The sequence below is a fragment of the Bombina bombina genome, chromosome 2, assembly GCF_027579735.1.
Source record: "Bombina bombina isolate aBomBom1 chromosome 2, aBomBom1.pri, whole genome shotgun sequence".
NCBI classification, from domain to species: domain Eukaryota; kingdom Metazoa; phylum Chordata; class Amphibia; order Anura; family Bombinatoridae; genus Bombina; species Bombina bombina.
Window position 1 is genome coordinate 1247925157 of NC_069500.1, and position 72089 is coordinate 1247997245.

Below are 72089 nucleotides of genomic sequence, written 5' to 3' on the forward strand. Positions count from 1 at the left end.
CATAATATTCTGAGGGAAATCTGTACATCATTATATACAGAATTTGTTTACTGTTTATTATCCCTTTACTACTACACGCACTGTTTAAATGATTCCTGAATCCTGCCAAAGATAGATACACGCTCAGTTTGTATTTGGTCTTATTTATTAAACAGTGCTTCTAGATTTACATTTACCAAAGAGTGGCTAAGGCTACTAGACTCCAAAGCACCATCTACAGAGTGGTTGTTTAATATCGCTACACTCATTACCATCAGCAAAGCTAAAATGTGTAACAATATAACCAGCATAGGAGAATGATGGCTCTAGGTGTAATCCTCAGAAACTGTACCAGGAGTTGGAGGTATGATCTGAGGATGGCGCCAGGGTGGACCAGCCCATAAGCAGAGTTGGAGTGTCTCTGATTGGTGTTTAGATGTTAATATAAATAGAAATGAGAAAGGTTAAGGAGACAAAACTCGCAAAAGGTTCCCACAAACATATGAAGGTTTGCACTATAAGAGGTAGTAAGTAAGTAGGACATTCTTATATACAAGACACATTTTAAAAGAGCTTCTGTAGTCTCTTTATTTATCACATTTGTTGTCATAATTTTTTTACCATGTGGGACCCATGGGCAGAAAGGAAGAATAAATCAAAATAATAATAAAAAAAAAAACCTGGGTCAACCAAATAGCATGGTAGTTAGTTACACATATTTTAAATAATGATATAATATTATATATTTTTAATATATAAATTAAATTCTATTTAAGCTTTTTCTTATGAGAAAAGCAGTTTTCACATACATCTACCATATCTCAGCAAAATTGCTTTGTCACTATACTGAGTCTTGTAAACTTGCTTGGTAATGCATGGAAAAATGTTTATAAGTTCATGGTGTTCAAAGAAAAAAAATGGAGTGAATCCACAAACTTAAGTGGAGTCTCTAAAGTTACTCAATAGGCCTCAGCAGTGACTGAATCCATCCTCCTTTTTAAACAGAAAGCAAACAGTCCGCTTATTTTTCTCAGAATGTAGTTTCCTCCTTTTCTTTTTGTATTTACGAATAATGGTGAAGGTTAAAAGAAGGACAGCAATGGTAAAAAGGCAAAAGCCAAAAAATATTAGCGGTTTCCTTTGCTCTAGGAACGTACACAAGGAACATTCTTTATCCTCACTTGTCGTACTACATTGGTTTCTTGAATGGTCCTTTGGGAAGCCGTTCATGTTGATTATGGTGCTGTAGGCATCTACTGAGGCCTTAGCTTTAAGGTTGTATATTGCAGAGCTGAAGAAGCCATACAGTGGTTTCGTTCTGTCAGTCAATTTAAATGCATAGTAACCTTTGACATTAATTTTATCTTCTTGGTATGCTGAGAAAGATAAACAAAAAAGAAAATGATTACTTAAATAATATAGTAATAGTAAAACATTACACCATGTTAGATTAAGGGTGCCCAACCATTTAACCAAAAAGGATAAATAATCAAATGTAGAGACAAATTCTCTAGCAACTGCCACAAACATATATCATATACACAATCCCATTATTGTATAAATTAGTGACAGAGAGGGTAGCGATGAACCAGTTTTTGAAAGAGAAGTGCACTAAATGTGTGCTCCAACTGGTAAATTATAAAGTAGCAGCGTGGAGGCCAGATAAAAACTCTGTGGAGCAGATTTATGCGCTTGGGCCTTAGATTGGAGAGCTAGAAGTTAGATCAATAGACCTTCCTGTTCTAGTTCATTCTACTTGCTGTTTGCAGTACCACTTATGGACAGTAGTGGTGCTGTTGTACAACTGCCTGAGCTCTCAATCAAGCTTGCTACTGCAATCTAGTATGCTAACTTCCTCCAGGTACTCCCTGATTACTGCTTGTTATTTATAGAGGCAGGCTTCTGCTAGCAGAGCACTTTCTTTTGAATTTTCTTTTACCAAATACCTTGTTGCCACATTTAGACTGTTTGCTTTTCATTCTTCCCTGCCATTTGACCTGATTTTTATATCTAGACTTAGAGTATCTCTCTGGATACTCTCCTAATTACTAATGCCTGTGCTGTGCAGATGTGGGTTCCTGTCTCTGTGTTGGCCACTGTATCAAGTACTGGGCCCACTGTCCAGCATGATCATAGTCATGTGTTAGACACCTCAACATAAATGTAAATCCAACAAAAATGTATTTGTCTTATTTCTTTAAAAAGTTGTTATATTGAAGTAAAAGTATAAGAAGAGGTAATCTTCTGCGCCTGTTTTGTACCAACATATTTAGTATGTAATGGTATGTTTCTAGCATAGTTGCCAACAGTCCCTGATTTCCAGGGACAGTCCCTGGATTTTGTTGTATGTCCCTGGATTTTTTTTGTCCCTGGAAATGTCCCTGAAAATCTCTTTTGCACAACATTTGTTGTTTGCATATATATATATATATATATATATATATATATATATATATACACACACACATACATATATACAGATAGATAGATGATAAATAGATATAGTGTATTATTTAAATATAATTCATTCCTAATGGAATATTGTTATTATTATTGAATGGGTTCACATATTATTTGTCTTTCTAATTTTGATGATGTGTTGTAAAAATAACCATATGCCCAGAATGTGTTCCAGAGACTGGGTAGGTATAAGAGCTTGGTGCTGTAATCTGTATAATAAACTATGGATAAGTCTAAATTATACTATTACTTTCAAATGGGTGTGTTTTGATTGCAGAACTGAGGGGGCGGAGCAGTTGAACAGTAGGTCGTCAATACTCCAGTAACCCGCTTGCTTGCTCTGCTGCAAAGTGTCCCTGGAATTTTTTTTTAAATGTTGGCAACTATGTTCTAGTCACATATTTTACCAAAGTGACACACACAGTGGATGCAATTTATAAATAAAAGGTTTGTTCAAAATAATTGTGTAAACAAAAGTAATATGATATATAGGGTTGCCACCTGTCCCTTAAAATACAGAACACTTATAAGTTACACATGCTGCAGGGTGTGCAGGGAGGAACATGAATAGTGCTGTCCAGAAACACAATACATGTTCCTCCCTGCACACCCTGCAGCATGTGTAACTCATAAGTGTCCAGGAAAACATGGCTGAGGTGGCAACCCTAATGATATATGTGGCTCATTATATTTACTAATGTAAGTGATGGTAAATTCGCCTGCATAAAATCACATATTTTGAAAGCTCTTGTCCTAACTAGCATATCCATATGCTTTTTGCGTTCCACTGTCAAATCTACTTTTAATAATGAACGTTTTTGTCAGGCTCCGTTACCTGATTTAACGCATCCTCTCTTAAAGGGATACTAAACCCATTTTTCTTTTTCTTTCATGATTCAGATAGAGCATGCAATTTTAAGCAGCTTTCTAATTTACTCCTAGTATCAATTTTTCTTCGTTCTCTTGCTATTTTTATTTGAAAAAGAAGGCATCTAAGTTAAGGAGCCAGACAATTTTTGGTTCAGAGATGGACAGCACTTGTTTATTGGTGCTGTCCAATCAGCAAGGACAGCCCAGGTTGTGAACCAAAAATGCTCTGGCTTCTAAACTTACATTATTGCTTTTCAAATAAAGATAGCAAGTTAATGAAGAAAAATTGAATTGAAAGTTGCCTTAAATAGCATGCTCTATCTTAATCACGAAAGAAAAAATTTGGGTTCAGTGTCCCTTTAACGATTTTCTATTAGGCTTATTTGACTGGCAGGTCTTTCAGCCAATCAGATCCTCATTACGGCCCCATGTAAGTAAATCACAGTACACTCCCGTGCTTGTAACTCAGACTGCAAGACGAACTCGCTACGCTATTTGCGCAACAGAAACAGTGAGGCTGCTTACTGTTAATACGTAAGTAAGCAGCCTCACTGTTTCTGTTGCGCAAATAGCGTAGTGACTTTGTCTTGCTGTCTGAGTTACAAGCACGGGAGTGTGCTGTGATTAACTTACATGAGGCGCAAGGTGAGGCTCTGATGGGCTGAATGTCCTGCCAGTCAAATAAGCCTAATAGAAAATCATTGAGAAAGGCTGCATCAAATCAGGTAACGGAGCCTGACAAAACATTAATTATTAAAAGTAGATTTGACTTTGGAACGCAAAAAGCATATCAATATGCTAGTTAGGAAAGAACTTTCAAAATATGTGATTTTATGCTGGTGAATTTACCATCACTTAAAGGGACAGTTTTCTCAAAAATTTTCTCCCCTTTAATTTGTTCCCAATGATCCACTTTACCTGCTGGAGTGTATTAAATTGTTTACAAGTAGCTCCTTTACCCTTATATTGGCAATTGAAATTGTTAATTTAGCATGTGGTATCCCCACCTATTCTGAAAGTTTGTGGCCGCGCGTACCAGCTATAGATAAGCTTTGTAAACACAGCCAGCAGAAGAAATTACTCTCCCAGTGTGATAAAGCAGAGATAAGGTAATACAATGTTGATTTTCCATTGTTCTCTCAAAGTATTGGTGATTGTTTTAAGGACAGATATAAGATAAAGAAGCAGTTATATGTGCACAATGTGATACAGTAATGAGATCTGATTACACCTACAAGCTCAACCTATTTTATTAGGCTGTGACTTCAAAACACAAAATCAGAGCTTTAATATAGAGAAATACAGCTTAAAAAGCTAATTTTCATACATTTTTTACTCTGCAGTTGGTAAAAAAAGCAATTGTAAACACATTAAGGGAAAACTATTTTACAGTATACTGTCCCTTTAAGTAATTGGAGAGGTCATCCTAGTCTATGTCATCCTGTGCATCAGGGCACTATTAAAAGGGACAGTAAGATCAAAAATAAGCTTTCATAATTCAGATACAGCATGCATTTTGAAACTACTTTCCAATTTACTTCTATTATGAAATTTGCTTTGTTATTTTACTATCCTTTGTTAAAGAGTAGGCTAAGGAGCAGCAATTTAAAAGTTGTTTAAAATGACAGCTCTATCTGATATAAGGATGCCTGGGGTGCCTTATAAATGGAGCACCAGCTACACAGCCAGACAAGTTGTGTGGCTCTGGGGAATGGTTACTCATCACTGAGAAGACCATGAAGCTGGTATATTAATTTACCTTGTAGTATCTGTTGACTGTATTGTTGTAGGTAAAATATCCGAAGTTCGTCATTGCTAGAAGATTTGTCATCTATACCATTGGCAGTAATATAAATAGAGATGTCACCGTAGTGCTGCTTTATCCAGTTTAAAAGCTTCCGTATACCACTAGGCATTACAGCCAGACCGCCTGCTGAGCTCAGACATGTTGGATCAGAGAGAAAATGTATGTCCCTGTCAGAATCATATCTGCTTCCATTTTTAGTCTCATGAATAACAAGCCTTGTTGTGAAATGATTCAGAGCTAAGAAGTCAGCTGCTCCTTTTACCAAACTCTTTTCTTCTTCTGTGAAATGGGGCAAAACTGAATTGGACATTCCCCTTTGTTTCTTGGAGGCAATGTACTGCTTCATATGAGTTGGATAGTCACCAGAACCAAAAATTGGCTCTGCCAGCCAAGCAATGTCGAACTGAAGGAATCTCTCCGCAGCTTCAGAATGAGATTTGACGAAGGGATTAGCAGGCTCGGCCCAGTCTGTATGCAGAGCCAATGACACAAGGCCATGTTGAATAGGTCTGTATATCTTGTCATAGACCTGCCAAGCCATAGCATGAGCTAAAAGCGCATTGTGCACTGCCTGGTAAGAACTATTACTGCTTTTATTGTAATACTGACTTAGCCTGTTGGGTTCATTTATGGTAATCCACTGCTTTACTAAGTCACCCAACTCCTGAAAACACAAGTTTGCATAGTCATAGAAAGCCTGTGTAATAGTTCTATTTAACCATCCTCCATTTTGTACCGAAAGTCCTGGAAGACTTAAGGAGCCATGTGTTGGGTAATAAAGGGTGACCATCGACTTTATTCCAATATTGGATGCCTCCTCTATCATGCAGCGATAATACCTCAGGACTTCCCGGTTAACAACAGACAAATCGCCATTTGGTAGAATTAAAGACCAGTTGAGGGCAAATCTATAATTTGTAACTTTCATTCTTGATAACAGTGAAAGCTGTTTCTTGATGCTGATAAAATCTGTGCATTGAAATGGACGGGTCTTCAAATTGATGCCTTTTACTGGATGTAAAATGCCATCTCCAGTGACATTCCATACATATAGCCGTCGATCAGTGAACTGAGGAGATGAAGGAATAAGTTCTGGCTGTAAAAAGAAAATAAGATATTACCGCTACTTGCATTTTATTGTCCTATAACACACACCATATTGCAACAGCTTTTATAAAAATAAAAATAAATAAAAAAACAAACATGTAATTGTAATTTGACAATGATTATTGTGCAGTTCTTTTTAAAACTAGTCTCAAATGAGTAAATAACACTCCGCTGTAAATGCAGTGATATAAAACACACTATTATATAGCATGTCTCAACAAACTAGATGAACTTTTCTAAACGAGCTTCATAATGCCTCGATATTTTGCTTCCACAATTGGCTTAAAACACAGACTCCCTCATACCAGTGCACTGCTACTCCAGTATAGCAAGGTTAATAGGCAGCCATTTTGTTTTTGCTAAAACCCATCTGCACATGATATGTGTTCTTATTGCTTCCTAGAGAAGCTAGCATAGAACATCCAAACCAGTCTCAATGTATAAAATGGTGAGGAAAAATGAATGGGAAAAAGTCCCTACTCTAAAAATACAGTGATATAAAAGAGTCACTGTCAATGATCATCTACCATTTACAATTCCAGAATGCAGCAGGAAATACCCATGGACAGATTTGCATATTTCCAGAGAAACAAGGGGTTCAGTATGCTGAGCTGGAATGCTATGGGCAGGGTTGGGCATGTGATTGGCTCAATTGAAAAATTCCTGGGAGTGTCTAGATAGTCCCCAGTTTCAGTTTGTAAAACTAACATTTATATGGAAGGGTAAGAAACTAAAAAACAATTGAACTTTTCCTATCACAATTACAGGGGCTAGTTGTGTCTACTCCAGTAACAAGTCCTGATTGGCTCCTTCAAATAAGTGGTAGATGGAGTTTGGCTATTGAAAAATAATTGTTTAACTCGTCTAGCATATTAATATATTGCAAGACAGCAGAAGAAGAATGTAATTTCAAGGTGTGTAATGTTCCTTTAAAGGGTCATTCCAGTCAAAATTTAAATGCACATACAGTAGATGAATTACATTTTTGAATAGAAACATATTTATAATATACATGTATTGGCAAAAATGCTCTGCATGTGCATGTGAAGCATAGCTAGATATTCTCAGTGCACCAGTATTTTAAATACTGCAGCTGCTCAGAGCATTAGTGGGGCTTGTATCATGTCAGCAATTAACAAATTGATTTCTTTACCAGATGGTAGTAGCACCTTAGGCTCTCTAAACAAGTGCTGTGGTTAAAATGCTGGTGCACGGTGCATACTTAAATACACATTTGAAACAGATATAACTTTTATTAGAAGCATTTTTGCTAATTTATGTATATTACAAAAAATACAACTGAAATGCATCCATGTGGATTCCAATTTTGGCTGGAATGTCCCTTTAAGTTGTCTCTAAGCACAGACATGTAGTTTTTAATTTCTGCCAGATCATTAAATAAATTCCTTTTATTGTGCATGTATTTAGCATCACAAATATGTTGGGAGACACAATTTAAAGGGACGGTAAACACCTTGAGATTTTTATATTAAATGTTTAGCTATGAGTAATGAAACCTCGCACTATATTTTCATATTTATTTTGCCCCCATTCATGTAATTTAGCTTTGAAATTTGAGCAATTTCTAATTCTTAGAATCTCAAATGCACACTGCTGATTTCTCAGTTACCTCTGCTACATATCTGTCCCTAATTGGCTTTATCAGATAAAAACTGCAAATCAATGCACTTTATATTAACTTTATGGCAGTTGCTATCCTTGTTGTCTGTGGACTAAAGCCCAAATTGGCTCCTCCAAATAAATAAAATGATGGAAAAAGTTTGGCTATTGAAAAATAATTGCATTAAAAAGGATTATAATTTGTTTTAAAAACACATGAAAGAGACATAAAAGCTATCATTTTCTATCATGGTTCAGATAGAGATTACATTTTTAACAACTTTTAAATTAACATCTATTATCAAATGAGTTTTATTCTCTTGGTATCCTTTGTTAATGGAGCAATAATGCACTATTTGGAGCTGTCCTTTTAAAAGTTATTCAAAATGTTTTGTGAAACTAACACTGATATCAGCAAAGTACAAATTATAACGTGCTTAAAAATGTGCAATTTAATCTCCCTCATGGTCTTAATGTGCATTGAGAATTGTTCCCAAATTAAAACCATGGTTAATTGGCATGTGTACCTATATTTTAATATTTGTTCAGCACCTGGGTAGCGCTAGCTGATTAGTGGCTAAATGTAGCCACCAATCAGCAAGCGCTACCCAGGGTCTGAACCGGCTCCTAAGCTTACATTCCTGCTTTTACAAATAAAGATACCAAGAAAATGAAGAAACATTGACAAATAGGAGTAGATTAGAAAATTGCTTAAAAGTATATGCTCTATTTGAATCATGAAAGAAAAAAAAAATGTGTTTCATATCCCTTTAAATGATGCTGATACCCTTGAAGACATTACAGAATGTAAACACAAACTAAGTTTGATAGACAAACGATAATGTATGCAGTTAATTTAGACCCACATAATATAGCTACTTAAAGCAGCATTACTGTTATTGAATGCTTAGTCTTACCTTAAGAACAGAATCCGTTATACCCCAGGAGAAGTCACAAGGGAACTGCCCATTAGCTGATGAGCTGGAGTCTACCATGGGAAAGCCATTCTGCTGTACAATCTGCTTATAGTAAAATGCAGATGACTTGGGCATTACTTTTTTAGTTTTACTGTTGAAATCAACATAAAATAATCCACGTCGTATTTTATAGGCATCTTGCCATTCAAAGCCATCCATTAGAGACCATGCAGTGTAACCAAAAACATCAATACCATCATATTTAATAGCTGTAAAAACACAAATAAAAGCATTATTAATAATATGGCAGATAGCTTTCAAAAGCACTCGCATTAAAAATGACAGTCACATGAAATACAGATTGGTAAGAAATAGTGCCTGCAAATGAGGTCTTAGTAACAGTAACTTTGGGGTTGGATAATAGAAAGAAAAAAGTTGTCTCCAGTAACAATTTTATGTGGGTACTGGATGGTGCTATGCACCCCCGATCTTTTCTGTAACTCCCCACTGAGCTCATCACCTACACTAATAGCACTGTGTGTTACACCTCATTACTGTGTGCAGTTACTGAGGAAGCAGTTACTAGTTGCTGGAGGGGACGGTGTGAGACTGCAGCTAAACAGAAAAACAGGACAGCGCAGGAAAAAGATAAAGACCAATGAAGAGAATGTCAGGATGTATATGTGTGTGTTTGTGGGTGTCAGTGTATCTATATGTATTTATGAGTATAATTACATTGTATGTTAGTTTATACTGGTTTGTGTTTGAGTGTTCTAGAGTGCAGTGCAGTCTGTGTAAGTGAGCAGGGATCAGATTAGGCTTTTAGTTAGCCCTCTCATATCCTCATGTTTGAGCCATCCAGGTTGCCATCCTCGTGGAATGGAAAAGGGCAATGAAATATGGGAGTCAGGATTTAAAAGGATACTAAACCCAATTTTTTTCTTTCATGATTCAGATAGAGTATGCAATCTTAAAAGGACAGTCTACAATATAATTTTTATTGTTTTAAAGTATAAATAATCAATTTATTACCCATTCCCCAGTTTTGCATAACCAACGCAGTTATATTAATATACTTTTTACCTCTGTGATTACCTTGTATCTAAGCATCTTCTGACAGCCCCCTGAACACATGACTTTTTATTTATTATCTATTGACTTGCATTTAGTACTGTGTTGTGCTAACTCTTAAATAAGTCCTCAGGCGTGAACACAATATTATCTATATGGCCCACATGAACTAGCAGTCTCCTGTTGTGAAAAGCAAATTAAAAAAGCACGTGACAAGAGGCTGTCTGTAGTGGCATAGAAACAGGCAGAAATGTAGAGGTTTAAATATTATAAACTATATTCATATATTAATGTTGGTTGTGCAAAGCTGGGGAATGGGTAGCAAAGGCATTATCTATCTTTTTAAACAATAACAATTTTAGTGTAGACTGTCCCTTTAAGCTTTCTAATTTACTGCTATTATTACATTTTCTTAGTTCTCTTGGTATCTTTATTTGAAAAAGCAGCAATGTAAAGCTTAGGAGCCAGCCCATTTTAGGTTCAGAACCCTGGATAGTGCTTGCTTATTGGTACATTCAGCCAACCAATAAGCAAGCATAACCCAGGTTCTGGACCAAAAATGGACCGACTACTAAGCTTTACATTCCTGATTTTTAAATAAAGATAGAAAGACAACAAAGAAAAATAGGAGTAAAATACAAAGTTGCTTAAAATTGCATGCTCTATTTTGAATCATGAAAGAAATTTTTTTTTTTGTATCCCTTTAATGAATTATAGTGTATTGCTGCTACCCACATTTAAATAAAAACTATCTCCCAATAATCCATTGTGTTACTAGGTGCATCATTATTGCCTCAGGACAAAGAAATACAATTCATGCTGCAGTAAAGTTTGGTGGTGGCATGAATGCTCACAACTGCCATGTATGGACGCAGGTGAAGACTAATTGTTGTAAGAGTGCTGTAAAGTCTGGCTTTATATGATCATTTGTTACACTGTGCACTTGATTATTCTAGTAAAATGGACCAAATACATGATAACAGATTGACAGATCAATTACAATACAAAGTAACAACAATGCATAAATAGATCAACCAGCGAAACACTGTCTATCTTCATTTGTTTACAGGTAGCATAATGTAGATTTGAATGCTGTGAAAAAAGTATTAGAGTCCTATTGTACCCTTAGAGAGATAATAAGATTACTTTGATGTGATTTCTTCTTAATATGTAATTTAATATATTCAAAATATGCATGAATTATTTTCTCTAGCAAGTCATCATGGAGTTTTCTCATTAACGATGTAAGGCTTAAAGGATTATAATTGTGTGGCTAATCTTATTAGTCCACTCAAGTTAAAAATAATAATGCCTGTTTAATGGAAATGTATTGCAAATGAACATATGTATATGTAGTCTAGCAATGGTACAGTGAAATCCAAAAATTCCATGTCAAAATGGATGTTTGTATCATTATGTTTTAGGAATAAAACTGCACAGAGAATTTGCAAACCTAGCACCCCCTTTAGAAACTTTATATAAAAGTAATGGGTGCTGAATAGTAATCACCTTGTAAGTACCACTCATTTGTGTTGTTTTGCTAAAGAATAAAATATTAGCCAAGTCTAAACATTTTTAAAACAAATTAACACCTTGTTTGCTGTTATTGTTTTTCTATAGCTACCCATCACTTGTGTTATTTGAAGGAGCCAAACTGGGCGTATGTCCACAGCTGTCAAGGCTAGCCATGGTCATATTGTTAGTGTGAAGTGCATTGTTTTGCAGTTTTTCTCTGTTTAGGGAAACTAGGGAAACATGTAGCAGGGTTAACCTTCAGACATCTACAATGTGCATATTTCAGTTCTGAGAATGAGAAAATACTCAATTTACAAAGCTAAATGTAAAAAAAGGGTCAAAATAAATACTTAAATTATATTGCAAAGCTGTTGTTACCATGCATAACTAAAACATAGTAACATATGAGGTGGGCTTAGTTGGCAGTTGATGGGTGGGGTCAGTGGAGTCTAGAGCATGGTTCATTGATCCCTGATTTCACTTCTAGAAACTGTTACATATATAAGGCAGACAGAAATGTGAGAGACGAGTGACGTGGAAGAGCTCTCAAACCCTGACAATCCTGCAAGATCTGGGACGGTTGAGCACTCTAGTAAAGACTGAAAGTCCTATCTATTTAAAGGGACATGAAACCCACAAGTTTTCTTTTGTGATTCAGATAGAGCATATCATTTTAAACAACATTCTAATTTACTTCTATTAGCAAATTGTATTTGTTTTCTTGGTATCTTTTGTTGAAAAGCAGGGACATAAGCTCAGTGAGAGTGCACGTCTGGAGCACTATATGGCAGCAATTATGCAAGAATGTTATCCATTAGCAAGAACACTAGATGGCAGCGCTATTTCCTGCCATGTAGGGCTCCAGACATCTACTTAGGTATCTCTTCAACAAAGAATACCATGGGAACGAAGCAAATTTGATAATAGCAATAAATTAGAAACTTTTTTTTTTTTTTAATTGTATGTTCTGTCTGAATCACAAAATATTTTTTTGGGGTTGCATATCCCTTTAGATAATTATTGTCCGACTTAAGGTCTGAGGACACAATGTGACCTTTCACAGTTTTTTTTTATTGGCTGCTCATTTCCCCATCCTGCACTACTACAGTGATTCCTCAAGTGTAGCACACAGTGTTTGTCCTCTCTGTATCCGGATTATTCCCGTCCTCTCTGTAAGAATCCATTTATGTGAATCTAGATGTGTGGTACTTAAATAGGTATAGAGTGTTTGGGGTCAATTTATAAAGGTGCGGACGGACACGATACGCTGTATCGCCGCTGTCGGCATTTATCATTGCACCAGCAGTTCTGGTGAACTGCTGGTGCAATGCTGCCCCCTGCAGATTTGCGGCCAATTGCCCGCTAGTAGGGGGTGTCAATCAACCCAATCGTATATACTTGGGCTGATTGCTGTCCGCCACCTCAGAGGTGGCAGACGAGTTAAGGAGCCGCGGTCTTAGAACCGCTGCTTCTTAACTTCTGCTTCACGCAGACCTGAAGCAGAGTGGGTCGGAAGCAGCCCCTTTGTATCAAATAACATGTTTTTCTTTTGTTTAATATAATTTCTAAAGTTTATTCACCAGCCCTCCTACTAAAAAATATAAATTTTAGTTATTTAGCTGTTACGGTTGGTCACCCCTTATTTAAATGGTCTGAATCAGATAAACTTACATTTGATCTGCGGCTCCAATATGTTTTTGTGGTGTTTCTTTGAACAGGAATTTCTCTAATATTTTCCAGTCTAACCATTTTCTTACAAATTAGTCTTCCTCATCAGTATCATCAAAAGTGCATCATAACATTTACTCATAGGGAGAATCAAGTCAATGGAGAAGAAATATTTTACTTTATTGAATAAATATTTGAATAAATCAACTTCTATGCATCTTAAAATGTATTTTCCAACTTTACAAACATTATTTTTACCATAGATTGACCACTCTATATCACTAAATTATTTTGAATTCTCTTTGAATACTGAGGAACAAATACAATATATATGCATACCTCGTAGGACTTCATTGATAAATTTCTTCATGATGTATATAGTTGTAGTATCTTCCATTTGTATGTTGCTGTTTGAGAACCAGCCATTTTCTGTTATAAGTATTTTTGGATTGTTATATTCCAGCTTTATCCAGTTCAGTGCCCCCCTCAGGTGTATCAGAGCTCGGCCCAGTTTTGTGGCATTAATTAAATGTCTAAAATTATTTGGGCCAAATGAGAATGCAAAGAAGTCAGCTGTCCCTTTGATAAAAGTTTTATCAGCCTCTGTGAAGTTGGTTAATATGGAGCTGTATTTTCTTTTAAGGATTTCTGGGTAATCTCCATCTTTGTAAATGGGCTTTGCAAATAGTCCAAGAACAGTTTCCATGGATTCTTGACACATGTCTATTGCTAAAGGGCTATAATTTCCCTTTTCTGGTTCTATCCAGTGAGATCCCAATGTCACAGACACAAGTCCTTTCTGAGACTTGCGGAAGAGTGCATTGTAGGTGTGCCAAACCGTAGCATGGGCCTGAAACACCAAGCAAATAGTTATTCATACACAATAAAATATAAATACATTTGTACAGCACTTTAAATTGACTAATTTACATTTGCTTTGGGTAGAATAATTCAGTGGGAAATTACAGAGATATTGATTGAAGTAATTTTAAGCAAATCTAATCCATCTGCAGAACCACTGTTTAAATTAGTAAAACCACTTGCTTTACATGTACAGGATAATCATAAACTATAGGTAAAGAGGCACTTCCCTGGTGTATCATGGTTGTTGTTTTTTTGCAGTGTTTTACTAAACCTTCACAGAATCAAAACATAGTCTACCACAACAAAAGTAACACACGACAGCCAACTGATTCAATATCACATATCATATAAACATTAGACAATCATAACTTGCATATAACTATAATAGAAGTCAATTGAAAAATCTGTTAATATTACATGCTTTATCTGAAACATGGAAGTTTATTTGAGATTTTTTATGTTCATTTAAAATAAACAAAGGACATGTATAATTAATAGTTTCATATGAATTTGAGTAATTTTATCATGTACATTTTTTTGTTGAAAATTATTTTATTATGTTATATTAGAACATAGTCAAACACAAAAACATAAACAAAACAAAACTAGGATGCCTCAAATTTGTAATTGTCCATTTAAGGAAAAAACGCATCAAGAGCAAACAAAAAGATCCTTTCTGAAGTCTCTAGGATGTAAAGATAGTAAGAAAAGTATTATTAAACATTCCAAACCTATTACTATTAGACAGTTCAACCTAATCGGAAACCATATTTGTAAGGTGAGATCTGTTTCCCAAATCCTGTGAGCTCAAATACATCTCAAAATGTCATATGTCACACATTTATGAATCCTACCTCTATAAAAAAAATACATACAAGCTACCATCATTTCTCCATCTGCAAATATGATCCAAGGTTCCCAAACAGCAAATTATTCATCCTTCTATATAACATAGTAGAGGTAATGCTTGTCATGTTATGGAAGAACTGAATCTAATTCAATCAGAAACATGGTCGTATAGTTCTTCAGTATTTCACTAACCATATCTGTACTGTTGTACAAATGTTCTGTACTGCTGATTGGAATGTTCTCTTGGTATTCCCTTCAATGGACAGTGGTGTAAAGCCTCATGGGAGTAAGAAGTTCTAGAATTTAAAGGGACAGTCAACCATAGAATTGTTTTTGTTTTAAAAGATAGATAATCCCTTTATTACTCATTCCCCAGTTTTGCATAACCAACGCAGTTATATTAATGTACTTTTTACCTTTGTGATTACCTTGTATCTAGGAACCTTCTTCCAGCCCCCTGATCACATGACTGTGACTGTTTATTATCTATTGTCTTAAATTTAGCATTGTATTGTGCTAGATCTTAAATAACTTTCTGTGCCTGAACACAGTGTTATCTATATGGCCTACGTGTACTTTCTGTCTCTTTGTGTTGAAAAGAGATTTAAAAAGCATGTGATAAGAGGCAGCCCTCAAAGGCTTAGAAATTAGCATATGAGCCTACCTATGTTTAGTTTAGACTAAGAATACCAAGAGAAAAAAGCAAATTTGATGAAGTAAATTGGAAAGTCGATTAAAATTAAAAGTCCTATCTGAATAATGAAAGTTTAATTTATACTTGACTGTCCCTTTAAGGTTAGGGGGGCTAACAAAGGTGATGACAAAGTTGAAAGACACAGCACACATAATATATGGGGCCCTCCACAGCTCAATGGGGGAGCTACATGTGCATTTGTAGGGGCAGCACACCCATAGAGCCGCCACTGGGAGTAAGGCTTATTTCCCTATTAAAGGTATATTATACACTAGATTTTTCTTTACATAAATGTTTTGTAGATAATCCATTTATACAGCTCATACAGATATTGTTTTTTAAAAAATGGATAGTTTTGCTAATTTTTTAATAACATTGCTCTGATATTTAGTCTCCTAACCAAGCCCCAAAGTTTTAGGAGAATACCGACATATATCTACTCCAGCTTGCTTATGTTTGTGTTAAGGGTCTTTTCATATGCAAAGAAAGGGGGAGGGGGAGTGTCTGCTATTTCCCACTTGCAGTTTTATACTGGATTTTTATATCAGTATCTGTGCATATTATTCTTTATAGTAGTGTCTATTACATGCAGTTAAATGAAAATTGGTGTATACTGTCCCTTTAAAAATAGAGCTCAGCATTATGAATGTTGTATCCCATCATTCCAAAAACAAACCAGCATTCCCACAACATGTGGTAATATGTTCCTCTCTCTCTGCAACCCTGTACTAAGTTGAGGCCAGAAGAGGTTAATTTGAACTCAAACAAGTGGGGTTAGATACCACCTAAAGACTATTTTGAAATAATTTTCCTGTAACTTAGCACTTAAGGAATATAAAGTACTGTAGAATTGCCTAATGAGCAGGTGCTCTAAATGAGCAGTAGATTTTTTTCTGACAAATTTCAAACTTTCCATCAAATTGCCAGCCCCCTGTACCATGTGACAGCTATCAGCCAATCACAGACTCAGACATATACAATATGAATGTTTGCACATGCTCATTAGTAGCTAGTGCCTCAGAAAGTGTGCTATTAAAAATACTGTTCACAATTTGATAATGGAAGAAAATTGGAAAGTCCATTAAAACTGCATGCCCTATACCACTGTTTTTTAAACCTGTCCTCAGGCCTCCCTAACAGGCCAGATTTTGAGGATATCAAACCTAGAGCACAGGTGAAATAATTAGCTGATTAGTAAACATGGCTATTTTACCTGCTCTCACCTAAGGTAATTCTGAAAATCTGACCAGTTAGGGAGGCCTCAGGACAGGTTTAAAAACCAAAAGGAAAGATTGTGGGTGGCGCCAGTGAAGGCTAACTGTGAGAGTAATTGATTTCTGGTGGGGAATATGTCTAAAAGTGTGAGTCACAATTTCCAAAAAATAAAAGTATATATATAAATCACAACTATACCTATTGTAAAAAGAGATTATTAATAATATTACCAAACTAATTCAGCTCTAAGGACAATAAAAAATAATCCTAAAAAACAAGTTGTTTAAATAAATTGATAATATTTTATTTTAATACATAGACTAGTCAAAACATTAGGACATTTAGAGTAGAATTGCACCGGTGCCCCTAAAATAATTAGTATTAAAAAATCTAATAGAACAATGATTCCTAAAAAACAATTCCTAAAACACAATATAATATACTTATTCCTAAAACACAATTTATTATACTTATAATATACTTCTTCCTAAAACACAATATATTATACTTATCAAACAATCTAAAATAAAGAACATAAGATGAGAGGTGATTCGTGTGATGCAGGTTAGTGGAAGTATAATACAGATACCAGCTCTCAAAGTCCCTTTTAGTAACCTTGCAGCGATAACATTAGTCAGATTCTGATTTACTCCTATTCCGGATAAGTGTAATAAAGTTGCAACTTAAGATATTTTTCCAATTTGTTACATCAAATTTGTTACATCAAATTAGCCCGGGCTGATCTTTTCAGTATTGATGCGTGTAAGATAAATCTAGTATGCTGAATCTGGGTCTCAGCGATATTGGCAAGCTTTTGTATTATCAGTTCTTACTCACCAAATATCCCCTCAGTGTAGCACAGTCTGGTTTCACTGTTGTATAACCGCCAGGCTATCTCACCAACAGTTGGACTTTCCTTCTTAATTTGCGACAAATACAGATCAGCAGTTTCTTCGCTTTAATACTTGAAAATCCTCAGAGGGTATAACGATCCGTTTGCAGAAGTGCGCGCACTTATTTTGAAATTGCCGCTCCTACCGTTCAACCAATCTGTCTTCCTTTTGTTTGCACAGATCCTGGCTTCTTGGTATACGGTTCTGGGAGCACAATGATGGTACATACAGGCTCTCGATCAGCCTCTCCTTGCTTTGCACAAAGCTCACAGGTGCTGGGAAATCAGTCAATCCACGCGTATCGGCTCTCATGGGGCCTTTGTCAAGATAACTGTTCCCATTGTTTCTCTCCTAATAAAGGCTGTAAAATTAACCCCTTAGTGTTCAAGTCAATTAGCTCATCAAGATGTTTTCTTTCTTAACAGTTTTTGTTTTTTCAAAAAATAATAAATAAATTGGTATCTTAAATCCTTTGTTGAAGAGTTTTTATTATATATTGTTTTGTATTCCAGACTTGCAAGGTTACTATCAATGATAGAAGTATAATACTACATATTTTGGAATTTCATGCTAAACATTCATCTCTAAATGTGGATTATACCTCTCACCACCTAAAAACATTCTTCATAAGTCCATTTTAAATAAGGGGAAAGAGAATAAGTCAACTTGGATATCTATTATACATTTCAAAATGGATATAAAAAAATTAATTTATTACTATGAGATTAAGTCTAAAATTAACATAATACTAGCTGGAAGCCTCCAAATTTTATATAGAAAGATCTATATATATATATATATATTAGATGACAGTAGTCCATTTATATATACAAAATTCATATGTCTTACAAAATGTATAATATAATAAATGTAATAAACAACCTAAGTTTTTATATATACAAAAATATCAGTCTAGATAGAAAATGTATTTAATGGTATATTTTAAAATTATTGTTATAGATCCAAAACGGAAATGTTAAGAATATTTAATAAGATAAAATTGAGACAGACCAAACAATTTTTTTATAAAATCTAAAAAATCTAAAAACTCAAAAAAGGACCAGGATAGACTAAGTGTTAGGATTTAGGGTTTAAATTCTATAGGCCATATTCAGATAAGTCTATTCAGATCAAGCTCACTATTCAAACCTGATGGATGTAACGTGCCAAAATTATAGATCAATTCTGCTTCTTGTCTAAGGAGCTTCCTCTCCATATCTCCCCTTCTCCCATCTCCATGCACTTTTTTTATCCCCCAGTATTTCATACAATTTAAATTTCCCTGGTGTTTTTCATAAAAGTGTTTATATAGTGTCGTGTCTTTCCTATAATTTTCAATACTTAGGATGTGCTCCCTAATCCTATCTCTGAGTTTTCTACTCGTTTGACCGAGGTACAAAAGATTACAGTCACATTTAATGGCATAGATAACATTCTCGTCTGAACATCTAATAATTCCATTAATTTTATATAATTTCCCTGTTTTGCTAGATTCTAGACCTTTCAATTTGCTACTGTATCTGCACGATTTGCATGAATGGCAAGGGTAAAAGCCCTCTATTATATTCCCTTCAAGGTCCTTCATCCTTCCATTTACCATAGTCATTTTATTTCTCTTAAACTCACTAGGGGCCAGTAAATTCTTAAAATTTTGGGCTTTTTTATAAATAAATCTAGGGTTTCTGCTTATATTATGGCCAATTAAAGGGTCTTTTAGCAGTAAGTGCCAGTGTTTGTTAACCACTTTCTTAAAAAGTTTATGTTGAGACGAAAAGGTAGTAATTATTGGTATATCTAATTCCTCATCACTTGTGACATTAAAACTTATCCTTTTCTGTTTATGTTTCTTTTTTAGTAGATCTTTTCTATCAACCTTTTTGATATCACTTGCCAGTTTTTCTATATTTTTACTGTCATACCCTTTTTGTTTGAATCTATCAATAATAGTTCGTGATTGGCTATCATATTCATCAGATTTTGTGCAATTCTTTCTTACTCTTAATAGCTGCCCTTTGGGTATGTTCTTTTTCCAAATATCAAGATGGTTACTTTCTGCATCTATATAATTGTTGGTATCCACTTTTTTAAAAAAGGTCCTAGTCACAAGTTCACCAGCCATTATTTCAATTTCAATATCTAAAAAACTTATTTTATTTGAACTATATTCGTGAGTGAAAGTTAGGCCATATTCATTATGGTTCATATCCTCAATAAATTGGTCCAGTAGCTCAAGGTCCCCTTTCCACACAATAAACATGTCGTCTATATATCGCCTATAGAGCACAAGGTTCGCACCCCATGGGGATCTTCCAATAAATTCTTCTTCGAAGATCCCCATGAACAAATTCGCATAACTGGGTGCGAACCTTGTGCCCATAGCCGTCCCTTTTGTTTGTAAATAGTATTTATCATCGAATTTAAAATAGTTTTTATTTAAAATAAACTTTATACACTCCAAAATGAATTTCCCTTGTTCCTTTAACATATTTTCATCTTTTTGTAGATAAGATTCTATTGCTCTTAGGCCTAAAGAGTGGTCAATATTGGTATATAACGCACTAACGTCACAAGTGACTAAAATCATATTATGTTCCCATTTCAATGTCTCAATTTCATTTAAAAAGTGTGTTGAGTCAAGTAAAAATGAGGGTAGTTGTTTCACATACCCCTGCAAAAAGTAATCTATATATTGAGACAAATTGGAGGTTATACTTTCAATCCCAGATATTATGGGACGCCCTGGAGGTCTCTCTAGGTCCTTATGGACCTTTGGGAGAAAATAAAAGATTGGTGTCCTAAAAATTTTTACCAACAAAAAATCATATTCAGTATCATTTATCAATTTTATCGATTTTGCATCATTAAGGAGTGTTTCCAGATGTTTAAAAAAGGTGTCACCTGGATCCCCATTTAGTTTTCTATATGTGGTGGTATCATTTAGTAACCTCTGTGCTTCTTCTAAATAATATGTGCTATTCATGATCACTATCCCCCCACCTTTGTCTGCTTGTTTTATCACCAGATCTTTCCTATTCTGTAATTCTTTTATTAAACTTTTTTCTTTGAGGGACAGATTCCATTTAATACTCTTAGTGTCGGTTGTATCTAATTCGTCTAGGTCTTTCTTTACTGATTTCTCGAAGGACTCAATATAATTACCTTTTTCATGACTTGGGAAAAAATTCGATTGTTTTCTAAAGTCTGTCTGTATGTAGCTTTTTGATGCTGGATCTTTTTTCTCTTCTAGACAGTTTTTTAAAATTGGATTTTTAATAAAGTATTTTTTCAAGGTCAATTTTCTGATAAATTGGTTTATGTTAATAAGGTGTTCAAATTTGTTCATCTTAGATGAGGGGGCGAATGACAGGCCCTTGCTCAATATTAATTCTTGTTCTTTAGTTAGTGAAACGTTACTGATATTAAAAATTCCTTTGGTTACTGTCTCAGTTCCTATTTCTGGCATCTCCTCTCTGGGTTCTAATCTTCCCTTTCCTCTCCCTCTGTTCCCTCTCTTCTCCTTTTTCCTTTTGGAGGATCGTGGGTTCTCTCCCTGCCTACATCTAAAAAATCATTGGAGGTGCCTGGTTGAGTGGTTCGATAATCTTTTGGGTCAACTTCTAATGCCTCATATCTATTATGTGTCGGTACTCTCCAATTTTCTCTTTGTTGTTGTTGCTTATCTCCTTTATATTCAGGTTTATTATTAGATTGACTCCATTGTTCATTTCTATTAAACCACCCCCTTTCATTGAATGTTCCTCTCTGATTCCAACCCCTATAGTTATTTTCTCTCCACGAATTCCTATGTAGGTTTAAAAACCAGTTCTCTATATGAATCATTAAAGTTAAATTTTGACTTTAGTGTCCCTTTAATGAAAAGGATCTGCTTCTTCTCAGTAGTTTTGCTATTCTTTAAATTTGTCTGAACGTTTGTGAAGTTTTCAATAAGGCAAGTTTGTTGAATAAAGAAAAATGTAGGAAATATTGTTTTTTTTCTGATGGGCTGAAATAATGGTGTCAAGGTATCGCAATGAATTGGTGAAGTTAGGATTGCAAAGGCCCCTGGATTGTCTAATAGTTTTTAAATGTATTGGAACAACCTTAAATGGATATTAAACCCAAATTTTTTTCTTTAGCCATTTTTGATGCAATTTTAAGCAACTTTCTAATTTACTCCTACTATCAATTTTTCTTTGTTCTCTTGCTATTTTTATTTAAAAAGCAGGAATTTAAAGCTTAGGAGCCAGCCCATTTTAGGTTTAGCACCCTGGATATTGCTTTCTTATTGGTAGCTACATTTAGCAGACCAATAAGCAAGCATAACCCAGGTTCTCAACCAAAAATGGCATTAATCCTATATAGTATGGTCCGGGAAAGATTCCAAAGAGAATACCTTTAAAGACACGATTTAACTCCTGCCTCTAACATCAGAGTTGTACTTATGTTCTACCGATAATCACAATTCTAAAGGACGCTAAATGTTCAATAGAAATTATCATGCCTTCATAGCATGTTGATATCATTGTCTAGTCTTGGTGTCTGTGGCTTATAACAATTAATCATTAGATCTGGGGATGGGATATTTTGTATCTCATAGGTTTCCATATATTTTCTGTTGAGAAGTCCACTATGGTGACTAAGGACTCTGCTCCTTTAATCACTTTCCCTCTCACAAAACAACTTGAGCTGGGGATGTCACTCCTAGAACCATACCCTGACTCGCTGTAGTATATATAGACATACAGATTTAAGGTAGCTACTGCTGTTATATAATTACATTTGCTAAGTAGTTAGATCCCCTAAATGTCATAAGTCCTTGCAGACACACTTTGAGATCTTATAGATATACATCTACTTGATTGCTACTCTAGTGGGGGAGGTGCCTTTTATATGCTAGCTACTATAAACTATTATTCCCAGTTGCCTCTATTATAATCAGAGATATTGTCTTTGTGGTAGGACAGGAATCCCCCTGATCTAATGTAGTACCAGATACCCCTCCTGTACATACTGTATATTTACGTTATTCTATGTTCAACAGCCTGCTAAAACTTTTGACGTTAGCTTTGACCCTAGAACAGATATATTGGCACTGGGATTTCTGGGTTTACTAATATGAGTTGAGATCATCCCTTCATAGATAATATCTGTGTGCATATACATGATAGTCAGATAATTCCTACTATATACACATATATACAGGCTAAGCTTAGCTCTATAATGCATTTAGATAAGGATCCTTATGTATGTTGGTAGCATGTTTTTACACCCACAATCCAGCCATACGTACCCCCATATTGCTTGACGGTATGTAGAAAACGACTCATCTAACATATAACTCTACTCCAGCCTTATATTATTTTACTATCCTAAGCTGTATAGCTGAGGCAATTCTGCTGTATAACAGGACCCTAAAAGAGTTTTTTCAGATATGCTAGTTTATTTAAGCTCTATATACTATATATTATCTCAAGCATTGTTTACTTGCTGACAAACTTTCTTAGATCACATGAAAGCGTACATTCTATTGTTATTATTAGATTATGTTGCATCTTTATTAGCAATTTAGATATTTACATGCCTATTATGTGACATTGGACCCCCAAGGGGTTACAGGTGTGACTATCATGTTCCACTCATCTTTCCTTGCCAAAAGGTCCATAAGTGGCCAACTAAATAGTCATTTAAGAAATGCTATTATTATTGTAAAATGGAGGTTTCAGAAGTCCATATTTTGTCATTCATTTCCCTTCTTATGTATATCACTGTTTATTGTTCAACTGTAATTGTGCCATTAATGTTACATAGCATGTGTTGTTATCTTCTTTATTGCAAAACCTCAATAAAAGAATACTTAAAACTCCTGAGCCTTCCAAAAGGATACAAACAGAACTAAGCAAATTTAAAAATAAATAAAAGTAAAGTGAAGAGTTGAATGTTTCATTTTTGACTAGACTGCCCTTTACATTTTGAAACCAACCAAAAATACATGTTTAGGTAATATAGATTATTGGCCAGAAGCTTATAGGTTGATCAGCAAAAAAACAACAAATATTGGTGCAAAGCAACATGCCCCATAAGCATAAAAAAGGTGTTTTGCTTTTCTCTGTACTGAAACATCCAGTTTACAAAGATATTTCATAGATACAGATGAATATCAAATTTTCATTAATTTGAAACACCATAAAATAAAGAAATAGATCCACATACTGAGCTCATTAGCCACAGCATTTTTATTTTGTGGTTAGAAAACCTGTGGAATGAAAGCAGTTGGGTCATGTACTGTGCTGTATGGCTAAGAAATCATTTAAAAAACTGGACGATGAACGGTTCCTTTAAGGTGGCATAAACCTTAAACATAATATCCTGTGACCAAACGGCCAGATTACCTTCCATACAGGTAATTATAAAAGGCTTAATAGTCCTGCTGTGCAGATTTAAAAGGTGGAAAATCTTTAATTAAGTGATGTCTGTCTTTCTTTTAACACACATACAATATTTTTTTAGGTATGTATCAATAAAAACATGCAACATTATAATCTTAATAATACAGGGTGATGTCTGCAACAACCAATGAAAATGAACTAGCAAATCATCGGCTTCGTTTTTTGTTTTTTATTGCTATGTCTGTAAAAGGTTTGATCCCATTTGAATATTGGAGGTGGTAATAATTGCTTTCTTTACATAAATTAAAGGATTAAAGGGACATAATAGTTAGCATTGAACTATTTTAAATAGAAGCATTTTGCAATGTACTTTTAATAGCAAAAATGATTCTAGTAAATTGTATGACTGTTTCAGGGGCATACATATGGTGTGAATGCCCAGCGCCCCAAATGAAAACACCACACCTTGTACATTTTCTTCAGAAACAGAATTAATGTTTGCAAGTATATTGCAAAAATGCTTCTATTTATAATTGAACATTTCAATTGTGACTAGGGAAAGTAAACACTTTGAGATTGTAATATACAAAGTTTGATTACTGATATTAAAAAAACAATTAAAAAAATTAGCATTATACTTTTATTATTTATGATGCCTTCTATTTCTGTAACTTAAAAGGATTGTAAATCAGAGCGTTTACCAAACGCTAGAATTTACCATCACTAAAAGTCAAGTGGAGGTTAAGTGATCAGATATGTAAAAAAAAGGGTGCTAAACTCACCCTTTCTGTGCTGTTGCACATTGCTAAACTCACCCTTTCTGTGCCGTTGCACATTGCTAAACTCACCCTTTCTGTGCTGTTGCACATTGCTAAACTCACCCTTTCTGTGCCGTTGTACATTGCTAAACTCACCCTTTCTGTGCTGTTGCACATTGCTAAACTCACCCTTTCTGTGCTGTTGCACATTGCTAAACTCACCCTTTCTGTGCTGTTGTACATTGCTAAACTCACCCGTTCTGTGCTGTTGCACATTGCTAAACTCACCCGTTCTGTGCTGTTGCACATTGCTAAACTCACCCTTTCTGTGCTGTTGCACATTGCTAAACTCACCCTTTCTGTGCCGTTGTACATTGCTAAACTCACCCTTTCTGTGCTGTTGTACATTGCTAAACTCACCCTTTCTGTGCCGTTGTACATTGCTAAACTCACCCTTTCTGTGCCGTTGTACATTGCTAAACTCACCCTTTCTGTGCCGTTGTACATTGCTAAACTCACCCTTTCTGTGCTGTTGCACATTGCTAAACTCACCCTTTCTGTGCTGTTGCACATTGCTAAACTCACCCTTTCTGTGCCGTTGTACATTGCTAAACTCACCCTTTCTGTGTCGTTGTACATTGCTAAACTCACCCTTTCTGTGCTGTTGCACATTCCTAAACTCACCCTTTCTGTGCTGTTGCACATTGCTAAACTCACCCTTTCTGTGCTGTTGTACATTGCTAAACTCACCCTTTCTGTGCGGTTGTACATTGCTAAACTCACCCTTTCTGTGCGGTTGTACATTGCTAAACTCACCCTTTCTGTGCCGTTGTACATTGCTAAACTCACCCTTTCTGTGCCATTGTACATTGCTAAACTCACCCTTTCTGTGCCGTTGTACATTGCTAAACTCACCCTTTCTGTGCTGTTGCACATTGCTAAACTCACCCTTTCTGTGCTGTTGCACATTGCTAAACTCACCCTTTCTGTGCCGTTGTACATTGCTAAACTCACCCTTTCTGTGTCGTTGTACATTGCTAAACTCACCCTTTCTGTGCTGTTGCACATTGCTAAACTCACCCTTTCTGTGCTGTTGCACATTGCTAAACTCACCCTTTCTGTGCTGTTGTACATTGCTAAACTCACCCTTTCTGTGCGGTTGTACATTGCTAAACTCACCCTTTCTGTGCGGTTGTACATTGCTAAACTCACCCTTTCTGTGCCGTTGTACATTGCTAAACTCACCCTTTCTGTGCTGTTGCACATTGCTAAACTCACCCTTTCTGTGCTGTTGCACATTGCTAAACTCACCCTTTCTGTGCGGTTGTACATTGCTAAACTCAGCGGCTCCGGCCACCCACAGCACATCGCTCTTCTACCAATGAGGTGACGTTTGCACCGCTAAACCAATAGCTGTGCGTGAATACAGAACACTGTCAGTTGACACGCACAGCTATTGGTTTAGAGGTGCAAACGTCACCTCATAGAAGGAGATTGATGTGCCGTGATTTTTAGTGACGCTTGGATTTGCCATAACTTTAAATCTGACAACTAAGATTTTACTAGTTCTAAGAAATGACAGAGCACATGGCAGGTTTTGCATCTCTAACCCTCCACCATGTAATTTGCTTCAGCAAAGATAAGATCTGAAAAACATGGATAGTTTGCTAACATAATGGCTGTAGCTAGCCTTGTCTATCCCAGTTCTGATTGGTTTCAACAAATATTCATCCAAACATGTTTACTCACCCAGTATGTTAGTTTATTGCAAGACTGCAGAAAAAATATTGTACAAGATGTCCCTTTAAAAGGATGTGAAACAATACTCCTTTAGTAAAAAAATATATATTAAGGAAGGACCAGTAAATACAGTAGATTTGCATATTCAACAAATGCATGATAAAAAGGCAATGCAATATCAGCCTGAACTTCAAATGAGTAGTAGTTTTTTTTCTGATAAATTTCAGTTATGTCTATTTTCACTCCTCCTTTATCATATGACAGCCATCAGCCAATCACAAATGCATATATGTATATTCTGTGAATTCTTACACATGCTCAGTAGGACCATTAAATCCTTTTTTTTAACTTAATTTCTGCAGTGTCCTTTACTTACTGTCTCAGCTCCTCAAGGAGGATGAGGCCTCAATAGGAAGGCAAAGGTGTACTGTTTATTTTGAAGCATTGCTAGGAGACACCATAAAATAGCTCCAGTCAGTTTATTGCTTATGATCAATATAGGGCTTCTGCTGCAAAAATCATGTGACCTAAAAGTAAGTGCTCATTTTGCAAGAAAACAAAAAAGTGGTTTGCTTTTTTAATTTTAACACAATCTGTTTCTTTTTATGTTCACTGTAATCTAAAGTAATGTAATAACAATTGTTGTAACTAAAGAAGAACAGTTTCATGTCCTTTTAAAAGACTTAAAAGACCCCACCACTCACCCTGGTACTATATGTGGTTGCATTGCCAAAAGCTTAGCCCTTTTTGGAAGTCTTTGTAGCGTGCTTCCAAATTCTCTTTGGTCCATATTTTATATTGTCAGTGACCATAGCATTACTGAACAAGAGTCCTGCATTTAGATATAAAATGTGGTCTTCTCTTTTTCAGATATGGCCTAAATAGTGCCTGTTTATTGATAACTACATTTTGGAAATCTGACCAGATTCCAAGTTAGGAGATCTGATTAACCAAAACTGATAATTACAATTGGAGAAATTTGGATGTCAAGATTAAGCATAACTGGTGTAAGCCCGGCGGTATTGACCCCAGAGTCCATAGGCGTTTCAAAGGACAAATTCTGATGCTCAACATTAGTTATGGTAGCAACAAGAAAACAAAATAAATGCTACCTTCAGGGTTCAGAAAGTTTTTGGTGCACAACGAAAGCAACAAGCTTGAGGTTCTTTCTGTGCAATAATTGCTCACTCCTTCAAAAAACACAAAACTATTGTGGAAAGAGCAGCTCAACTCGCCATCAAAGTCACAAACTCCAACGCCAGAGTGAACAGTGAGAACGAATAAACATCTGTGGTTCTGTACTTTGTTCAATAAAAAAAGTCAATTTTTTTCAAAAAAAGATCTTCCTATCTAGATAGTAAACATAAATTAAACAAGTTGTGTAAAAAAAAAAGCAAACAACTTACTTGTTACCTTGCAAACGGAGCACTTATACATTTTCACTATAGCACCTGCCTACAGCTAGATAAGTGAGAAGAAATGCTGAGAGCTTAGGTTCTGTCTATGCTCAAAAGAGACAGAATGCAACCTGACTTCTTGTCTCTCTAGCTTTCACTGAATAGTAAACCAGCTCATGTAACCCTAGAAGCTTTATTACATCAAGCTAGATATGCCTTCCTGTAGAGACCTCAGCCCCCTTGTGGGACTGTGACGGAAAGTAATGGACACTGCACAAATTAAGTTAAAAAATAAATAAATAAGTAAAATACTTTTAAAATGATGAATAATACATTTTGCAATGATTTATATTAGGTAGAACCAACTGCTTAGCGATTTTATTATTACAACAATAGTACAGACTGTTTTATATCCCTTTAACATTGTCAGAAGATAATAAGGATAAAACCTAGGTTAAAACATGGCAACACCCATTATTTTATAGAAATTAGAATACTAGTTTACTCTTTAATATCCCTTGAAAGCCAGCAGCAATGCACCTCTGCTTCTGAGATGGATATGGACAGTGATTGTACAATGTGCACACATTGAGACTGCAATATATACAAATGTTTGTGTACTAAAAAATATGCACCATACTTGCAATATGGTTCAATTATCTATTTTGTTCCCTTTGTCTGAAATGTAATTCTAAAACTTGTTTTAAAATCTGTTACATTCAACAAAGAAAGAGTGATAAAATAAAGAATAACTATACTGCAACAGTTTTACTAACAAAATTAAACATTTTATATTACAATCTTATGTGTTTGACAACCCTTTGTTTATATTTATGTCTGCAAAAATTGTTACCTGCTATTTAGGAGATGTGTATGATTACCTAGCGAGGTAGGCGTCCTTATTACGTTCAGCCGTAATGCCTTCGGGTATTATCCGCTCCTACTATTACTAGCACCAATTATGATGAACTCATGAAACACATATAAAGAGTTTTCAATTACAACTATATCTCATCATTTGTTTTTGATCCCGTGAGCGATAAGTCCCTCTCCTATTTCACGTAGTCATGAATGTTTAAAGTTTGTTTTATTCAACCCACTGACTGCCTAAACAGATTACACTGGTACTATGTAGCAATTACAGTTTTTTGGATACAGTTTTGGAAACAACTTATCAGGACTGACTTGCAACAATTGTTTCGTTGATGAACTTGAAGGTTTTGAGTGGGCCCACGTTCGTGTTGTGAATTATGTATTTTCCTGTCAGCTATTAAAGCATTCATAAGTGTATAAATAATATGATCTAATTGTTTAGTGTGATATATATTTTGATTGAGCCTTCTGTCCATGTTATTTGGGAACTTTCTGAGATTTCTGCTTCTCTCATGTAATATACTAGTTATAGAGAAGGCCACCTTATACTCCGGTGCCAGATAAAGGGATCTTTCATATGGGTCTAATGGCCCATATATTTTTCTTTCTGAGTGCTGTGGCTACACTAACGATTTCTAAATACTCATTTTGCAAGAAAACAAATATGTTGTTTGAGAGTTTTTTTTAACACAATCTGTGTTTTTATGTTTACTTTTATCTAATATATATATATATATATATATATATATATATATATATATATATATATATATATATATATATATATATATGTTAAACATTTTTTTAAACATTTTTTTTTTTAAATAAAGGAGCAGTTTCATATTCTTTTAATCGAGAAATGGGTTAAGGTCTGGCCTGCCCAGCATGAATCTGTAACAAATAGATTAATTGCAGCAAACAAAAGAAGAAGACAGGACATCTCTAATCAAGGTGATGTATTAAAACATATAAAAAGCGCACACCTATGCACTTACTGCTAACAAGAAGATATATGATTAAAAGTCACAAACCTTCCTGAAGTAGGTCCCGCTCATCTCTTCTGCCTGCTCTCGCTACCACCGGTTGTAATATCCAACGCTGGTATCTGGACACCAAAAGACAAGCCTGGATCTGCTACCGGTGCCTGAAGTTGACACAAACATTCTACTCATTTCGCCTGGTAAACATCTGGGCTTTCTCAAGAGACAAGTGTGACTGAGGCTTCTACCCAGCTTGCAGGAATTTTTATCTTGAGAAAGCCAGCCGGATACTGAGCAAAACGTGTAGAGTGTTTGTGCCCACTCCAGGCACCCGTGGCAGATTCAGGCTTGTCTTTCGTTGTCTGGATACCACAGTTGGCTATTACAACTGGTGGTAGCAAGAGCAAGCAGTGAAGATGAGCGGGACCTACTTCCGGAGTGTTTGTGACTATTAAAGGGACAGTCTACACCAAAATTGTTAATGTTTAAAAAGCTATACGTGTGCCATATATATAACATTGTGTTCACTCACGTGGAGTTGTGCAAGACACAGCACTAATGGCTAAAATTAAAGTCAATAGATAATAAATAAATAGTCATGTGATAAGGGGGCTTTCAGAAGAGGCTTAGATACAAGGTAATCACAGAGGTAAAAAGTATATCCGTGTTGGTTATGCAAAACTGGCAAATGGGTATTAAAGGGATTATCTATCTTTTTAATCAATAAAAAATTTGGAGTAGACTGTCCATTTAAGCATATAGCTTCTTGTTAGCAGTAATTGCATAGGTGTGCGCTTTTTATATGTTTTAATAATTCACCTTGAATTAGAGATGTGCTGTCTTCTTTTGTTTGCTGCAGTTTATCCTCAATTTATAAAAAGGAAACCCATGACTATATGACCGTCAGCTCTCCTAATCTGAGTTGGACTTCTTCCTTGGACCAAATGAATGTGTAGTTTAACTGCTACCAGCGGTGCTTTCTGTGATAAGGAACAACTACTAAACTGGTTACTTTTATTTTTGCTTTTATACTATTTATAAATGACCCTATGTGCATAGGATGGTATTTTGTCTTACTTCGAACGACAATAGATTTCACATTGGGTGGATCATCATTACATTTAAATATTTCATATTGACTGTTACATTATAACGCTGCTTATTTTTATGTTTCATCTAATAAAAATATTAATATCTGCTTTATATGAACACCATAGTTCCGTCTATTCTGTCTGTGTGTCTTTATTATATTATTTTATATGAAAGTGTAAAGTGCATTTAGAAAAATAAATATCTATAAGCAAATGCATCTTTAATAAAGTTAAGTAAATGTTAAATCAAAAACTGTTTCCATTCAGTAACAATGCCGTGTACTTAATTACTGTTCTTTATCAATGCTAAGTATTTGCATTATGTAAAGAACAAACTCTGGATCAATAAAGAGCATTGTCATTTCCACACATTGGACACTGTCAATACAGCTGACTATAGATATAATCAGTTACATGGTTAATCTAAAACCACAGATCAACATAGGGAATGTATCACATGCTGGTCATCTTGTACAGAGAAAATCTTTACCAAACAAGACTAATTTGCGTAGCGAAAAATAATTAACAAACTTGTTTAAAAAATGCAATCACATATATCTTACAATATCAACACAAAAGGGTTATTCCACTTATTCTATAAACCTGCAGGCTGTCCCTTGTGTAACAACTGAAATACCATCTACTTTTGTATTCAGTGTGTGTTATGTGGTCTCTTCACAAACCACTGAATATTTATTTATGAAGTTATCGCATTAAAATAAAGATGAATAAATAATATCCAACCCCTGCCCTTACTGTCTTATTTGTTTAACTGTCAACAGTCCATCTTAGACTTGTGCACTTACATTAATTACTTTCCTTTTGTCTATATTTTTTGTTTAATTTATTTGTCTTATTTAAAGGGTAGTAAACACTTTGGGGCCGATTTATTAAAGTGCGAGCGGACATGATACAATGTAGCATATCATGTCCGCCGCACATCGATAAATTTATCATTGCATAAGCAGTTCTTGTGAACTGCACGTGCATTGCCGTCCCCTGCAGATTTGCGGCTAATCGACCGCTAGCAGGGGCTGTCAATCAGCACAATCGTATAGGATCGGGTGGATTGATGTCCCCAGCCTCAGAGCAGGCGGACCAGTTATGGAGCAGCGGTCTTTAGACCGCTGCTTAATAACTGCTGTTTCCGGTGAGGCTAAAGGCTCGCGCGGAAAGAGGGGCATCAAGCTCCATTCGGCTTTTTTTTAGTCGACTCTCCCCATTGATGTCTATGGGAAAATCGTGCATGAGCAAAGCAGCGCTTGTATTTGGGTGAGGTATGGAGCTCAACGCCACCATATCGCCCGCGCAAGCCTGCTTTTTCAAAACCTGTAATAGCAGCGCTATGAAAGGTGAGCAATGAAAATAACGTATACAAAATTAGCGAGCAGCCATAATGCCATAACTTGTAATTTAGCTGAATGTTATTAAAGGGACATTAAACCCAAAAAACGCTTTCATGATTCAGACAGAGAATACAATTTTAAACAACATTCCCCTTTACTTCTATTATCGAATTTGCTTCATTCTTTAGATATCCTTTGTTAAATAAATAGCAATGCACATGGGTGAGCCAATCACATGAGACAAATATATGCAGCCACCAATCAGAAGCTACTGAGCCTATCTAGATATGCTTTTCAGCACAGAATATTAAGAGAATGAAGCTAATTTGATAATAGAAATAAATTAGAAAGTTGTTTAAAATGGCATTCGCTATCTGAATCATGAAAGAAAAAAAATGGGTTTAATGTTCCTTTAAGATCAACCCAATGTTTGAAAAAAGTATGATAACACTAATAAGCTTGTAATGTAAATATGGGGGGTGTTCACTGTCCCAATATTCAAGTAATATGAAGAGAAGAAACAGATGGACAGTTTAAGAGCATTTAAAGGAGGTGTATAATATATTTCCAAATATGAGGCAGGAAAAGCCGCCAAGAGGGGGTTATAAAATAAAACAACATTTAATAATGTACTGATTAAAAATATGTACTAACAGTGTAGGTGTATTAAAACTTAGATTAAGGGCTAGAATTATCAAAGGCTAGGCAAACTCTGTATGTGCTTCGCTTGTAACTGTGCCCTAGCTCGCCTCCGGAGAAGCGCACATGTGCGCCTGAATTTATCACAAAAATAGACGTAACTTTGCGCAGGCGAGCTGGGGCATAATAATGATAAATTTCACCTGTCGGCAAAAGCATTTAATCCTTATTTACTCCCTATTTATCACAGTACATCCCTATAAATATTTACGCCGCCATGTTTTGATTATTAAAAAAGCATTTTTTAGGTAACTATTTAGCTTATATTTATATTATATAATGTTTCTGTGCTGTTTTTGCCATATGTTGATAATTTAAGATCACAAAAATAAATATATCAGTATATCTATATATATATATATATATATATATATATATATATATAAACTGTTGGTACCCATATGCGCCTGTGGAAGCGCAAATTTCTTGCAATAACAGTCTCTTTTTGTCACTGAGCCTTTGAAAAATTAATTAAAAGAAGAAAGTTCTGCATCACAAGATGTAAAAGTATGTATTATAATGGTGTTCACCTATCGGTGCAAAGCAATGATGAATTCCAAACAAGTCATATTTCTATGTCTGCATCTAAAATTACGTCTGTAAGCAATGTGTCTTAGCACTGTCTGGAGCGTGCCAGTGCGCCTAGGGAGAAGGCGAACAGATTTCTTTCAGATTTGCGCAATTAAAGGCGCACAGTAGTTTACTGAATATGGGGATCAGTGCGTATGCGTTATTTTGAGCGTGATTATAGGAGAATGACTTTGATAAATCTAGCCCTAAGAAATGGTAGTGAGTACCAGTAATCACAAGGAGATACTAAATGATGGCGATAGTTAAACAATGGTCACCACACAGCTCAGTACAAACACAAAGACTCACGTACTGCACAGTTAAGTTATCTAAAAAATAGAGGATTAACCTCACAACAATTAATCTATCAAAGTGCAGTCCTGGAGCAGTAAGTACAGGTCTTTGTGAAAGGACCACAATACCAAAAACAAGTAAAACAAGCTACGTATATTTAGCTAGAAAAGATCTGATTTGGAGAACAATAAGGTGTGATTACTGGTCTCAAGAAACTCCTTGAGTTTTATTTTATATCCCCCTCTTGGCGGCGTCTTCTGCCTCATATTTGGATAAATATTATACACCACATTTGAGTGCGCTTAAACTGTCCATCTGTTTCTTCTCTTCATATTACCCGAAACAAAGATTGGCTGGCTCATAAGCTTACATTCCTGCTTTTTCAAATAAAGATACCAAGAGAATGAAGAAACATTAATAATAGGAATAAATTAGAAAGTTGCTTAAAATTGCATGCTCTGAGGCCGAATTATCAAGCCGTCGAATATGCTGCATTCGACGGCACCAATACGCTCGCCTAACATCATGGCCGCGGACCTGAATACACTCTCCTTATTTATAAAACAAAGCTGTCAAAAACCCGCGCACCAAGTACGGGGCGATGAGCAATGGACTGTTGTTAACTAACAGCCATCGATCTCGCTGCTATTCGGCTTTTTCCCAACTTTATTTATACCCTGTCACTAAACACCGTCACTATACTAAAATGTTTAACCCATATCCGCTGCTCCTGGACCCTGCCGCAACTAAATAAAGTTATTAACCCCTATCCCTCCGCTCCCTGAGCCCACTGCAACTCTAATAAAGTTATTAACCTCTATCCCCCTGGCCTCCCACATTACTACCACTTACTAAACCAATTAACCCCTAAACTGCCAGCCCCCCACATCGCCATAAACTAAATTAAGCTATTAACCCCTAAACCTAACAACCGGCTAACTTTACATTAAATATTAACTCATCCCTATCTTATAATAAATTTAAACTTACTTTTAGAATTAAAATAAACTATATTAAACTATTAATGAACCTACCCTAACTATTATACTAAAATTACATTAAACTATATTAAACTATTAATTAACCTACCCTATTATACTACAATTACATTAAACTATATTAAACTATTAATTAACCTACCCTAACTATCATAATAAAATTACATTAAACTAACAATTAAATTAACTATATTATATATTTAAAAACCTAACCCTACTCAGGTTATTTAAATCTACAATTAAAAATTACTAAATTACAAAAAAATAACAACTAAGTTACACAAAATAAAAAATTAATTATCAAATATTTAAACTAATTACACCTAATCTAAGAGCCCTATCAAAATAAAAAAGTCCCCCCAAAATAAAAAAAAACCTAGACTACAATAAACTACCAATGGCCCTTAAAAGGGCCTTTTGCGGGGCATTGCCCCAAAGAAATCAGCTCTTTTACCTGTAAAATAAAATACAAACACCCCCCCAACAATAAAACCCACCACCCACACAACCAAACCCACCAAATAAAAAACCTAAGCTCCCCATTGCCCTGAAAAGGACTTTTGGATGGGGATTGCCCTTTTTTTTTTGGATGGGCATTTTGCTCTTTTTCAGCACAAAATCCCTAACCTAAAATTAAAACCCACCCAATAAACCCTTAAAAAAACCTAACACTAACCCCCGAAGATCCACTTACAGTTTTTGAAGATCGGACATCCATCCTCATCCAAGCGGCAGAAGTCTTCATCCAAGCGGGCCGAAGTCTTCATTCAAGCGGGCAGAAGTCTTTATCTAGACGGCATCTTCTATCTTCATCCATCTGGCGCGGAGCGGCTCCATCTTCAAAACATCCAGCGTGGAGCATCCTCTTCTTCCGACGTCTCTTGCAGAATGAAGTTTCCTTTAAATTACGTCATCCAAGATGGAATCTCTTACATTCCGATTGGCTGATAGAATTCTATCAGCCAATCGGAATTAAAGGGGAAAAAATCCTATTGGCTGTTGCAATCAGCCAATAGGATTGAGCTTTCATCCTATTGGCTGATCCAATAAATCCGGCCCATAGGAGCCGGATTTACTGCACTGCTATTGGCTAAGAGGTGAAACCGTCACCTCTTAGCCCAAATTTTTTTTAGCCGTGCTCTGCTGTAGGAGCTAAGAGCGGCGATCAATTGAATCAAATGAAGGAACTTTCTACATGAAGTATCTTATACATCATGAATGAAAGTGCCCATTATTTGTTTCAATAGTAAATCCTAGTGTTTGTAAAATGCTAGGCTTACTTTCACTTTAGACACAGGTCTATGAATTTTTTTTAGCCGTGCTCTGCTGTAGGAGCTAAGAGCGGCGATCAATTGAATCAAATGAAGGAACTTTCTACATGAAGTATCTTATACATCATGAATGAAAGTGCCCATTATTTGTTTCAATAGTAAATCCTAGTGTTTGTAAAATGCTAGGCTTACTTTCACTTTAGACACAGGTCTATGAATACGGCACGCAGCCGAAACGCGTAAGACCTGTCTGCTGGTCTTATCCTGTATTTTTGGATTTTAATTGTTTGAATAAAGAACTATGTTTTACAAGCATTTTGGGACTCTTACCGGATTTTTCATTTTGCTCTCATATCTATATTTCACTTTAATAGTCATTTGAACATAGATTTAGTAATTGTAGTTAGAATTAATTTTATGTATTAGTAACTTAGGTTTATGATTCACTTAAATGAACATTTATGAAAAACAAAGGGCAACAGATGGATTATAGTTTAGATTGAATAAAAAAAACAAAAAGGCATACTTATGTATAATGGAACAACGGTAACAACTTTTTATTTACATATATATATATATACAAGGCCAGATTACGAGTGGGGCACAATATTGCACTTACACAAGCACAATATTTGCACCCCATTCAGTAATACCAGTGCTTGGAAATATGCGCTGGCATTACCTCACGTTCGCATTGCCTGGAAGCCAAGCACTCAAGAGAGTGGGCTTCAATAGGATCCAATGGGAGCCTCGTTTTCATGCCACCAGCCACGGCAAACCACCTAGCGCAGCACAGGGGGCAAATCACACAGCATTGGGCAGCAATAAATAAATATATATGTATATGCTTATATACATATATATATATATGTGTGTTTATATGTATATACACATATCAACACATAAATATATATGTATATAAGCATATACATATATATTTATAGTGAAAACACAGTCCCCCATTGACCTCCATGTAAAGGCACTCTAGGTCAAGTTTTTTTTTCTAAAACCCCACATCCCTTCACTATAACCCCTTATAACTGCTTTGTGCAGTTTTTAAAAAAAGTTCATATATTTATTTGCTGTTACTGTACTGTCCTCTTTATTTTGGGGGCAATTGGGGCAACTTTTTTTCATTAACCAGAGGTCTGACCTCTGGTTAATTGCGCTCAGCGCAAAGTGAAACTGCAAACTTGCGGTAGCATTAACCAGTCTCTTGTAATGGCTGGTTATTTAACGTGCGCCAATAAATGGGAAAATTTGCCTCTTTACGAGTGCACGTTAAGATAACGCTCCACTCGTAATCTAGCCCACAGTGTATATATATATATATATATATATATATATATATTCATATATATACAGACATACATAACCTTCTGGGGTTACATTAATACATAGCTTACTCTACAGTAATTAAAAAAAAGAAAAAAAAAAAAAAAAGATTTGGCAAATTAAACTTTACTGCCACAAGGCAAAACAAAATTACATTCTTAGTAGGCAGTGCTAAACACTGAAGTTATTTCATATAAATAGTATTATTATTGAAAAAAAATCACTTTACAATTTATTCTAAAGCTGAGGGCTAATAGCAACTATAACATAATACATCATTGATTAACAAAATATCAATGTAAAATCGGATTATTATTTTTTTAACCTAATTTTTCTATTTTTTTATATACTTGAGATGTTTAGCCACAGAAGTATATCCTGCAGCAATAATAGTTATTTAATTAATTTCACTTTGGTAGTGAGGGCTAAACATTTTTTAATTTTTTTTTCATTTTATGAAACACTTCGAAGTAGAATGTCTCTTTATTAAAGTTGATTGGGGGATGTACTAACATGCTTGAAGGTTCAATAAGTAGCAAAAACATAAAAACCGATAATAATAATAATAATAATGTAAGGCTGCTGCATCATTTATGACAGTAGCAAAGCAACTATGATTCCCCGAGACCTATACAAAGCAGGGCCATGGTATCTGATAATGTGTAGTTTACATGATTATTACATGCATCAACCCTGTAGAACACATAGGATAAGAGAGTGATTATCAACCAATTAAACGGTGTGTCTTTGGAACGTCTTGACACTAATCGCCCCCTTACTTTAAAGACAATTAATGCTGCTGGACTCAACTACAACAGCATAGTTACTACTCACCATGCCATAGCATTTCCTGCTCTGATCCTATAAACCATCTGCTCTGTACTGGGCAAGCTTACCCAAAGCTCGAAATACAGATTTTATAAAGTCAGCAATATCACTGATCTTTACCCCCACAGCTGCAACAAACAAGCATTTGATGTTTTCTGGAAGTTTTCACACTTGCTTAATTAATTGTAAGATTTCAAAAAGTCTTTAAAATGCACAGTGTTTATCTTCATTTAACATTTTTAAAATGCTAATGTGAATTTTAGTTAAAGGAACAGTATACACCAATTTTTATTTAAGTGCATGTTATAGACTCTACTATAAAGAATAATATGCACAGATACTGATATAAAAATCCAGTGTACAACCTTTTAAAAACTTACTTAGAAGCTCCCAATTTAGCACTGTTTATAAGGTTAGGCTGGGACACCCACTGAGAGCGACTGAGAGCAGACCCTTCCTCTCCCCTGCATATAAAAAGACTCATTTTACACATAGAAGCAATCTGGTGTTTGTATATACATCAGTATACATCTAAAATTTTGGGGCTTGGTTAGGAGTCTTAAAATCATCACAATGTTATCTAAAAATATATGTAAAACTATACATTTTTACAAAAACACACCAAGATGGGCTATATAAATGGATCATCTACAAAACATTTATGCAAAGAAAAATCTAGTGTACAATGTCCCTTTAATTAAAATGTGGATTAATGCATGTCTGTACTGCTTAATAATATAGATTGCTTGTGTGGATCTTAGATGAATCATATGCTAATGTTGTGTACCTTTAAGCACAGGTCACAGTAGCACAAACAGGATAATGTTTGCTCACTAGGATCCATGCATGTGACAGATTTGCAAATTCCAGAGAAAGAATGTGCTGGCTCTGAAGTTAGAAAAATCACAACCATTTGGTTTAAAATAATCAATCACTATTAAAACGACATTAATGATTCACTGTTTATCCTCAATGCTGCCCCTAGGACAGCTATCAGAACTACCACAGAGGGGGTAAACAGATTGATAATTGGGAAGTGAGAGAAGGGAGAAATGGTAAAAAGGGAGCGATAGAGAGGAGAAAGTCAGGAGGCAGCAGGTTGGAGGTTTGGAGACACAAACATATGAAGGGTAAAATTTGTTAGACTAACATTTATATTGTTTTGCATGCAGATCTGGTCAAAATTTAATAATGCTTACTTACTTAAATGACAAAAACTGTTAAACAGGCATAATGTTCGAAAATGAAATGTGTAAGAGTGTGTTTTTGAATAAGGGCATTTTTGCAATATACTTATAGTACATTCCCAAAAATGCTTCTAGTACAACTTATTACTGTTTCAGCAGCATAGTATGCTGTGCATGTACTGTGCACCCTTAATCAAACGCTGTGCCCGCTCAGACAGCTAGCGGTGGTGTGTATCATGTCAGCGAATACAACCCACTACTGTCACTCTGTATTTGAATTCTGGTGAATGGGGCATACCAAGCATACGTGAGTATGTCTTAAAACAGTAATAGCTTTTACTAGAAACATCATTTAATAGAAATATATTACCAAAATGCTTCTATTCTATAGATTGAAATGCACTCATATAGATCTGATCTGTGACCTTTATGTTCCTTTACATTACAATGTCCCTATAAGTATAGAAGTATAAGTATGACCTAAGAGCATAGCTTTACTCAAGCTGGTGTTTATGCCTTTTGGGGGGGGGGAGTAAAGTTAATATAACAAAATATCACCCTGCTATTGTGTTTAATGTCCATTAAATGTGAGCCTTTAATTCCCACTCTGTTCATTGCTTTTTATGAAATATTATTGTGGTCAGGGCTGTCTTTAATATTGATTGGACCCTGGACAAAAAATTTCTTGGCCCCACCCCATGCAATTTCGCTCTCCACCCCAACATCCCAAAAAACAACTAAATCAATTTTTTTTTATTATTAGCCCAGTGGTGGATCATCCACTGCTGGGCTAATCATTTAAAAAAAAAAAATGCAACATGTGAAACTGGACCTAAGCAGTACAAATAAGTAAATAAATATATAAATTCCTCCACTGTGGATTCATTTAATATTCTTTTGAATGTGATTCTGGTGTGAGGTTAGCTGGTTAAAGAGATTTAGGGCAGCCAACAGGAGCAAAGCAAGGTAAAGGAGGAAGCATGGAGGTGCAGACAAATATAAATTTACTGACTGGAACAGCAGAACTACTATGGGAAGCTGTAAAATCTGAGACAGAGAGAAAATAAAAACTATAAAAATAAACCTTACATTAATGTGTGAAGTATCAGCATGACGCTATACACCAGCCACACCAGCACATGTCGCTTCTTTGCTAGGAACAAGTTCCCTCTCACCCTGAACTAGACAATGCTGCATGGGGAGGGGTGTGTGTGCACTCACTTATTCTTCCCACTGACACCTTTCTACAAAGCACTATTCCCCTAACAAACTTCAGTTAGTTGATCTTAGGGCCACAGCAGAAAGAGCAGGGCTAAGGGGACCAGTAGACTGGATGCTGTGTGTCTAAGGCTGCATGGATACAGTGTGAGATGAGTCACACAGCCTCAAGACTGAAGAGAGCAGTGTATGCAGCTGCACAGATGCTCAAATCCTCATGTGCCTGCCGCTCCAGCTTTCTGCTGCATGCGCCTACAGTCAGCCCTACCCAGAAACAATCCCCACCACCAGAGCAGTTACCTGGTAACAGTGGTAACCCCAGTAGGACCTTTTCTGATGCAGTGGCAAATGGCTGGATGCCGAGTTAGGGCTTTGCATTCAGTGCTGCACAGTGCACATCTAAAACAGCACATGGCACTAGCTTGGCATGTCACATGACACCGTCACGGTCTGACACAGTTTTTAAAAAAAATATAAGCAGAGTACTTTTGACTGTGACAGTATTAGGACTGAATGTGTGTGTTCCCCATGTCACATCAGCAGTCTGGTATAAACCATTAAAAAAAAATAAAAAAAAAAAAAATTTTTTTTTTTTTTTTTTTTTTAGGACTCTTGGGCCCCTCAACAGAGACTGGGCCCAGGGCAGCTGCCCCTTTTGCCCTGTGTTAAAGACGGTCCTGATTGTGGTCCATCGGAATCCTTTCGAAAAACATATCAAGTGATTTATCTATACAAATCTTCATAGATGTTAATGGTGATTAGATATGTTTTTTTAAGGGATTGTGTTCCATCCCATATTAAAAATGTTTTATTACTTATTACATTAATTAGTGCTAAAATCATCCAATTGACAAACTACATCATCCAGAATATAAATACAAGTAGATGAGACATAAGTAATCTATATTAAACATGTGCAGCCTTTGATCACATTGGAATTGTAGAAAAAGGTACAGGCTGGATAAAGGTTTGTAAAGCAATTTAAAAAATGTATAGGAGGACTGATTGTACCCCTGTCCTTAGCCTGTACAATCTTCATCTTACTGCTCCAGAACAAAAATAGTGAGAAATAGTATACAGCTTAACAGCTGCATTACCCAAGGTTAGCAGTTAGTAGATAGGTTTTATCTTCCTGGCAGAAGGATTGTCTCCTGTACTTCAAGGGTTTGGACAAGGATCAAAGAACACTCAGGTCTAAGTACCTGCCTTTTCTCTAACAAACAAAAATTACAAACCCTATTTATTTAAATCATGTAAACAGCCATTTACAATTGTCTGATATTTACTGCTGGATAAAAGGGACATTTCCTTTATCAGCAAATCTGCAAACAGGGGACAGACAGTTAATGGAAAATACATTGGGACTACTAGTTAAAATAATGAAGTATAATAATGTGTCCCTCCTTTGTCAAGAATATAAAGTCACATAAAACACCTTATACTTACAAGACAGAGATTTTTGCAGTGTTGCAATAAATTAACGTCAATGGAGTGGGAAAATCTTCTAAATACATCAGCGCCTTGTTTGCTGCAATTGTTTTTCAAGGGCAAACTACCTCCAGCACTTGCCATATTTTGAGGAGCCAATCTGGATTCAATACTGGAGTAGACAAGGCTTGCTACTATCATTCACGATCCAAGCGATAACACTATTTCAGTAATGGAAAAGTTCAGATTACAATCCAAGCAGATAGCGGGAAAATCACCCATAAAATGCATGGATAGCAATGGTTCAGCAATTACAAGCCTTCCAATGCTCTTTATTTTTGGCAATAAAATGGACACATCAAATTCAACACACAAAGAGGCCTATTTATCAAAGGTTTGTCGGACCTGACCTGACAGTGTGGATCAGGTCCGACAGACCTTGCTGAATGCGGACAGCAATACGCTCTACGTATTCAGCATTGCACCAGCAGCTCTTGTGAGCTGCTGGTGCAATGCTGCCCCCTGCAGACTCGCGGCCAATCGGCCGCCAGCAGGGGGGTGTCCATCAACCCGATCATACTCGATTTGGTTGAATTGTGGCAATCTCTGTCTGCCTCATCAGAGCAGGTAACAAGGTTATGGAGCAGCGATCTTTAGACCGCTGCTCCATAACTTGCGTTTCTGGTGAGTCTGAAGACTCGCCAGAAACACGGGCCCTCAAGCTCCATTTGGAGCTTGATAAATGGGCCTCAAGGAGCGTTTATAATGTGCAAAACTGGATTTTTTGACGTTTGTACAGTGAGAGTAAGGTTTTTGTAGACGTGGTTTGTACAGTAAGAGTGGGGTTTTTGTAAAAGCGGTTTATACAGTGAGAGTGAGGTTTTTGTAAACGTGGTTTGTATAGGGAGAGTGAGGTTTTTGTAAATGCAGTTTGTACAGCGAGAGTAAAGTTTTTGTAAATGCAGTTTGTACAGTGAGTGACGTTTTTGTAAATGCTGTTTGTACAGTGAGAGTGAAGCTTTTGTAAATGCAGTTTGTACAGTGAGAGTGAAGTTTTTGTAAATGCAGTTTGTACAGTGAGAGTGAAGTTTTTGTAAATACAGTTTTCAGTGAGAGTGAAGTTTTTGTAAATGTAGTTGAGAGTGAAGTTTTTGTAAATACATCTGAAGGTATAATTTGGTTTACTTGGTACATCTTTGGTAAGAACGGATACATAGTATCCAAAGTGAAGAGGTTTTGTTACTTCAGAGTGAACGGATTTGCCGGTCCAATCAGTAAGGATTTGGAAGCCGGTCTCCCCCATGTATGTCGTCACACTGAGGCAGTGTACGGCGTGGGTCTGAACAAACACATGAACACTGTAATTCATTCTTAAGATAAGTAGAAATGTGTGGTTCATATTTGATATACAAGCTGTCAAGCATTTGTGCGAGCAAGGAAATATGAGTACTTGGTACAAAGGACTTATATCCTGTTTCATATACACGCTACTTGTTCATCTCTTGCTCTATTGAGTCTTGCAAGCAAAGTGATATATATGTGTGTTAGCTAAGAAAAGATGGCCGTATTCTGTGTTATTATGCATTGCATAGAGTGGAGTACCTGTTGATGTATTAAATATTGAATATTGTATATTGAATAGATATTTAGATATCATTTATGCATATTCAAGGTTTGTTTCTCTTATAGCATATGTGTTAAGATAAGACATAGCTGTAATTGGTCTGGATTTTGTATCCTTTATATCCAGACAATGTTGCAACATGAGTCAATAGTTGATACAGGCCTGTGTCAGATTTAAGAAGGATTGGTTCCTGCTTTTTAATATGTATATATTTGGTTGTTTGCATGTTTCTGTCTTAGACAGGACGGCGGGACAAGAGTGGGCTGACTCCTTTATGATAATGTCTTGCTTGTTCAATAAATTGTGATTTATAACTGATATGTGTGCCGTTGTTTATTCCCTTTCTTTTGTTTATTCCCTTTCTTTTGTTAGAGGATTATTATATTCTCTAATATTTCTTCCTTTATTACAATATATAATACTAGTTTGAGGGAGGCACTGTGAGATAAATAAGTGGTATATACTACTCTCTCTAAATGTTCTAATTTTTGTAAATACAGTTTATAGTGAGAGTGAAGTTTTGGAAATGCAGTTTGTACAGTGAGAGTGAAGTTTTTCTAAATGCAGTTTGTACAGTGAGAGTGAAGTTTTTCTAAATGCAGTTTGTACAGTGAGAGTGAAGCTTTTGTAAATGCAGTTTGTACAGTGAGAGTGAAGTTTTTCTAAATGCAGTTTGTGCAGTGAGAGTGAAGTTTTTCTAAATGCAGTTTGTACAGTGAGAGGGGCTTTGTAAATGCAGTTTGTACAGTGAGAGTGAAGTTTTGGAAATGCAGTTTGTACAGTGAGAGTGAAGTTTTTCTAAATGCAGTTTGTACAGTGAGAGTGAAGTTTTTCTAAATGCAGTTTGTACAGTGAGAGTGAAGCTTTTGTAAATGCATGTTGTACAGTGAGAGTGACGTTTTTCTAAATGCAGTTTGTGCAGTGAGAGTGAAGTTTTTCTAAATGCAGTTTGTACAGTGAGAGGGGCTTTGTAAATGCAGTTTGTACAGTGAGAGTGAAGTTTTGGAAATGCAGTTTGTACAGTGAGAGTGAAGTTTTTCTAAATGCAGTTTGTACAGTGAGAGTGAAGTTTTTCTAAATGCAGTTTGTACAGTGAGAGTGAAGCTTTTGTAAATGCATGTTGTACAGTGAGAGTGACGTTTTTCTAAATGCAGTTTGTGCAGTGAGAGTGAAGTTTTTCTAAATGCAGTTTGTACAGTGAGAGGGGCTTTGTAAATGCAGTTTGTACAGTGAGAGTGAAATTTTTGTAAATGCAGTTTGTACAGTGAGAGTGAAGTTTTTGTAAATGCAGTTTGTACAGTGAGAGTGAAGTTTTTGTAAATGTTGTTTGTACAGTGAGAGTGAAGTTTGTGTAAATGCAGTTTGTACAATGAGAGTGAAGTTTTTCAAAATGCAGTTTGTACAGTGAGAGTGGCTTTTGTAAATGCAGTTTGTACAGTGAGAGTGAAGTTTTTGTAAATGCAATCTGTACAGTGAGAGTGAAGTTTTTCTAAATGCAGTTTGTACAGTGAGAGTGAACGTTTTGTAAATGCTGTTTGTACAGTGAGAGTGAAGTTTTTGTAAATACAGTTTACAGTGAGAGTGAAGTTTTTCTGAATGCAGTTTGTACAGTGAGAGTGAAGTTTTTTTAAATGCAGTTTGTACAGTGATAGTGGCTTTTGTAAATGCAATCTGTACAGTGAGAGTGAAGTTTTTCTAAATGCAGTTTGTACAGTGAGAGTGAACTTTTTGTAAATGCTGTTTGTACAGTGAGAGTGAAGTTTTTGTAAATACAGTTTACAGTGAGAGTGAAGTTTTTCTGAATGCAGTTTGTAGAGTGAGAGTGAAGTTTTTCTAAATGCAGTTTGTACAGTGAGAGTGAAGTTTTTGTAAATGCAGTTTGTACAGTGAGAGTGAAGTTTTTGTAAATGCAGTTTGTACAGTAAGAGTGAAGTTTTTGTAAGTACAGTTTACAGTGAGAGTGAAGTTTTTGTAAATGTAGTTTGTACAGTGAGAGTGAAGTTTTTGTAAATACAGTTTACAGTGTGAGTGAAGTTTTTCTAAATGCAGTTTGTACAGTGAGAGTGAAGTTTTTCTAAATGCACTTTGTACAGTGAGAGTAAAGCTTTTGTAAATGCACTTTGTACAGTGAGAGTGAAGTTTTTGTAAATGCAGTTTGTACAGTCAGAGTGGCTTTTCTAAATGCAGTTTGTACAGTGAGAGTGAAGTTTTTCTAAATGCACTTTGTACAGTGAGAGTAAAGCTTTTGTAAATGCACTTTGTACAGTGAGAGTGAAGTTTTTGTAAATGCAGTTTGTACAGTCAGAGTGGCTTTTGTAAATGCTGTTTGTACAGTGAGAGTGAAGTTTTTCTAAATGCAGTTTGTACAGTGAGAGTGAACTTTTTGTAAATGCTGTTTGTACAGTGAGAGTGAAGTTTTTGTAAATACAGTTTACAGTGAGAGTGAAGTTTTTCTGAATGCAGTTTGTACAGTGAGAGTGAAGTTTTTCTAAATGCAGTTTGTACAGTGAGAGTGAAGTTTTTCTAAATGCAGTTTGTACAGTGAGGGTGAAGTTTTTGTAAATGCAGTTTGTACAGTAAGAGTGAAGTTTTTGTAAGTACAGTTTACAGTGAGAGTGAAGTTTTTGTAAATGTAGTTTGTACAGTGAGAGTGAAGTTTTTGTAAATACAGTTTACAGTGTGAGTGAAGTTTTTCTAAATGCAGTTTGTACAGTGAGAGTGAAGTTTTTCTAAATGCAGTTTGTACAGTGAGAGTGAAGTTTTTCTAAATGCACCTTGTACAGTGAGAGTAAAGCTTTTGTAAATGCAGTTTGTACAGTGAGAGTGAAGTTTTTGTAAATGCAGTTTGTACAGTGAGAGTGGCTTTTGTAAATGCAGTTTGTACAGTGAGAGTGAAGTTTTTGTAAATGCAGTTTCTACAGTGAGAGTGAAGTTTTTGTAAATGCTGTTTGTACAGTGAGAGTGAAGTTTTTGTAAATGCAGTTTGTACAGTGAGAGTGAAGTTTTTGTAAATGCAGTTTGTACAGTGAGAGTGGCTTTTGTAAATGCAGTTTGTACTGTGAGAGTGAAGTTTTTGTAAATGCAATCTGTACAGTGATAGTGAAGTTTTTGTAAATGCAGTTTGTACAGTGAGAGTGGCTTTTGTAAATGCAGTTTGTACAGTGAGAGTGAACTTTTTGTAAATGCAGTTTGTACAGAGAGTGAAGTTTTTGTAAATGCAGTTTGTACAGTGAGAGTGAAGATTTTGTAAATGTAGTTTGTACAGTGAGAGTGAAGTTTTTGTAAATGCATGTTGTACAGTGAGAGTGGCTTTTGTAAATGCAGTTTGTACAGTGAGAGTGAACTTTTTGTAAATGCTGTTTGTACAGTGAGAGTGAAGTTTTTCTAAATGTAGTTTGTACAGTGAGAGTGAAGTTTTGTAAATACAGTTTACATTGAGAGTGAAGTTTTTGTAAATACAGTTTGTACAGTGAGAGTGACGTTTTTGTAAATGCAGTTTGTACAGTAAGAGTGAAGTTTTTGTAAATACAGTTTACAGTGAGAGTGAAGTTTTTGTAAATGTAGTTTGTACAGTGAGAGTGAAGTTTTTGTAAATACAGTTTACAGTGAGAGTGAAGTTTTTGTAAATGCAGTTTGTACAGTGAGAGTGAAGATTTTGTCAATGTAGTTTGTACAGTGAGAGTGAAGTTTTTGTAAATGCAATCTGTACAGTGAGAGTGAAGTTTTTGTAAATGCAGTTTGTACAGTGAGAGTGGCTTTTGTAAATGCAGTTTGTACAGTGAGAGTGAACTTTTTGTAAATGCTGTTTGTACAGTGAGAGTGAAGTTTTTCTAAATGCAGTTTGTACAGTGAGAGTGAAGTTTTTGTAAATACAATTTACATTGAGAGTGAAGTTTTTGTAAACCCCGTTTTGTACAGTGACAGTGAAGCTTTTGTAAACATGGTTTGTACAGTGAGAGAGAGGTTTTATAAAATGTGGTTTCTATAGTGAGTTCTGCCTCTCTGAGCTATGTTTAAAACCTTGTCACTTAGTGGTTTCACAATTTACAGTGTGAGAACTGTTACTATCCAATAGAAGATAAAAGATGAGGTAAGCTGGGCTACTTTCTTTTTATATAAATTAATCAACCGGATTGTTCTTCTTGATTTTAGAAGAATATCTCGCCAAAATGAAAAACAAGTTTTTTATTTGTTTGTTTTTCATGAGGCTAAAAAAATAAATAAAATAAATAATTGTAACATGTTAAAGGTTTAAAAAACACAATTGATCAAACATGCCCACTATACTCATGATGCCCATATACAAATGGCTTCACGTTTTCCAACATCTAAACAAAAAAAATCTGAAAGATTGAAATGAACCTGTAATTAATTAATTAATCAATCAATCAATCAATTAATTAATCAAATATTTTTAAGATTCCACTTCCTATCCGTATATCAAGAGCAGGGGCAACAATGCACTACTGGGAGCTAGCTGTAAAAAAAAACTTTGACAGCTCAGCATTTAAGCTGCTGCCCTCAGAGCTCTGCGAGTCTGATTGACTACTGCCCGCGCTGCAAACACACTGCTGTCCCACTCACTGACTACACATGCAGTCACGAGCCAAATGAGAAGACTACATGTGCAGTCAGGAGCAAAAGCCGCCAATAATAGTAATAGTTTCAGTACCCGCTGAGCTGCGGCAATAGGTTAAGATGATCTGTGATCCACTAGGTATCATTCACGTGCCAACCACGTGATATGAGTAGCAGGCAGGAGGAAAGTCGGAAACCAAAAACAAATCATTTTAAATTTAAAAAAAAATTGTGCTGAAGCTGGGACACACCTACACACTGCCGCCGACACACTAATTTGTCACGACACACAGTTTGGAAAGCACTGCTTTACACAAACAGGAGTGAGCTGGAGTAGGTACCTGTCGGTATTCTCCTAAAACTTTGGGGCTTGGTTAGGGGTCTGAAAATCAGAGCAATGTTATTTAAAAATAAGCGAAAGTATACATTTAAAAAACAAAAAAAACAAAACACTTTATGGGCTATATAAATAGATTATCTACAAAACATTTATGCAAATAAAAAACGAGTGTATAATGTCAGTACATTGTTCTTTGAACACCAAAATCCTTACTTGGTGGGACCTTACACCCTAAATGATTACATTATATTATATGATCAACTCTTCTAACCTTGCTGGGAGTATGCAGCAAGGGGAGTTCTTTGGCTTATAGATTCCAGAATCTATGCCAGATATGTAACGATCCTTATTTTTAAAAAATACCCCACCTAACCGGCTTCGATCTTCCTTTCTACAGATCCTCCAAAATAGTAAAAGAGCACTAATACCACTCTACTGGTAATCAACACACCCACCTACATATCATGAATGGATAGGAAATGTTAATTTAGCTCCATAAAGATCAAAATGTATAATTCAGTAGCAGATCTACTCAGAGGGCACTGGTGCAAAAATTATTTGTGATAGTAGCAATATACATCCTTTTCTGTATAATGATTTTGAATGTGTGTGTGTATATATAAAATATACATTAACATATATATATATATATATATATATATATATATATATATATATAAATATATGTTAATGTATATTTATATATACACACACATATACAATATACATTTAGCTTCTAATGTTTTGTTAGAATTTCAATGTAAAGATTGGATCAGCAAACCTACATAATAGAGAAAGAATATTAATTTGATAAAGATGGCCCGCATAGATAATCCTTTCTTTAATTCATACCAATAACAACACAAAATTTAAAATTTAAATAGAATTGTATTTATTTTATAATTGTTTTATTTTTTAAACTATATTTCGTTAATTAATTAAGTAAATATAATTTATTACAGGCCTAATTTGTTGGACTACAAGTTTGTTTGTTTTTTCACTAAATGATGAAATTTACATGTCTTGTTTCGATAGTGCTGTGCAAAATATGTAAATTATAAATCTATAAAACTGGCAATTTAGCAGTTCTTTTAAATAGATTAATCTCTGCTGTGTGTGTGCATATTTTACAATGCATCTGATCATCACAATAGGGGGGCTTGGTGCATGATCTCTGCCTTCCTTCCCTAGAGGAGCATCCTTGACCTGATATTCTTCTACAACAAGCTTTTGAGTTAATATATACAGGCCATGTAGACTAAGGCAGAATACATAGCATAATCACATTATCACCAAAGGCTTTGGTTTAGCAAGATAGCACATAGTTCATTATAAATAAACCAGAAGTAATTGATGGCTTTTATTTTATTACAAATAAAAAACCCTCAGATGCTGTTGTCAAGAGATCCCTAGGGCATTTTTTAAAATTGAATTTATTAATGATTCATTCTGATCTGGTGTGGTATATAGCCTATCTATAGTGTACATATAGCCAAACACCAAAACTTTAATGCCATACTTCACATTCAAAAGCCAGAAAAATCTTAAAGGGACAGTACACTGTAAAATTGTTTTTCCATTAATGTATTTGCAATGACTTGTTATACCAGCTGCAGAGTATAAAATATTTGAGACATTGCATTTTCGGTTTTATTTGTGTATATGAAGTAGCTGGTTTTGTGCTTTGAAACCACAGCCTATTACAAGGGGTTGAACTTAAGGTAATATCATATCTCATAATGTTATCACTTTGTGTACACAAACTTGCTTCCTTATCTTATATTTGTCTGGAACACCAAAGTTCAATACATAGAGAAAACAATGGAAAATTATCTTTTTATTACTTAACTATCCTGTATCCCACTGAGAGTGTAACTTCTGCTGGCTGTGTTTACTTATGCTTGTCAATAGCATATACTCCAGTATCAAAACTTTCAGTATAGGTTGGGAAACCACAAGCTAAATCGGCTATTTCAAATGCCAAAATAGGGGTAAAGGAGCTACTTGCAACCAATTTAATACACTCTAGCAGGTAAAAAGGATAATTGGGAATAATTTAAAGGGGAGAAAGCTTTTGGGTGAACTGTCCCTTTAAGCATGCTCCAAAGGATGATTTTTTGAGGCATTATTAAAAACATCATTAATGACATTAACGACACAGTAAATGTAATAATTATATATATATATATATATATATATATATATATATATATATATATGTACACAACAGCAGTAAAATTGTTACTAGATTGCACTGTATATGTCTTATGACCAATATAAATGTTGCTGCCCCTATGCAAAGCCCATAACCTGGGATGGAAAGCCTTGATTAGATCAATGAATTCAGTAATGTAGCGGCTGTGTGTTTGTGCTGAACAAGCTGGTGGAAAACCATAAGGAATCTGAACATCACCGGAGAGGATATAAAGCGAGCAGCTTGTGCTGAACAGCTCAATGGCCGTATCCACTCACCGGTCTCGATGTCAGGATTTCCCTCCTTACTGCTTATGTTGCCAGTGGGCGATCCAATATGCTGCACAACGCTTTCAAGCATCTCCTCTGCAGCCAGGTACTTCCAGCAGCTATGTTCGCTCCGGCCGACTCCTCCGTAAGCTGTGTCTGTGTGTGCTTATTTCTATCCCCTGGTTTTATGGAATTTTCAATCAATAAAGGATTTACTATTTTTATGGATTTCGTCTCTGCAATATTCTTTTTCACTGATTTATATATATATGAAAAAAATTTCAAGTTGCATTTTTCGGGTTTACGATACAGACCCCCAACCAGAAATTTAGGAAGAAAGAAAGTGCTTCTTTATCCTCTGTCACCTCTCATGTGGTGAGATACATCTCTTCTTTGTAGTGCTTTACGTGAGTGATATGTTGCGCAAGCGCTAGCGGCATTATACTGGAGAGCTCTTGTGCAGTGTTATATTTTGTCATATGATGCTGTATCACAAGTGGCTACAGAAGTTCTCTACATGAGCAGCCAAAAGCTGCTCTTCTAGAGCTGCAGGAATCTGTCTGCATATGGAAACGGAGCATGGGGGGTGCTCCGGTTCCATATGAAGGCGCTGGCAGATGCAAGATTGCTACTGTCAGTGACACTGTGTGTGTAACCGGTCTATAACGATCATCTGCTGGTGCCGGTGGGAGGTGTGGAAGGGAAAGCGGGAGACAGGCAGGTGGGTGGCCCAGTGGTGAAGGGGGAGGGAGTAGGAGGGACCCTACCTACAGAAAATAAAATTGAAAGGAGAGGGAGGGATGGAGAGCTACATTACAGAATAGTGGTGGAATGGTGGGGTGGGTGTGCTCTACCTAACGATCGATGGGGGGTGGAGACCACTACACTACAAAAAAATATATATATAAAAAATTAAATAAATAAATAAAAATATTTATATATTAGGTACTGGCAGACAGCTGCCTGTACCAAAGATGGCCACCATTAATAACAATAATAATAATAAAAGGAAACTGCATTCTGGCAAATTGGGCAATAAGTGTGTGTGTGTGGGGGGGATAGTTGTTTGAGAGGGATCAGGGGTGGGAGGTGCCAGGTGAGAGTGTAATCTCTACACTACAGCTAAAATTAACCTGGCAAACTACACGATTAACCCCTTCACTGCCGGGAATAATGGAAGTGTGGTGCACAGCTGTAATTAACAGCATTCTAATTACATACCCCCCAACTGTACCAATTTTCGCAGAACAGTCCCGAGTTTAGGAGTCCATCTGTCCCGGGCAGAGTGCTGTATGTCCCACATTGCCCCCGGGCTTTTCCATTGTTTATTTTTTTTAAAAAGTCAGAGTGAATAGATCTGAAGCTGTGTAATGGAGAGTGCAGCCGCTGCAGCGTGATGAATGCAGCACTCACTCACTGTCTGCTGTCCCTATGAGTGAGTGGTTAGCAAGAGCCTCAGCTGCTCCCGCAGTGGTTCTCAGCCGCCTGATGACATCATGCAATGGTGTGCTAAGCAGCCTCTGCGTAGCAGTAATCATGATCGTGGGAAGGAGGAATTTACTAGAAGGATCCAAATTATGCAATTGGAGGAAATTGGAAATCAACCAGCAGTCAGTGAGAAGTGGTCCATTAGTCATGGAGGGAAGGTTAGTTTTTGAGTGGTACTCTGTGAATCCTGGAGCTTATGTGTCCTTCTTACTAGTCAAGCTTGATTTTTTGGTGCATTCCAAGCAGATTTGCTAATCATTGAGAACCAAGTGGTTAACATGAGTTTGTCCAACATTCTTGCACAGGCAATTTTCTGGGGTCACATTGGTGTTATATTTTGCTATTTGTAATGCTGCCCTACATAGAACCTATATACACAAAAATAACAGCTGTATCTGAATCCCAGGGGTACTCCATCATGGAAGGGGAGGCCTGTGTTGCACTTGCTAAGAAACTAGGGATCCATAGGAATGTTTGTAAGTATGTGTGTGTGCGATTATGTATGTGTGTTTGTGTAATTAAATGTGTACGTGTGTGTATGTAAATATTTATGTGTGTGTAAATATGTGTGTATATCCTGTATGTATGTATATGTGTGTGTGTAAATATGTTTGTAAGTATGTGTGTGTGTGTGTAAATATGTATGTGTGTGTAATTAAATGTGTATGTGTATGTGTGTAAATATTTGTTTGTGTCCTCTAATTGGATACTCTGTATAGTACCTGTGTGTGTGTGTGTTAGGGGGGACAGTAGAGCTCTGTTAACAGGGAGAAAAGTATCCCTCTTTAGCCATTTCAAATGTTGGGAGGCATGTGTAAATTTCCAAAAACCAATGGCAAAGTCAAGTATATCCGCTGTTTTGAACAAAGGGGATCCCAGAAAAGCTTTTACAATCATTTGTGTAATGATTGCACAAGCAGTATGTAAATAATTTCAGTGAGAAACCCAAAGTTTATGAAAAATTTAACAATTTTCTTTGATCGCATTTGGCAGTGCAATGTTGGTATGAAATATACCAAAATGGTCCTAGATCAATACCTTGGGTGGTCTACATAAAACTATATATATAGTTTTGACAGGGAAATAAAAAAAACAACAACAACGTCTATTTATGTTTAAATAAGGGTGATATAAAAAAGTTCTTATCTGAAATTCCCAGTAACGAAGCAGCTAAACTAGTATATTTTGCAGAAATTTAACATAATGTGTAATATGAATTATATACCCAATTAGCAGAAAGTAGTAAACAATAATTATATTTCAGAGATTATAAAAAATATATATTATTTGTCATCTCAAATAGTCTGTAATAAAAAAATGAAAATAATAATATACAAAAGTAAAGTATAGCTTCAAATCAACATACATGGCTTGTCAAATTTGTTTCGAATCTAGAAGACCGGCATGTCATTTTTAAAAAGTTGCTTTGCTCATGGTATTCTTTGTTGAAGAGATATCTAGATAGGTAGCTGCAGGGTGCACAACAGGAGTCAAAACATTTTCAGTTCTTTTTTTCTAGAAATACAAAAACCTATGGCATATTGTAGGTTCTGCTTTCCCAAGGGCAGCAAAAGCTCGTGAAGAAGGTCACGTAGGAACCATGGACGACCAGTAGTCCATCTCTGCTTTATAGTCACAATTGAAAGCACATTTTCACAATACTTTATATATGGGTTCAAGATTTTATGAAAACAAAATGGCTTTTACATTTGTATGCAAGCAGCAGTGAATGTGAGGTCAGTCTGTTTTGTTGCACATCTTATGACATATTTAACAAAATATATGGACTAACATTTACCAAGTGCAATGTAAATTTCTTAGGAACATAAAAATAGTTTAAAGGACCACTAAATGTAGCAGAATTGCATAATTAACAAGTTCATAATGAATAGAGAATGCAATAGCATGTACTCTGAATTTCAAATAAGTAGTAGATTTTTTTCTGGCAAATTTATTTTTCCCTCCATTTTCCGGCCCCCTGTATCATGTGACAGATTTCAGCCAATCACAGACTAGCATACGTATACACTGTGAGCTTGTGCACATACTCAGTATGAGCTTGTTCCTCAGAAAGTGTGTATATAAAAATGATTTGATAATGGAAGTTGGAAATTGTTTTAAAACGGCATGCTCCATCTGAATAATAAAAGTTTATTTTGACTTGAATGTCCCTTTAAGTACTACCCCAGTTTTTCAGCCACATAACTTTGATAAAGATACACAGAGATTCAAACCTTGGACCTTCTGTAACTGTCCTGTTCTGCCTTAATCTAGAGACATAGGTAAATATTGCAGTGAGGGAGTCCCTGAGCTAAACTGAGTAAAGATAGAGTCAAAATCAAAAGTCAAGGATAAAACCTTATACAACTGCGTAAACACTAATTATAAATGTTTTGGAGAAGCAGTGACCAAATAAAAATGGGGGTGCAAAACCATTAGAGCAATGAATACCTTTGTCCTTCATTGCAAAATATCTTCATGAAAAATATTTTTTTTATCAGTTAGGTACTATAATTTTCTTTGCAAAATGTCCACAGTTTTGCTATTTTAGAGCAGTCCAGGGATGCACCCTGAGTATGTTTATTTTGTCTCTATTGTTATGGCTACGTATAAATGAGCCGCTGCACTGTTCCAAGCAATAATTACTGAATTATGTATCTGGCTAGGTGGAATACTGAATATTTAAAGGGGCATAAAGATCAACTGCAAATGCATTTTAGTGAAATGAGTTTACTTGCAAAAATATTTCATGCAAAAGTGCCTGTGACCTGCTGGTGACATTTTTATAAAGGGCGAGATTACATATACGGCACAGGCTTCAGCTCCTGTTGAAACCCGTGATATCCCATAATTTCACCTCGGACATCAGGGTATTTACATAAACCTGCTGGCAGTTCATAAAGTGCCGTAAATTGGATAAGCTAGCGATGTTCAGAAATGTGCGTAAATACACATTTCTGGAGTCGCCAGTGACTTACAGCACTTAAGAAGCTTCCGGCACCTAAGAAAAAAAAAAAAATGTCAAATTTTACATAAAACCCGACACGTAAAACTCCTATATTCGCAATCCCCCCACATCGCAACTAATAATAAAAGTATTAACCCCTAAACTGACAACCCCACACAACACAATAAGCCTAATTAAACTATTAACCCCTAATCCACAATTCACCCACAACGCAATCTACCTAATAAAACTATTAACCCCTAATCTGCCATTAACCCACATCGCAATAAACCTAATAAAGTATATTAACCCCTAATCTGCCATTAACCCACATCACAATAAACCTAATAAAGTATATTAACCCCTAATCCGCCATTATGCCACATCGCAACAAACCTGATAAAACGTTTAACCCCTAATCCGCCAAACCCACACAACGCAATAATCCTAATATATCTATTAACCCCTAATCCGCAAAATCCCCAGAACGCAAATAACTAATTCAATTACTAAGCCCCCTAACCTAACACCCCCTAAATTAACCCCAATTACCTAAATTAAAAATTACTAAATTACAATTAAAATAAAAAAGATAACATTACTTACAAAAAAAATTATCCAAAATTTTAATTAATCTAAGATTACAAAAAATAAAAAAGTCTAACAATACATAAAATAATAAACCAAATGATCAAAATAAAAAAAATTAAACCTAATCCCTATGAAAATAAAAAAGCCCCCTAATCTAAAGCTAAACTACCAGTAGCCCTTAAAAGGGCCCTTTGTAGGGCATTTCCCTAAGTTAAACCGCTCTTTTCCTCATTTTCAGCGCAAGGCTTGCTGCGCCTGCCTATGTCTCCATTTTCGCCACGGAAATCCTTGCGCTGAATATGTGATACCGATTTGCAACACGGTTCTATGTTAGCTTATGGGAGTAAACATTTTTGGCCGACGGGTGAGATATACGTGTCGCATTTATATGCGGAGCTGTATATGTGATACCAAAACCGTGTTAAAACCGGCATCGCCGGTTTTTGCGAGTGATGCCGCATATGTAATCTTACCCAAACTGTGCACATTTGTGTATGCTCCAAGTCCTGGAAGCGATGTGTCACATGATGTCACTGTCACTTGTATGATTAAATCATGTAAATGCACATGACTTGTTGCTGTAATGAAAGCAGGCTTTGTGCACAGTGAATCTCAGGAGCATGCATGGTTACTGCCTATAAGATGCACTAAGCTCCTGACTGACAGTACTGCTGACCTTAAAGAAATTAAAACAAAACAAAAACCACACTTAGGTGCCAGATAGCTGGTGGTAAATCCACATGAGGGCACACCTGGGATCACAATAGCCAAATGCCCTGAATAAGAAAACAAATGTAAACCCAAAGACTGACAGCTTATAATGCAATATGCAAGATATAACAGTTTTATATACAGTTTTGTGTCCCTGTAAGGAGTGATGATCTTTACAGAATCCACCTTTGCATAAGGTATATTGCAAAAATGGTTCTAGTCAAATTTGAAATGCACTGGTTCCACCAGCAGAAAAAAAGCAAATTGCATTGGTTGTTCACTGTGCTTATATAGGGCCAGATTAAAAGTGGAGCGTAAACATTTGTGCGCAAGCGATAAGGGGTTTATCGCAAGTGTTTGTGCTTGCCGGGCTTATTGTACATATTATGAATTGAAAGTAAACGTGATTGCGCTCAAGCAATTTACGCTAGAATGATTACCGTGACTTTAGATCTCTGGTTAACTGTTTCGTAAATCTAAAGTTGAACAAAACACATGAAAAATAGATTACAAAGTATATCTATTAATAATAACACCATCTAATACAAATTATTATGAAAAAATATTGCACAGAAATGTTATAAATGCTCAAAGTTTTGAGATCTTAGGTGTAAGAAAAAAAGGCAGGAAAAGAAATACATACATACACGTCTAAAGATGTATATATATATATATATATATATATATATATATATATATATATATATATATATATATAGTGTATACACATGTATTTATGTATTAATATGTGCATATATGTATGTACAGACATATATACACATATAAACACATAACCACATATGTACACAAATATATACATATAAATATAAGTGCATTGGAGCCCTTTGCAGTTAAAGTGTTTAACTATGTATTTACTGTAAATATTTCACATTCCAATGTTCTGCACATAGCAGAATATGTATTTATAAATAGATATTCATATATATCTATCTGTATATAGCTATACCTATATATAATCATGTATATATATATATATATATATATATATATATATATATATATATATACTGTATAAATATATATATATATATATATATATATATATATATATATATATAGTACCAAAATACCAACAGATATATGTAGAAATATTTATTTATGAATAAATAGAGCATATTCTTGTATGTGAAGAACACTGGAATGTGGATATATGGAATGTGGATATATTCATATTTGTTAAGAAAAAGCAACAAGAAAGAGTGTTATGTATGGTACTGCCTTGCTATGCTACTTTAGAGTATCTGCACTCTGACAACCACGAACCAGCCATTCTACCCTGGATCAGCCAGCTGGATTGCTGCTAAAATCCAGCCCGCCTCTATAGGTACAAGTGAGTGCCTTCAATAAATGTGAGTACTTTGTGTAGAGTGGGCTATTAGTGCTAATTGTACCACCATTTATCTGCACCATTGGCGCCTCTATCCCTGCTTACACTTTTTATATTCATATTTGTATGTCAGGTAAATGCACATGAAAATATATCGGGTTCGGGTGTTAGGTTTTCTTCCACTTTTTTTTCTCCATTGACTTCTATGGGGGAATACGTGAACGCATATGCAATATTTTTGCACTTGTTGGATTAGCGCAGGAGCGATAACAGTTTACTTTCAACTCATAATACGAGCGCAGCCCGACGAGCGCAAACAGCTTACTTCTAGCGCAATTAAAACGCTCGAATGGGAGCGGTAATAAGCGTGCCATTTGTAATCTGGCCCATACTGTTTTATGTGTTAAAGGGACAGTAAACACATTGAGATATTGATATAAATGGTTTGTTTATGGATAGTAGAACAACTTTGCAATATACACCTTTATTTATTATGCCTCCTTTTCATATAATTTAGCTCCGTATATTGTGGATTTTTCAATTCTCAAAGCTGGAAATGCTCACACTGCAGGGTTTTTAAGGCTAACCCTGCTATATATCTTTCCCTGGATGGCTTTTACAGATACCAATGAAAAATAATGTACTTTATACAAAAAAATAAACACAGGGCTGTGTGTTAAGATATCAGCTAGTGTTCAAAAATGAATTCTATGATATCTTCTTATACTGCACTAGAAGGAAAGAAGTAGGAATATAAATACTTTGATAAACAACTAGTGGCGTATTTAGGTTTAGTGCTGCCCTAGGCACTAAACTTCTGCTGCCCCCCCCCCTTTGTATTCATGGATAGATTAACAATAGAACAATGTAATTTCATAAACCCATTTTTTCTTGAAATAAACTATCCAGCTTAAAATTTGATTCAATTGCAAAAACATTTTGCTACAGATATCATGTTGTTATTATTATTATTATTATTAATAATAATAATAATAATTACTACATTAATTTGCATACATTTGTATTGTTCTTTCTCTAGGTAAAAAAAATATTTTTTTTTGTTCAGTCCCAGTAATAGGTCACATGATTCTATCTTATTTTATTATGTAGTTCACAATATGAATATTTGAAACTAACAAATGTACATAGAGTTTTGCAGTTTTAATAAGCATATATTTTTTCTATTATTTGCACAAATTTGAGTGTAGTGTTTTTTTATATGTGTACTGATATTAGCAATTTAGTTTTATGTAGAGTGGATCATCCGATTGATTGAATGACAGATATAAATAAATAATAAATATATATATCTTGTATTTGGAACGTTGAGCAACATAACGGGATTCTGTGCAGTAGCCTGTCATATAACTGCTGTATGCTGCGCTATATAAGATAGCTGGACTTTATAGATGTGGTTGCTTTCTCTCAATGCTTAGCTGTATATTTACCTTGATGAGATTATGTGCCACAGCAATCACACGTGCCTGGTCTCCTTTCTCCCAGGGTGCATGCAACCCTGTGCCATAGCCATGCCAAGCTACCAGGTAAGGGTTGTGCATGGTGATCCAATACTTCACACGGTCCCCAAACTCCTTGAAGCAAAAGGTAGCATACTCATTAAAGAGCTGGGTTACACTCTGGTTTGCCCAGCCCCCGTACTTTTCCTGTATAGGCACTGGCAGATCCCAGTGGTAGAGAGTGACCACAGGCTGTAGGTTTCTGCTGACCAGCAAGTTTATCAGATCATTGTAGTACTGCACTCCTGATTCACTATGGAACTGCATTGCCCCGGTAGAAAATAACCTGGGCCATGAAATGGAAAAGTGATAAACATTCACACCCAAAAACTCTAGGGCTGGTATCTCGTTTTGCATGAAGCTGCTGGGCTGCCCATGTTTGGTGTGAGAATGCCAAGTCTGGTGCAATCTCATAAACTGGTCCCACACAGAAGGACCTCTGCTGGAGAGGTCATCATCTTCCACCTGAAGAGATGAACTTCCTACACCCCAGAGAAAGTTTGTGGGGAAAGTTCCATAGGTAAACAGCTGGGATTCATTCAGTGGACTCAGCAGATCGTTTCTTTCCCAGACTTTTCTGCCGTCTCCAGGACTCCCCTTGGTTTGATTTATGAAAACCAATGCCACAAAAAGGCAGGAACCTTTCAGCCATAGGTCACCCATTGTGTCCGCTCTATCTTCTGGATAAATGAATTTGTTTCATATATGTGGGTGAAAAAGTCCAACTCAGTGAATAGCAGAGCTCTTATCAGCTGTCTTGTGGCTGTGCAGCGCTGTCTTATCTCAGCTCCACTATAGAGCTGGATTGTAAAAAGTTCTGTCAATGATTAGCTTGAACTGTGAGCTCAGGAGGGGTCGCGGATAGGAGGGGTGGTTGATTTGTCCTTGCTCCAACTATTGGGAGACTAATCTACTTTCAACAGCCGCCAGAGCAGGAGTCAGTGGAAAGGTGCGATTGCCACTGGTGATACCTACGTATGAAGATTACGCGCAGCCAGACTAAGTGACAGGGGGGCTGGATCCAGCTCTGCCGTTATAGTTGTGATTAGTAGATAATTGGCGAGAAGGTAAAGATGTTACAGCATATTATAAGTACTACTACTGACAACAATAATAATAATAAACTCTTCCATGTCACATTAATACAAATAAATACAGGCTGGGTGTCACTACATATCTGTGCAATAGAACGTTACAAATCGGCATGTAGGGTCCCTGACTTTTTCTTTTTGTCATTTGAATTGGAACCAGGGATGCAAATACATGGAAATTGGATTCTGTACGACAAGAACATGATTTGCATCGAATCATTGTAGTTGTTGATTAAATAGTAGTAAAGCAGGGACAGCAAGTGTGACACAATGCTTAGCCATAAGGAAGTTTGTCACCAGACGAACTGATTACATTGTAGTGGTTAAACAAATAGTAAAACCAGATAATTTTGTCATTGCAGCTAAATAAGAGCCATATAACAGAAAATTAGCTCATCTAGGTAAGTATCCCCACTTGCTCATCCCCAGAAGTACTCAGTATTCAGCTAAATAATACAAACAGCTGCTTCAGGGTTCCCTTATAGTAATTGCTAATTATAAATAAATGTATATTTTAATGGCAATAACACTTTTGTTAATATCATATTTAATGTACAAAGTAGACAATTTCTAGGTTTAATTCCTTTAAAAAAAAAATAGATTAAACTCTGGGCTCCCACAAGAAGTCTAACTATTTAGCCAGTTCTGATTATAAAAATAAATAATACCAATACATATGTGTGTAGACTTTTTAAACTAGTTTGTCTATTTACTGTTTCCAATCAATTGAGTTATTAAATTACTCAAAGAGTGACCATGGTTTTCTTTCTTCAGTTTTCTGGAAACAAGCAACAAATCAGAATTATTTGTTAGTAAAGGACTCCACTGGCTCCAGGCTAAAGGACAGCCATATGTTCAGAACTACTGCCCCCTCCCCAAGCACAATATAGTGTTATGCATTGCCTCCATCTAAGTAGACAGATAGAATCACCTTCAAACTGAACTAATGCAAGATTTCCCTGCACAAGGATTGTACACATTTTGCACATGTTTATATATATATTCTGGCTGCTACCCCCCCTCCCCCCAGAACTTGGGCCCTGGTTCAAGTGCACCTGCTGCACCAATTGTAGTTCTGCCCCTGGAGCACAATATTTTAAAGCAACTTTCCAGTTCACGTGTGTTGCCAAATTTGCTTTTGTTCTTTTGGTAGCCTTTGTTGAAAAACATAATTAGGTAGGCTCAGAAGCAGCAATTTACTATTGTGAGCTAGTGGATGATTGATGGCTGCACATATATGCCTCATGTCTTTGACTCCCCAAATGTGATCAGCTAGCTCCCAGTACTGCATTGCTGCTTCTTCAACAAAGGATACCAGGAGAATTAACCAAAATTGAAAAGTTGTTTACAATGTTATGCTGAATTGTGAAATAAATAAATTAGGTTTCCTGTCCCTTTAAACTCAAATGCTATTCATGCATATGGAAGACCACTATATAAGCATGATTCACACACACACACACTTAGTAAAAATTTGTGCACAGATCCCTGGGGATCATTTGCTCACTGGTTGACATAGAGAGACAAATTAATGGGTACGTATATGCCTCTACTTGCATAAGAACAAAAACAAATAAAAAAAATTATGTGAGCAGAAATATCCTTATATAAACAAATAGAATAATGTAAAACAGCTCATTAAGATGGAATAGATTTATTTCATGTCACATTAAAAATATTTGCTTCTTGAATACTTAGGGAATTGTGAGTGAAGTTTGCAAAATATGTTTAAAAATGTATTATTTCAGACAGCAAATAAATGAGTAATTTTGTAATACATTTGTCTTGTACTGTCATGGAATCAGTATCAATTGTAAATTCTGCAACATAGTTATTTTCACATTTGCTGCCATAAAGATCAGTGCAGATATTATTAGGAGAAATACATGTGGAAATTGTTATAACCTGGCATGGAGAGCTAAAATGGTAAGAAGCTGGCTTTTGAAAAGCAAATACCAACCACCTAAGATCTTACATTATTGTAGCTACTTTTGACATCAATAATAACGCCTACACTAATGGAATAGGACGTGTAAAGTAATGCATTTATTAAACTAAAACTGAAACATACAGTATATTTTGATGGTACATAAGAACAAGGAGACCCCTCTAGGCTGTTCATTTTCTATGCTTCAAACTCTTGGATCAATTTTAATAAAAAACAATAAAACATACACTATCTATATTAACTAGAAAATTGAAGGAATAAAAAAAAGCCCACACACTTAGAACTCAAACAGATAAACCCCTACAAAGGTACAAATGATATTATCATGCTACACATTATTTTTCTCTTACACGTCCATACAAATTCTCTACTTATTGGATTCACATATTGATGAATGACCAGTAACAGAGTGGGTTGCAAATGGGAAGAGTTTAAAGGGGCAATAAACTCTAAAATAATCTATGATGCATACAAAAGCATGAAACCTACACTGTTATGCACCAGTTACAGTGTATTGCAGATGGGGACAGTTTAAAGGTAAATAACTATAAAGGTGGTAACTAAGCATTTTTTATTTATTTATTTATTTATTTATTTATTATGCTAGAAAAAAAAAACTGTTTATTTTGAAATACTGGTCTGTGGAATAGAGGCTCACTGGCTGCCACAAAGAAAAAATATCTGACTGTTCCTTTAAAGCGATTGCATACTGTTAAATAGTATACAATTTCATTTATTCCCAGTTACCCATTTTACCTGCTGGAGTGTATTATATTGTTTACTAATAGCTCATTTACCTTTATGTACCTATACTGAAAATGTCATTACTTAAAGGGACAGTCAAGTCCAAAAAAAACTTTCATTTTTCAAATAGGGCATGTATAATTTTAAACAACGTTCGAATTTACTTTTATCAACACTTTTGCTTTGTTCTCTTGGTATTCTTAGTTGAAAGCAAACCTAGGAAGGCACAATAATTTCTAAGCCCTTGAAGGCCACCTCTATTTTATTTACTTTTCACAGCAGGGGAGACCAAGCTCATGTTGGCCATATAGATAGCATTGTGATCATGCCCGTGGCTAGTGGCAGACACTGCACTAAATGGCTAAAATGCAAGTCAATAGATAATAACTAAAAGTCATGTGATTAGGGGCGGTCAGAACTTAGATACAAGTTAGTCACAGAAGTAAAAAGTTTATTAATATAACAGTGTCGGTTTTGCGCAACTGGGGAATGGGCAATAAAGGGATTATCTATCTTTTTAAACAACAAAAATTCTGGTGTTGACTGTCCCTTTAAGTTTTGGCTAAAGAAACATAGCCAGAAAAAGATATTGCACTGCCAGTGGGAGATAGGAGAGATAAGTAATACAATGTTAATTTTCAGTTGTTCTCTCTAAGGGCTTTGGAGACAGACAGAGATAAGATAATGAGTTGTTGGTGTGTATAGAAAGTGATAATATTAAAAGATCTGAGTTTCCTGCAAATGTAGCCTTTTTATGGGTTGTGGCATGAAAGAACAAAACCCGCTATTTCATATACAAAAAAATAAAAAATAAAAGTAGCAATTTCTCATACATTTTATTTATTGCTGCAGGTATAACAAGTCATTGGAAACACATTACGGGAAAACTAATTTTACTGTACACCTTTAACCCCTTAACGACCGAGGACGTGCAGGGTACGTCCTCAGAAAAAAGGCAGTTAATGCCTGAGAACGTACCCTGCACGTCCTCGGTTTGGAAAGCAGCTGGAAGCGATCCTGATCACTTCCAGCTGCTTTCCGGTTATTGCAGGATGCCTCGATATCGAGGCATCCTGCAATAACAATTTTTGCCCCTCCGGTGCAGAGAGAGCCACTCTGTGGCCCTCTCTGCACCGGACATCGATGGCCGCATTCGTTGGTGGGTGGGAGCGTAAATGGGAGGTGGGTGGGCGGCCATCGATGGCTTCTTAGTCAGAGAGGGGGGCGGGATCGCCGGGGGCGCGCACAGGCGCGCGCGCGTGCACAGGGGGCGGCGGGAGGGCGCGTGCACGGGGAGGGAGCGGGTGGGAACCGCTTACACTACAGAAACTTGTACATATTTTTGTACAAAATAATAAAAATAAAACGTAATGGAAGGGATCTGGGAGGGGGTGGGGGATTGATCTGGGGGGGGGGGGGAGCTACACTACAGAAAAAACTGAAATAAATGAAAAAAAACCATTTTTATATGCAAACTGGGTACTGGCAGACAGCTGCCAGTACCCAAGATGGCCCCCAATAAGGCAGTGGGGGGGGGGGGGTAGAGAGCTGTTTTGGGGGGGATCAGAGAGGTTGGGGGCTAAGGGGGGATCCTACATAGCAGCATATGTAAATATGCTTAAAAAAAAAAAAGTAAAAAAAAAACACCTTTTATTTTAGTACTGGCAGACTTTCTGCCAGTACTTAAGATGGCGGGGACAATTGTGGGGTGGGGGAGGGAAGAGAGCTCTATGGGAGGGATCAGGGGGTCTGATGTGTCAGGTGGGAAGCTGATCTCTACACTAAAGCTAAAATTAACCCTGCAAGCTCCCTACAAGCTACCTAATTAACCCCTTCACTGCTGGGCATAATTCACGTTTTGTGCGCAGTGGCATTTAGCGGCCTTTTAATTACCAAAAAGCAACACCAAAGCCATATATGTCTGCTATTTCTGAACAAAGGGGATCCCAGAGAATCATTTACAACCATTTGTACCATAATTGCACAAGTTGTTTCTAAATAATTTCAGTGAGAAACCTAAAGTTTGTGAAAAAGTTGACTATTTTTTTTAATTTAATCGTATTTGGCGGTGAAATGGTGGCCTGAAATATACCAAAATGGGCCTAGATCAATACTTGGGGTTGTCTACTACACTACACTAAAGCTAAAATTAACCCTACAAGCTCCCTACAAGTTCCCTAATTAACCCCTGCACTGCTGAGCATAATACACTTGTGGTGTGCAGCAGCATTTAGCGGACTTCTAATTACTTAAAACAACGCCAAAGCGATATATGTCTGCTATTTCTGAACAAAGGGGATCCCAGAGAAGCATTTACAACCATTTGTGCCATAATTGCACAAAATGTTTGTTAATGATTTCAGTGAGAAACCTAAAATTTGGAAAAATTTTACTTTTTTTTTTTATTTGATCGCATTTGGCGGTGAAATGGTGGCATGAAATATACCAAAATGGGCCTAGATCAATACTTTGGGATGTCTTCTAAAAAAATATATATACATGTCAAGGGATATTCAGGGATTCCTGAAAGATATCAGTGTTCCAATGTAACTAGCGCTAATTTTGAAAAAAAGTGGTTTGGAAATAGCAAAGTGCTACTTATATTTATGTCCCTATAACTTGCAAAAAAAGCAAAGAACATGTAAACATTGGGTATTTATAAACTCTGGACAAAATTTAGAAACTATTTAGCATGGGTGTTTTTTGGTGGTTGTAGATGTGTAACAGATTTTGGTGGTCAAAGTTAGAAAAAGTGTGTTTTTTTCCATTTTTTCCTCATATTTTATAATTTTTTTTATAGTAAATTATAAGATATGATGAAAATAATGGTATCTTTAGAAAGTCCATTTAATGGCGAGAAAAACGGTATATAATATGTGTGGGTACAGTAAATGAGTAAGAAGGAAATTACAGCTAAACACAAAGACCGCAAAAATGTAAAAATAGCCTTGGTCCCAAACGGACAGAAAATGGAAAAGTGCTGTGGTCATTAAGGGGTTAAAGACCAGTATGAAATTGGGAAGTGGAACCCAGTGAAGGGCTGCATTGATACCCCAGGGCATAGACTTAACAGCAGCGGTCTATGGTGAATCAACTTGAATATTTCTTTTTTCGCTAATCCATTTAGCAGATAATTATATAATTTTTTTTATTGGTTCTTATGTTTGTTTTGAATTATTCTCTTTTTTATTTATAATTACTGGTTGTTTATATGTTTTCATATATTTTTCATATTTTGGAAGATATGAAGTGAGAAAAAGGGGCGCCACATAGCGTTATCTTGTATTACAGGTGATTAAAATGGAGTTAAAAGACAAATGTAAACTCACAGTTTGAAGAGGCACCAAAATTAAAGGGACACAAAAAATGTCTCCCTTTTAATTTTTCCCCATTGATCCACTTTAGCTGCTGGAGTGTATTAAATTGTTGACAAGTATTTCCATTAGCCTTATATTGAAATTTGAAATGGTTGATTTAGCTATCCCCACCTATCCTGAAAGTTCTTGGCCTTAAGGTGTAAACACAGCCAGTAGAATAAATTACACTCCCAGTGGGGTATAGACGAGATAAGGTTATTAACATTCTCCATTGTTCTCTCCAAGTATTGGTGATTGGTTTATAGACAGATATAAGCTAAAGAAGCACGTATATGTACACAATGTGATAAAGTAATTAGATCTGATTATACCTACAAGCTCAACCCATTTTATTAGGTTGTGGCTTCAAAACACAAAATCAGCTATTTAATATGCACAAATAAACCTTAAAAAAAGCAAATCTCATACATTTTATACACTGCAACTGATAAAAAAAGTTTTTTTTACATTTCTATGGTCTTCACATAGAACAAAAATTTAATTTTTATTATTAAATATATATATTTTTATATATATTTGATAATGTTAATGTAAAAGATATATCTTTATCAATATCTATAGGAATAGATATGGTATAGGTATATATAGAAATATATAGACATATTTATTTAAAATAAAAATACGTTTTCTGTATGTGAAGAACATTGGAATGTGAAAAATTAACAACTCCTAACGGGTTAGCGTGCCAACGATAAGTGTTGTTTTTTTTTCATTGAAGTCTACGGGGAGAAGTCAGCGCAGTCGCAATATTCGAAGTCCTGAAGTTAGTGTGCGTTAGCTCGTACAAAAACTTTGAAGCTGTAATCCTAACCCACGTGCGCAGAAAGATTACTTCTAGTGGTGTTTACTTTCCCAACTAATATAATAGCCCTGTTATTTGAATGTGAGGATTGGATAAATTCTGTGTAATAACTAATAGATGTAAACAAATATAACAAATGCTCTATAGGGCAGGGTCTATATGTGGAACCATCAATTGTTATCTAATGTCACTTTCTGTAAACACTGCAGAAAACAATCTAATGCAGATTATTCTATATCTCTCTACTTTCACTTTTCATCTCTATACCCTTATATCAAAACCTTTTAGGTCAATATCCAATTACATGCAAAATAGGTATAGATAAGAAAAAATGTAAAGATCAACATTAACTTGTATGTAACTAGGTATCTGATGGAAAAACAATTCACATACTGAATCTTATCTCTTGGGGAATAACAACTACTGAAGAAAGTACTCAGCATTCAGGGCTGTAAATCATATAATTATGCATAGTAAAAACACTTTGCAATGTAAAGTTGACTCTGGAAGCAGAAACTCCCTTATATTGGGCCCTAATTGGCCTCAGCTAAGATGATTAAATAAAAAATAGGCTTTTCAAATGGTATTTCCTTTGACTGCAAAAAAAAAAGATATGCAAATTTTGCTATATAAATAACAGATTTTAAAAGTAGAAAAAAATATTTTGTATTTAGTTATTTTGCAACTCAGTTCTTTCTTGCTGATATATTCTATGCATAAATAAAAAAAAATTGGGGAGGGGGACTTCCAAACACCATACAAGAGCTGCCAGAAACTCTGTAGTAATATGCAGGATATCTAAATATCTTTAAAGGGATGTTGAACAGTCTGTTTCCATGTTGTAATAAAAAAGATTAAGCAGTGGCTTATACTTAATAGAAATCATTGCAACATGTATTACTCATCATTTTAAAAAGATTTTACTGTTTATTTCTTATTTTTAACTTCATTTTGTGCAGGGTCCATTACTTCCTGTTACAGCGCTAAAAGGAGGCTGGGGTCTTTATAGGAAGGCATTTATAGCTTGATGTCATAAAACTTCTAGAGTAACATGAGCTGGTTTAGTATTCAGATAATGCTAGAGAGGCAGTAAGTCTGTTTTGCTCATGCCCAGAAGAGGCAGAATGCAACTTAAAAAAAGCATGTCTGCTTCCCTATCTCCCTGAGGGCAGGGGCTAAAATTATAAATTCTAAGTGCTCATTGCAAGAAAACAAGTAAGTTGTTTGCTGTCTTTCACAACTTGTTTCTTTTCATGTTTACTTTGATTTAACATATTTGTATTTACTATAGGAGAACTTTAATATCTTTTTAAAGTGAATATAAAGTTTAATAAATGAGTGCCCGGTTTTTAAAAATACTATTAAAAACCGGGGCACTTTCATTCATTAAACTTTACATTTCAGCGTTTTTCTTAAATACTTACCTTTTTTCTTAGGAAAACCAGACCGGCGATCCTCCGCCCGCAGCTCCTCTATACTTACCACACCAATGACGAAACCGGCTTCCTCCAATCATGGTGTGCACCCCTTCAGCGTTCATCTCGTGAGGCTACACAACAATTGGAGGAAGCCGGTTTCGCCATTGCTGTGGTAAATACAGAGGAGCTGCGGGTGGAGGATCATCGGTCTGGGTTTCCGAAGGAAAGAGGTAAGTATTTAAAAAAAAAAAAAAATGCTGCAATGTAAAGTTTAATGAATAAAAGTGCCCCTGTTTTTAATAGTATTTTTAAAAACTGGGCACTCATTCATTCAACTTTACATTCACTTTAAGACATCCAGCCACGTCATGTATGAAATTCATCTACTTTTGTTGAAGGATAGATTAAGATGCTTATCTTTGTACTAGCTATAATTATTATTAATATTTTTATCATTTTTTTTTATATTTCATATTTTGATATTTCAATAATGTGCCTGAAGATAACTAATTCAGTTATATTAGCTATACTTTAATACAAAATCTATAATTCATAATTTTTCTAGGCAAAATAAAAAATTGGGTTTCATATCACTTTAAAAAATAAAGAAAGGGATAGATGGTTGGAGTTTGAAAAATATGAAACAATGTTTACAGTCCATTCTGGCAGTTAGGAATCAATATTTCAGTTGATTTTAAGGTAGCAAATCAATGTAATGACAATGCAGGAAAAAAAGCAAACAGAATATTTGTAGGTAAAGAGGTAACAGAGGTATAAAAAAAATTGCCCTAAAATTGCTCATAATTCTTAAGAACAAATATCCGGAAGGATTTGCATTACTAGAAAATGATCATGAGGGCTACAATATGGAAAAATGACACAACCAAGTACACCACTGATAGCATTATATGTCATCATAAACTATGCTATCAAATGACATCACTGATTATGTGATTACATCACATGTGACAGCTAAAATGTCTGGACACTGATCAGTATAGTGATTTCTTTCTTTCTTACAGATATTTTTTTCCTGTTTGATGATCTTTGGTAATATTTTATCCAGCCCACCAATGTCATCACAAAGTACCCCCTTATCAAAGGGGTTATTAAACTAATGCACACAACTACAAAAGAATAGTAACTAATTGCTATGTTATTTCATTAAATCCTGTTCCTGCAGCTCTTTTTTAAACCAGTTTTCTTGTTTTAATAGCTTAATGGTGCCATTAATACTGCCAGATACTGAAGCTCCTCTCTTCACACTGGGCACCGCCATCTTGGAGCTCAAGTATTGTGACAGCCTGTGACAGAAGCAGTGAGCATTTATATATCAATGAGGTTAGTAACTTTTGACAACTGTATAATGTACTTTATGTTAGAGTGCATGATACAGACAGTGGCTGCATTGTTCTATCATATTTTAAATGTGTTTTTCGTGTGACTGTAAAACTATGTAAAAATGTAAAGCACACATGATTTATCAAGCATAGTACCTCCAAGTACATGATACAGCTGTAAAAAAAATTAGGGTATATTACTGATCTTTGAGTGTGACTGTGCACTGCTTCTGTGAGAATACTTGAGCTCCAAAATGGCGAATGAATAAAGGAAGTGGATGTGTGGGAGCTCTTTTGAAAATATCTCAAAAAACACACACTAAACTCCCAACGTGTGATAAAAGATAGAAAAAAAGAAAAAATGGGACTAAGCACTCAAAACTGAGCTGTCTGATTGTATCAATGATGACTAAAATATGTTTGAGGAGAACATATTTCATAAAACACATAAAGGATGCCGGCATCTGAAAACATACAATTACAATTGTCACAGTATTATAAGGCATATATTTGTCAGGGTGCCAGGAATCAGACTGAGACGAGAAGTGAAAAAATAATCACACCTTTATTAATAGCAAAAAATAATAAAAAGTCCACAAGTCAAATAACAAGCCAGGAATCAAAAGCAGAGCTGGTAGTCAGACGAGCCGAGTCAGGAGCCAAAGCGAATAGTCAGATGAGCCGAGTCAGGAGCCAAAGCGAGTAGTCAGATGAGCCGGAATCAGGAACAAGGAGAACAGCAGAGTCAGGAACAAGCCAGGGATCAGGAACCAGGAGGGACGTCAGACAGCCAGGTAATACACAGGAGCTCACACAAACAGGTCTGAGACAACGCAAGGGCAAAGCATACTGAACAGAGGCCCTTTAAAAATAAGTGATGACATCACAATTCTGAGACTGCATCTTGTCTCCCACGGATGATGTAAATCAGTCTGGCCATAAAAGGAAGTGCAGGAAATGAGCAGCATCACACAGTATGCACTAGAGTTAGCAAGAGAGGTGAGTAAAATGGCTGCCAGCAGCACATGGCAAAAAAAACAGGGAAAAAACCCTGACAGTACCCTCCCCTCAACGACCCCTCCCCCGCGGTAGGACAAAAGGCTTATTGGGGAAATGGGCATGGAAGGCACGGAGGAGGGCGGGAGCATGAACATCAGAGGAGGGAACCCATGAACGCTCCTCCAGACCGTAGCCCCTCCAGTGAACTATACTGTATGCGGCCCCTGGACATACGAGAGTCAATAATGCTGCTGACCTCATACTCCTCATGGTTGTCAACAAAGATAGGACGGGGCAAGGCAATACAGTGGTAAACCGATTATAAACCAATGGTTTCAAGAGGGAGACATGAAAAACATTGGAGATGCGCATTGCAGGAGGAAGGTCAAGAGCGTAGGCCACAGGATTGACCCGTCGGAGTATTCGAACAGGACCAACATAACGGGGAGCCAGTTTATTGGAAGTCACACAAAGGTTCAAGTTGCGGGAGGACAGCCAAACTCTCTCACCAACCTGGTAGGAAGGCATGGGCAGATGCCTACGATCAGCCTGGAACTTTTGGCGCTGCATAGAACGATGACGGCAAATCTGAATCTGCACCCACATGGAACGGAGTTGCCGGAGATGCTCCTCCAAACCCGGAAAACCCTGAGACATGAATGAATCGGACAACAAGGATGGTTGATACCCATAATTCGCCATGAACGGGGATAACTTGGAGGAAGCATTAATAGCACTATTACGAGCAAACTCTGCCCAAAGTAACAGTTCAGACCAATTATTGTGGTGATCTGAGACATAGAAGCGGAGGAACTTTTCCAGAGCTTGATTAGAC

At 35.9% G+C, this 72089-nt stretch overlaps 1 protein-coding gene across 1 annotated transcript; it reads right to left on the reverse strand.

Annotated features, from left to right (window-relative positions):
* Positions 1 to 527: 527 nt before the first annotated feature.
* On the reverse strand, positions 528 to 60294 carry KLB (klotho beta). Its single transcript, XM_053700879.1, has 5 exons — positions 59467 to 60294; positions 13354 to 13864; positions 8761 to 9029; positions 5069 to 6212; positions 528 to 1355 (listed from the first exon to the last, which is right to left on the reverse strand). The coding sequence occupies exons 1-5, from the start codon at positions 60196 to 60198 to the stop codon at positions 949 to 951; spliced, it is 3063 nt and encodes a 1020-aa protein (XP_053556854.1). The 5' UTR covers positions 60199 to 60294; the 3' UTR covers positions 528 to 948.
* Positions 60295 to 72089: the final 11795 nt, after the last annotated feature.

Bases quoted from the DNA above. Each gene is read 5' to 3' on its own strand.
- KLB (XM_053700879.1), bottom strand. From the start codon at position 60,198: ATGGGTGACCTATGGCTGAAAGGTTCCTGCCTTTTTGTGGCATTGGTT. The intron at 6,213-8,760 runs GTAAGACTAAGC...TTCTTTTTACAG, and splicing joins TAACGGATTCTGTTCTTAAG to CCAGAACTTATTCCTTCATC. The intron at 1,356-5,068 runs GTAAATTAATAT...TATCTTTCTCAG, and splicing joins CAGTCAACAGATACTACAAG to CATACCAAGAAGATAAAATT.